The sequence below is a fragment of the Sphaeramia orbicularis genome, chromosome 18 (assembly GCF_902148855.1).
Source record: "Sphaeramia orbicularis chromosome 18, fSphaOr1.1, whole genome shotgun sequence".
In the NCBI taxonomy this organism is placed as follows: Eukaryota; Metazoa; Chordata; class Actinopteri; order Kurtiformes; family Apogonidae; genus Sphaeramia; species Sphaeramia orbicularis.
The window spans coordinates 31,837,836-31,909,924 of NC_043974.1; the positions used below are offsets into that span (position 1 = coordinate 31,837,836).

Sequence of the window (72,089 nt, forward strand, 5' to 3'; positions counted from 1 at the left end):
GATTTTGTTCATTTGGACCATGATGGTTTGTCATTTTTAAGACAATTCCCACATTTTGTTTGGTGAAGATTGTAACAGCCGTCATCTGAAATCCTTTACATTTGACACTTGCTTTTTTTTTGTTGCAGAAACATTCTGTACGCAGGACCTTGTCAACATGTTCAGTATAACGGTAAATTCAATCTGGTCCATCAGCCACTGAAAGCTTGTACTGAATACCACTAACCTGAAACAGGAGCACATATTTGAAAGAACAGGGTCCAACTGTGGCACAGAAGTAATTGCTACCATCTTAAGGCTACGTTTGTACACATCTTTATCAATCGTTGTGGTTGAGTGTCCGATTGATTAAACATGTTCTTCAATGCCACATCCTGGGCACCTCAATAGTTCAAGACATGAACTGAATGTATAGAATTTATAGAGCATTTTATCCTTATCTTGAACAAAAAATACTCAATTAACAAGCTCTTCTGAATAAAAAGCACAAATTAAATTAACTAATCAATAAAAATCTGATTATTTTCTTTACCCCAGTAGATAATGTTAATCTGCCTAAAGATACAAAAGACTGGATAAATGCTCGTTATTGTATAAATTAAGTTTGTCTGCGTGTGTAAATCAGTTCTTAAGTTCTATGATGACATTAAGAATCTGACAGCTGCTACACTCCCTTATACTGTTCATACATTTACTGTGTTTTAGTAAGACAGTGACGACTTTACAAATACTATCGCTATGATAAGCAACAGAGCCCCAGTACATCCATAACTTGTCATAGTAAGCAGGGATGTCAAACCTAAGGACGGGAGACCAAAATCAGCTGGTCAAAAGGTCAAAGGTCTAATCTGGCCCATGGGACGAACACTGAAAATATTAACAATCAAGGGGGTTAAAATAATTTTAGTTCAGGGGTCACATACAGACCAATATGAGCATAACCTACAAATAATGACAATTCCAAATTTTTCTCTATTTTAGTGTAATTTTTTTTTTTTTTTTGTAAAAGGAGTTAATATATTAGAAAAGTGCAGTTTTAACAATGTCATGCTTTAATGTGTATTTGTAGATTCACTGTGATTTGTATCATTTGTAAATGATAAAATGAGACTAAAATATTGTTAAAAACTGCACTTTTTCTTAGGAAATTAAAGGTTCATGGCTGTTACTCACATTTTTTTTAAAAAGATAGTTTGTTGTCAACTACAAACTTTTCCTGTTTAGGAGTGAAAAAGTTAAATTATCAAAATATTTACAGGTCCGACTCACATATAGGCTTTATTTGGCCCCTGAACCCAAATGAGTTTGACATTCCTGCTTTAAAGACACTCACAACTTAGAAAACGATTGTCTTGCATAGTAACACAATATGCAACATGTAAAATACTTCTTTGGGGTGTGTGATTTGGACAGAAAGTCATGTTTCCATAATCCTATATAATACTATGATATAGATTTCAGTATTTTCTTGACAGCCAAAGAAAACATATTGGACTCACTTCAATGTAAAACTAGTCCGACATAGAAAACCTGAAGCATTACTTGGTAGAAAAAAAAACCTAGTGGCTTTTATTTAGCCTTCTTCTCTCTGCTCAGTGTCACTGAATTCAAAATACCCCCACACACATAAATTGTATTGTTTTGTGATTACGTAAGTGTTTAGCCATAATAAAATAAAGCTGTTAACACTGGCTTTAATACACTGTTTCCATCAACTTGGTTACAGGAAAATTGTGAAATAATATAAAAGATTACCATTTTTAAAATCATTAGGAACTACTGGTGATTTTAACATACGTGTAAAGAAAGCTTTAAACCCTGCAGATACCAGGAATTAGTCTGGTTCAGCCAGTGTTAAGCTATTTGGTTTAAAATCATGTTTAACTGCTTTTATTTTTATTTTAAAGGTGACATGAAGGTCCTCAGAGGCATCAGGTGGTCCTTCAGTATTTGTGGAAGCCTCTGGGATCATGGACGTGATGGTACGGGGGAAAAGGTTTCCTGGGGCCGGGTGGATACCTCCCCTCCATGTACTGGTTTTGTCTGTAAGTAAAGGTTGTTTTTTTTTCATTATAATGCAACGTCACAAAGTCCTTCACAAACATCAAATGGTAAAAGACATTTACAGGGGTTCTATGTAGTATTGATATTCCAAATCTCACCAGCAGGGGTCAGTCTAGTACCAGAACACACTTAAGACCAAAACCACCAACAAATCAACCCTATGTGTCCACTGAATAAAGTATACAACACATTATTTACACACATCTGTTTATGGGATCATCAAGTTTTCTTCAAACTAAAACTCATGGTTGGATAATTTAACTCAAACTAGACCAGGGGTGTCAAACATGCAGCCCAGGGACCAAAACTGGCCCGCTAAAGGTTCCAGTCTGGCCCACGGGATGAATTTGCAAAGAACAAAAATTACACTTAAGATATTCACAATCAAAGATGTTGAACTCATTTTAGTTTAGGTTCCGCATACAGAACAATGTGATCTCAACTAAAATGAAAGCATAGTAACCTGTAAATGACTCCAAATTTTCTTAGTTTAACGTGAAAAATATGACATTACACCTCTAAATAATGACAACTCCAAATTTTTCTCTTTGTTTTAGTGAAAAAAGTGAAATTTTAACATTATTCTTTATTAAATATTTTGTGCCTTTGTTGATTCAACCCGTAATATGCATGTATAAATGGTAACTTGAGGTGGAATACTGTTAAAATTGCACTTATTTTTTTCAAGAAATTTCAGTTTTTTTTCAGGTTATTCACATCATTTTTGTTTGGATAGTTTGTAAATGGACATATTTTCATAATATAATTTTGATTACACTAAAACAAAGAGAAAAATCTGGAGTCGTCATTATTTACAGGTTATTATGCTATTGTTTTACTGGTTTGGGCCACTTGAGATCAATTTGGGCTGAATGTGGCCCCTGAACTAAAATGAGTTTGACACCCCTGAACTAGACGCTTATCTTCACCTGCTGTGTCAGCTGATAGCACTGGTCTGTAAGGAAAATGCTTCCAGAATAAAAGTAATGAAATTTTACCACATGAGAGTCACTGATAAAGAAAAATCAAGTAAAAAATGCTGGTTGGCTGAACTTTCCAAGATACAGCCTTGGGTTAAAATGTGAAATTCAAGAATTAACAAGAGAATGGGTTTGACTCAAAAGGAATATTTGTCTCAGAGCTACTAGATCTACTTCAAAACACTGTCTGCACATTAGAATACATTCACTTTACAGGTTCTATTTAGTGGAAGATTTATAAAACTATTATATAAATGTACATAAACCAATATATATGTGTAATAACACTTGATCATATACCTTGAAAACATCAGCAAACCAGCACTTTTGTCATTTATTTTCCAATTCATCTTATTAAAATACGTAACATTTAGCACATTTAACCTCTGAAGCAAATCAATTCTAAAAAACTGTAGACCAGTGTAGTTTGTCTAAAAACAGAGCTGTAATGTAAACTGACAGTAAAACCACTAATCACCCGTTTTCTGTACAGTGTTATCGTCAATAGCTGAACTAAAGATCAGTTTGGAATCGAATAAAGTCAGAACTGTCACAATTTAGTCTGAACCGTGGATCAACAAATGACAACTTAGCAAAGATAATAACATCCCATAATAACTTTATAAGCCTCAGAATCAAACCTGTGTAGGAGAAACGCTGACTATTCAGCATCAAACTCCATTCTTTACATTTCCAGCTGTATCCAGTGGAGAAAAGAAGAGCTTCTATTTTAATCAGGTCTTCACCATGACTACTAGAACTCTATTCTCAACACACTAATGATCATTTTAGGCATTTTTAAAAATATTTAGAAATACTACACAGAGCCCCTTTAAACATAAGATTTACAAAAAGGTTCACATCATGGTTACTGCAGCATTTCACAAGAGCAGATCCACTAAATAATAATAATGACAGGATTTATGGCTACATTTCATTGACTGTGGAAACTCACCTTATATTCTCATCAGCTTTGAGGGCAGATTTGGAAATGCCCATGCCTGGAGGAATCCTGTCTGGGTATCGCACAGCAAGTCTGACGCCCTTCAACTCAAAGCCCTGAAAAAGCACAAACGTACAAATAATGAGGAGCAAATCTCAACAGACAGGAAATGTTTTACTAAATGTCAAATCTATGCGTCTTTGTAGATCCACTGTGATCTGCAAGTTGTTAATGTACATGTACTGAGCCATAATACTGATAAAAGTGTCAGAAAAATAATCATGTCATTCACATTCAAGGATAGTTTGTAGATGTAAACATTTCCATAGTGTAATTTCACTTTTTTCATGCTAAAAAGTGCAGAAAAGTGTGGAATTGACATTATTTATAGGTTATTACTCTATGACTTTACTGGTCCAACCCACTTAAGATCAAATTGTGATCCAAAAAATTTAGCTGGACTGATGCCTTTCTATGGTCTGAACTGATTTTAAAGAAAATTACTGTAAAATCACCACATATTGCCTATAATCATTTCTATCCCAGAGCTGTGGCTGTTCTGCAGTTACTTTGAAGGGTCTGTGTTAATTTGCTTTGGTTTACTCTGCTGCTATGTAAATAGTAACAAAACCCATACTCAGGACATTGCGCATTTGACACTGGATTCACTTTTGTATGTATGTATGTTTTATAATTGATGTATTTTACTTGAGCACCTTACTGAACAGAAACCCAAATTTTGTTGTACTATACTATAGAATTCTGCAATGACAAAGCTAATTCTATTCTATAATGAGAATATTCAGTCAGTTTGTCTCAACACTGTGTGAAGCTGAGTTGTGACAGTGCAGGTAGTACTTACATGAAAGCGTTGAATTGCTTTATCACAACACTCTGGTTTGGTAAAGTTGACAAAGGCACACCGTCTGTTAACCAGGAGTTTGACACTATAAACGACACCAGCCCTGCAGAGATAGAGACGAAGGATGAGTGACTGGAATTCATCACAACAGCCTGACGTTTACAATAGATACACATGAATATTCTGTCTTCTTACTCATTAAACAGGTTGGAGATCATGGTCTCAGTTACAGAGCAATTCAAGTTTCCCACCCAAACTGGAAACAGTTCCCTGTTAAAAGAAAAAGAAGAATTAAATATGAAAGCAAAGGAAACAGATGATGTACAACAGAATCAGTACTGTTTCTGACTGGTTGAGAAGCCACCATTGAAAATATTCAATCCCTTTCTGCTCTATAAATATATATGCCATGAAATAAATGTTGTAGACCTGAGACGATTAATAAAATGTGATTACAGTTTTCCTGAATCAAAGCTTTGTTTCTTTAATTTCACTGCCTCTAAACATTGGTTCTGCTGTTGTTTCACAGGGACACTTATTGTGACACCAGGATCAACATGTTAGTTGGATACAAATGTGTTGAAGACTGCAGCGCACATACTGTTGTTTTATAGATTTTTATATACACTTGTATTGTTATTTCTATATAGATATTTACATACATCCTTTTACTTTTATACTTTTTGAGGCTGTTGTTTCGACTGGTTCTGGAATAACCAACAAGTTTTGTCATTGTCTGACATGTCATTTCCACATTTTCATTATTTTTTTGCCTACTCAATCATTTACGTGAATTGAAGAAAATAATCAATAGCTGCAACTCGAATCTGCTGTTTGTCCAGTCCTGCACTAACACCGTCAAGTATGAAAACTCAAACACCCGTATCATTCATTTAACTCAAACTGTTCATCTCAACACAAGGCTTTTTTGAAGTACAGACTTTCCTTTCTGATCATTAGACATTTCAAAGCCCCTTAAACATAATTTTAGGTCATTTTAATTGTGACTGGTAACACTACACCATGGTCCTTGTGCAATCATATCTGTGTGGATACCATTGGTGACAAATTCAGGTGATAATGAACCAGTTACAGGATTTATGTCTCTGAAGGACCTGCTTTTATTATAATGTGGTTGAATGTCGCCTCAAAGGGCGACTTTCAAAGCTGAGAAAAATAAAGAAGTCAGTCAATGTTTAAGTTTCCCCCAGTCAACCAGAATGACACCAAAGGACATGATTAGAAAACTCAGGAAATTTCATCCAGCTGTGTGACTGAAGTACTCACGGTGGTGGTCTTTCATTGTTGGTCTTTTGCTGAGTCTGGACATTCTGGACCGGGCCTAAAGGTACGTTCTGTAGAGGTGGTTTTGGAACACTGTGGGAAGGTGGAGGATGAGGAGTGGCAGAATTCATTTTGGCAGAAAGGACGGGGGAGACTCCTGTAACATTCACCACCTGAGCCGGTGGGTGAGCACTATTATGGAAAGGACCTAAAACAAGAGAACAGAAGAACAGGCTTTACACAAAAGTAGATGATAACATTTAACAACTTATATCAGGAATTCAACTGAAAGGGTGCCGTCAAAACTGATTTTAATACTGACCATAAGTCTTCTATTAGTTTATAAGACACCTACGATAGCTCTTCAGTTTTCATTCTCTTTCTAACCACTGGCCTAAATATGAATGTTTACTCTCAGTCAGTTTCTCAATTCTGCAGGTTTTCTAAGCTACTTTGTCTCTAACGATACCACAAGATACAGCATAACCCAACTCCCTAAAACTTCCTAGGACAACTCCAAGGTCTTGCATTCTGTCTGTTTGTATCTTATTTTCTTTCTTCTGCTTAGCGACAGCATCGTACATCATATTACCAATCACATTTAAGCTTAGTGCAGGCTACTATAAGTTAGACTGACTTCCTGGACAGGCCAGAACTGACTTCTGAGAGAGGGCGAAGCTTCGTCTGTCAGTTTCTCACTTGTGCACAATAAAGGAAGGCCTGATTGACAACCAATCCATTCTCCACAAAATTTCTTTGTTGTTTATGCCTCCACAACGGTGCTAATGTTAAATACACACTACACATGTGAGATGTTAGTAGAAGAGATAATGACACTCACCAGGTTGATGGTTTAACTTGGACAACACCTCTAGAGCTTTATCAAAGGTCCCATGAATAATTAAAGCATTTGAGCTCTGCTCCTGAGAGAAACCATAGTCCTGAAACAAAACACACATATAAATATAGACCATCTTTAGTTTTTAGATGCAGCCATACATCTGTAAAAAGGTTTATCAATGGATTAGTCCCAGTTCCTTTAACCTCTCCATTCACACTCATTTTGCATTAAATAGATTAAAATTTCTAGATTAAAACTTTTGTCTCTATATTTCTTTATAGTAGCATATAGTATATATTTCTAACAAGGTATATGATATACCTTGTTAGAAAGTTTATATTCTCTGCGATGGAGTCTCTATGTTTATTTTACTGTATTCCTGAGTCCCAAAACATAATTAGCAAAAGAGACACCTGGATAGTGGTCTCTTTCAGAAAATGAGGCTTGTTGATCATTAAATGAATTTAGTATGGGATTGTAGCTCTGTTAACCAATACACAGACTCTGGGAACAGATATCAGAACTAAACGCCAGATCAGTCCATCTCTAGTTTTCAGAAAGAAAAAGGTATGACCAGGTTGAAAAAGAAGTGTGTTCTTCATTGGCCCAGAAGGGGGCATCAGAGAGTGACAACAGTCTGAACTACAGAAGGGGACAAAGCTGACCTGAGACCACATCAAACTACCTTCACAAAGACTAATGCAGAAATGTTATATCTACAAGTCTGTTCACACGGTCTGGGTGATTATACAACGCAGATAAATGAGTTCTGAAGAATAAACATAAAGAACAATTTCAACTAGAAATGTGTGATTAACAGATGGTAATGTTAAAGGGAAAGTCAAACGACAATAATTGTCTTCGGTGGTACAAGGTCACTGAAAAAAGTCATGGTCACTAAAACATTGTTACTAACAGTAGGTTTCTAGTCAGTGAGAGAAATGTAGAAACAAAGGATAATGCAAAGACAGCTGATGCTTTTAACTCCACCTTGTAACCACATAATTATAATTACACACAACAATGTTTTTGAATTAGATTTCTACAGCCCTTTTCAAGGCACCAAAGCACTTTACATTATTGATCCATTTACTCTCACATTCACACACATTTGCACTAATTTATGTACAATTGCTTTACTTATATTGATATTTGTCTAGTACATATTGTAAAATTTGCTGTTCCAATCGTGCTCATTTTGTATATATTTAGAGGTATGTACATTTTGTAGTAATGATAATCTCTTTCCTGCTACTTTTCATCATACTTGCACAAGGCAACTATAACACACAATTTCCCCTGGGATTAATAAAGTATTCTGAACTTTCACATTTTTGTGATGTAGACGTCTGACTCTGGGCTGATTTATTTCAACACTGACACATTGAGTGTAGCTGTTCTGTAAGAATTCATTAATACAACAAACACATGTTACTTTTACACACCATTAGTTGTATGATTTGCACCCGCATCAGGTCCTGGGCAGCTTCTCCACAGGAACTGTTCAATTTGAGAACCTCTCTGAAGGTATCTGCAGCCTCTGTATACCTCTGTGGAGGAAAAAAAAAAAAAAAAAAAAAGGTAAGAGATGAGATGAGCATTCTATATCTGCAACCTTGGGCCAGACTCAAAGTTTAGTCTACTGGACTTATCAGCTCTGCTGAAACAGGCCAAGTAAATAATGTGACACTGTTCAACTCTGAAACTTGGAATTCCTTTAGTGGTGTGGAACAAAAGTTGAAGTGACTCTGAAATCACTTAACGCTGTTGTATTTTGAAGGTAATCAGGGTAGCTCAATATGCACTACTGTGTCTGATGCAGCAACTAACTAAACTTAACTGTCAGAGAGATTTGAGGTTTTTTGTAGTGTTTTTTCCTTAAATTCACCAGTTTTACAGATGGTCTGCCTCTATCTATAAAAAGGACAAACATAATAGATTTTAGATCAATACATTTTTAAAACCACATTTTATTATCATCGTCATGGCCTGACAAAAAATTTATTTACAGTCTAATGTGATTCAAACACACTAAAAGATACATAACAGCAGAATCAAAGTTGATGCTCCTTCACTGCAGTATTTGGACAAACGCACACTGTGTAATTTCTCTTCTGTACTCTACCACAGTGGAACCGAAATTAAACAATCCAGAATTGATTGAAGTGTGGACTTTCAGCTTTAATCCAAGGATTTTAACAAAAATACTGCATTAACCTTTTAGGAATTACAACCATTTTTAAAGGTAGTCTATTTTTAGAGGCTCAAAAGTAATCGGATGACTGACTTGAGCATCAGTTTTATGTTCAGATGCATCATGTTTCCTGGTTACTCTATGACATATGAAGCAGATAAAAAGGTCTGAGGTTAATTCAAAATGTTGATTTTTGCATTTGGTATCTGTTCACTGGAATCCTCAATATGACGTCAAAGAGATGTCAATGCAAGTGTGGCTGGAAACAATATCTGTGCTACTGATCAAATACTTATGGACCTGACTGTACATGAACATCACGATGGCTTGCAAATACCAGATCCTTTAAGCAACTTTTATGTTTCAGAGGGTTTTTTGACAACTGACTCAGGCGTCTAAATCCAGCACCATCTAAAAAGCAACTGCTGACATCCTGTATTGTAACATACAGCCCAATACTCATCACTACCGTTTACTTTAACTTTCACATTAGTTATGATGTTCTTTGTTTCAGAGATCATCTTTCTTTTCATGTTAGATCTTTCTGTCTTTATTTCTGTCACACTGCAGCACTACGATAAAGCATATCAGATTACACTGTTTACATGATCACTTGAATAATCTGACATTAGAAATCCGATAATGATCAAAGTATTAGTGTGCATGACAGCTGTAACCTTATACTCTGGGATCGCTTCAGGTCATTAACACCGACTGACACTGGTTCATTTGTCAATGTCATCTGTTGTTTTCAGATTGTAAAACTAAAATATGTGGGACATGATAAGAATGTCAATGTTTTAGGAGTGAAACCAGCACTTAGTAATTAAATATGAAATAACTGGTTTAACTGCTGCTCTTCCAGTACTAGGGCTGTGCATTGGCAAGAATCTGGCGATACGATACAAATCACAATACTAGGATCACGATATGATATATCACGATACTGTTTAAAAGGCGATTTTTTTTGTTAGTTTCTTCTTTTAAAATGATTATTTCCTGGAAGAATTGAATCACGCCAGAAATATGCACAAATACTTAACACAGTTTTATTTGATCACAACAGGATCTAATGCTACATCACAAAATTTTCCTTTGCTAAAACTTAAATTATGTTTTACAGACATTATAGGTTAAGATCCTGCTGAAATGTTCATATTCTATTAGCGACTAACGTCATAACATTATTTTTGTGCAATCCTGACAAAGGAACTAGCATTATTTAATAAAAAAAGTGTTAAATAGTAACAAATAATATATAAACAAAAAATTAAAATTAAAATTAACCTCCACAATATCTGCATTTGAATAAACCTAAAAATATCGATACAGTACTTTTTAATATCGATACAGTATTGTGAAATTAAATATCATGATATATTGCAGAACCGATATTTCCTTACACCTCTGTCCAGTACTGACATAAATTCAAATGCCTGTAAGACTTACACTTTATATCTACAACACCTCTAGCATCGCCACCGCTAGAAACCCATATCCAGGATGTAGGGTTATTCCATTTTACCTCTGTAAGTTATTTAATCCTTTCATACATGTATTACAATTAAACCCACAACATTTGCAATAGTTAGTCTAAATTAACAGTGATCATAGCACTGCAATACCTTAATTACCACATGGCGATTAATGCTTCTGTTAATACTTTCATACTGACGAGCTAAATCATAAATGTACTGTTTATGAACATGTTTGTCAGTTTACCATTAAACTACATTCAAACCATAGATGTGCAGTCATTCATCTGAATCCAGTTATACATGTTCCATTGCTTCTGTTTGTCAATAATTCTTGAATGAAAGGATTCAACATATGGGCATTTACCTTCAGACCTGCCAGAGCTCTGCCCTTCCGAAACAGGCCTTTATCCCAACCTGGACACATACTGAGACACAGCTCTGCATCCGTCAGTGCCTTCTCATATTCTTGCATCTTCTCAAAACAAAAAGCACGATTTCCAAATAGCCTGTGATGGAAAGAAACATTATAAACAATGCATTAAATCAGGTGCAGGGCTTGCAGCATCAGCAAATTTACTGCAAATGAAAAATTCACTTACTTAAACTCTGTCGGGTTGTATTTTATTGCATCCGTAAAATATTTCACAGCCTGACTAAAATCTCCGGCACTTGCAAATTTATTCCCAAGCACTAAAATACAAACAAAGAGACACACATTAAAATCCAGACTTTGATGTACCTGAACATTCTCTTAAGTACAATTTGAGTCAACATTATTGTCCACCGCAGTGGGAAATTTTCTTCAGTTCATTCGCAAACAACACACACACACACACACACACACAATACAGGAGTGGAGAAAAAGTTTTTGGACATTATGAATTTTACACAATCTCAAATATCATGAAATATTTGTGGAAAAAAGACACCCAGACAGACATTAACAAACGCAAAATAAATAAATAAATAAATTCTTGACAGTTTCATCATGAGCTGAAGCATCCAGCTTTGCCCTCGATGGAACAGAGCATGTGGGTTTGGAAAATGGAACAATACTTGGCAGAGTTCAATGATTCTTAATGCATGCATGCATTGTTTTCCCCAATGTGCATTTTCAAGCAATCAAAAAAACATTTAAAGCAAAAATCACAAAAAACAGCCCCTCATTCACAGACAATTTCTATCATATCTTATTGAACAAACTGACTCTTTGTACACATGATCTTTAGTCAACCTTTTTAGTTGCCAAAGGCATCCTGTATCTGTGCCCTGAAGGCATCAGTGAAAACTCCTGATGCAGTGGACGTTCTGCATCACCAGGCTTCCTGTTCACTGTCATGTCATACAGTGTCACAAACAACTTTTGCTGCTGACTCATTATTTTAATACAAGTGATACACATACTCACATGCAAGTTGAGTACTTATTTTTATATTATTTTCAGCATCAGGCATGTTAAGGGTCATGGAATCTTGTAACTAGAAAGGAGGAAACAAGAGCAGTCATTTATTTGCTCCTTTAAAGCATCTTTCAGCCTGAAGAAACTGACCAAACTACACCACCTTACCTTCTTTTCAACGTCCTGGTCTTCAGTTGTTTTTTTAGGGGTTGTTTTAACTGGTGTCTTCTTCTTCTCCGGCCGAGGTTTCTGCTCCATTTTACGTCTGGCTATCTCAGCAGCTTTAGTCACAAAAGTACTTGTCAAATCCAGTTCCTTAAGTAGAGACAGACAGACGTATTTCTGAGCCATTCAAGCTTACAAAGCAGAAATGAGTTTGATTATTGTCAAACCCATTTTCAGCAAAACATCTCCTGTTATACTGTTAAGTCAGCTTTGGAAATGGTGACAGATCTACAGATGTGAAATAAATTTCATGTTCTAATTTACATAAGAAAGAGGATACAAAACCCGAAGCAACACATAAAGTCCACCCAACCATAGAAACCTCTACAAAGTTGGTTTTTCTCAATACACTTTTCCTTTTCAAAACATTATCTAATGAACAGGAATGTGAAGCAGTGCTTGGTACCTCAGAGTCGGCAGAGTCCTTGTTGTCACTATCTTCATCGCTGGATTCGTCTGCACTACTGTCACTGCTGTCTGTGTCTTTAGCTGAAGCCAAATCTTTAATGGAACCGTCTTTAGATTTATCGTTTACTGATTTACTCCCTGGTTCTTTTGACTGTGATGACTTATCGACCTGTAAAAAGAAATACAACACAGGTTTTCATGGTGACCTGGGAAATCTGGTTGAATATCTAAAAGATGTGAAAAACAAACATCACCTCTTCATCCTTTACAGGGTTTTGTTTTTCCCTCTCCAGCTTCTCACGTCGTTTTCTTTCCTTCTGTTTCTGTTGGGCAAAAATATATTTAGTTCAGTAAATCTGTCATACATGGTCTTGCACGAGAAAAATTTAGTCAAATCATCTAAAATATAACAGTAAAAGAGCTGCTGGTAGAGAGTGCTAAACAGCATTTGGTCAGTCATTGGTTGAAGGTCCTCAGATCTGAAATTCTTTGCCATCAGAAATTGAAAAAAAATAAAAATAAAAAATCAACTAATCAAAATGTTTTCAATGACAAGGCAAAACTGTAGCTCAAACAATGACAAATCATCACTGAATATTACCCTAGAGTTGATCTAGTCTGTAACCTCTTCCTGCTCAGTTGATTTTTGTGGTTTTTTTGCTAACTTGCATGACTGATCGTTTCCTGATCTATACATGTATGCATTTTTCAATCTTTGCTTTTTTGTTAATTTTAATGTTGTCATACTGTTAATTTTCTTTTTAGAGTTATTTCTTAAAATCCTACCCGGACTGAAAATTAGCTTCTATGGCTAGAAGTCCTATTTATGTTGCATCCAATGCATACTTTTAAATGTAATGCTGCCTATATGCATTGTCCCTATCAGGTGAGATTTTAACAAAATAAATAAAAATACACCATTAAGCTCCATATACTGCAAATCACACTATTGCACATTGTACAGATGCAAAAAAAAAATAAATAAAAAAAATTAACATCAGGGAAACCAAGAAAGTCTGGAGGGGGGTGAAGGTTAAAAGTAAACTAACGTTCGATGGAAAGATTGACTTATTTCCTATGGATCAAGGGACATATCGTCATAAAGCGCTGGAGAAAATGGCTGGACTATAAACTAAACAAAGCATAATTACTACTGTCTGTCATTTAAATATTTTGTGTTCAACCAGTGACAGCTAGTTTCTGTGTTGTATTGTCTGATAATAAAACAAATAAAAATAAAGTATAGGGAAAAAAGTAAACTGACCTTGACGTTTGTGTTTAGTTTGCATTATTTAAAGTTTGTGCAACATGTATTTGTATTACTGCAGTCAACTGCAGGTCCGGTTTCTGAACTCTGACATGCACTGGATCTAATTTACACAGATACTTTAGTATAGAAATGTTTTTGATTCACTATAAATCTTAAGTGAACAAATGAAAATCCCCACAGTCTACATAGTTAAAACTGCAGCTGAATGTACAGGAGAATGTGTTCACTTCATCATGTACAAACACTGTAAATACTTTAATAATCTCAATTTTAAAATGATCCAAAAATGCTGAACTGGTTGTCAAGACAACCCAAAGAACACCCAGCCTTGAGCCTCTGGATATTAGAAAACTAAAAATCCCTGATTATAACTCCTACATTTTTTAAGAGGTTAGAAAATTATGATTCAGATCATGAATCATGATTCCACCTCAAGATATTGATCTGATCTTTTGGTCAGACCAATTCAATAGTATCACTATCTGAAAACGGATGCATGTCACAGAGCACTGAAAACCATCCACCCATTAGAACCCACCTGTTTCTTAAGCCGCTTCTTTTCTTTGCTTTTTTTGGATTCTTGTAATAATCTTGCTTTTCTTTCCACGTTCTAAAAATGTCACAAAACAAACATTCACAGATGTCTGCCATTAGGACTGTGTAGGACGCAAAATAAAGCTATTTAAATTAACAGACCAAATAAAAATGAGCTTACACTGTCTTTTGCCTGAACGTCTATAGAGGGAAAGTGTGATAGCTCATCATCAGGTGCCATCAGCCCTGTTAGGAAACATAAAGTCATGCAGCTGGACTGTTATGCTTAAACTGTTAAAAGTGAAAGGGAAAAATCAATGTTTAAATCAATTTTTTAAGGTTGAGATTCAGACTTTAAATTCATATGTTATGTAGAATTCAAAGGCCAGTGTTTGTAGGATGTTATTCTGCATATTCTTACCTAATAAGTTATATTCCATCATCCTTTGAATAGAACATCTACGAAACATATCCCTAAATATCTGCTAGACAGGAGACAGAATTCAATGTCAGGTCCATCAAATGTGAGATTAAGACCATGTCAAAACCAGTCCTTAAGTTTCACTTTCCTTTTTCCTGAAAAAACACCAGTACTGATGCACCAGTTGGAAACAGTATCCAACATCCAGAGACAGCTAGTTCTCAGCTTTAATCATTAATCTGATATTACAAGTAAAGACAGGCGAAAATACACTAAGCCCAATATGTCTATGTTGTGATCTCTGAAAGAATATTACTCTATAATTAACCTTTTAAGTGATTTATCAACATTTATTACGATATCCTCGGCATTTTTCAAAGCAAATCAGTATATTCCTATATTTAATATACTGATAATGTAGATGTTCATCCAAGTGTAAATTCCCAGGTTATTATATCAAAACAGAGACAACTGAGGAAAAATGGCTTTTTCAGGAAACTATACATCTTTAAAACGAAAGTAAAAACAACTGTCTCTATCCACCGAGACAACGACGGTGGCTCCACGTTCACTAAAGAGCCCCTGAACGTCCAAATGAGTCATATCTGATAATGATGAAAGCTGAGAAACTGCATTTTACCTCAGTTATTCTCAGCATTAACCGTTTGGGAGGTTCAGAGGTTATTAAACATTTAATAACAGTAGATAAGAGAAGGGTTAAGATGCTAACTGTCATCTACCATGTCCAAAACAACAATGCAAACAATGAGTGCGTCCCGGACATTATTCTAAAAGATCTATACCGAGCTGTAAAGTAACAAAACAAACCATAACATACTGCTATATTTGCACTGTCTGTCCACTCTTACCGCAGTGGACACCCATGCTAGCTTAATTATTAGCACCGCAGGCAGAGACGAGCCAACATATGGGTACTTAAAAGATACCCCTACTTACAAAAACACTGAAAACAACTTTATTTGACATGTATATACTCACCATCATGTTTATATCAATGAATTCTAGAAAAGAAAGTCAAGGAAAAAATATGTTAAATCGTGCTGTTCGGCGTAATTTGCATGTTTACTTCACAGACACGCTAGTTTGTTAGCTTAACCAGCTTCATATAAATGATACAGCGATGTTTTCCTACCTGCGTCTTCGGTGAACATGTCCATTTTAGTTATAAATGTTCCACTTCAGCTTTATATACTTCCTAAATTCAGCTAATTATATGTTAATTAAAGTATTTGTAACACTACGGTGAACAACCGCTAAGTTTCAGTTCCTTCATGTCTGCGCGTTCACTCAACTCATAACTGCACATGCACACGTACGTGGAAAGTAGTCACGCATGCGCAGTGTGGCTGGAGTTCTGCTGCCCCCTGTTGGCTACAGGCATGAACTGACCACGGCCTTGGAAGGGAAGTGAGCAAATATTATTGTTTTAAAACTTTTTCAGTCTGAAGTTTCTTCCATTCACTCTAAATCAGGGGTGTCAAAGTCATTTTAGTTCAGTTCCACATTCAGCCCAATTTGATCTCAAGTGGGCTGGACCAGTAAAATGATAACTGTGAAAAAAGTAAAATTATATTATGATCAGGTATATATCTACAAAGTTTCCTTAAAAATCTGAATAACATGAACAACTTGAATTGTCTTAAGAAAAACAAGTGCATTTTTAACAATATTATGCCTCGGTTTATCAGTTTATCATTTACACATGTGCATTACAATCGCATTAAAGATTTAGTACCAGGCAGAATATTGGTAAAACTGCATTTACTTTTCTTAAGACATTTCCGTTTGTTTATATTTGTTCAGATTATTCACATTTTTTGTAAAAGTATAGTTTGATAATGTTGTAAACATTTTCATGTTCCATGTTGATTTTACTTTTCTACACCAAAAAAATAAAGAGAAAATTTGGGGTTGTCATTATTTATAGGTTATTATGATAATATTTTACTGGGCTGACCCACTTGAAATCTAATTGGACTGTTGTGGAAGCTGAATTAAAATGATTTTGATACCACTGTTTGTTAAAATCTTCAGTGTAATTTTTGCATTTCACAAATTCATCCCGTGGGCCGGATTTGGCCCCCGGGCCGCATGCTTGACACCTGTGCTCTAAATACTCAGGGAAAACTATTAAACTAATAGACCTTTCTCAAATTATTTTAATGATACCGATAAAAAAAATATGAAAAAAATGCATGTTTACAGTCAAATTGCAATTTCCTTCTGGATTAATAAAGCATCTAAAGATTATATAGAAATTTATTGATTATTAATTAGTGTTCCACTATCAACATAACACCATATGTACAGATAAAAGAAAAATGATGTCATTTTGCACCTTTATCATACTGAACATAATAGTTTATTTTGCATCTTACATCTTAATTATCTTTTTCTTTTTTTTAATCCAGGTCTGTTTTCATACTTCTAATTTATTTTGTATGGTGCGTTTGCTCTTCTGTTTTTTTACTGTGTCACAAGTGCTACACTATAATTTCCCAGTTTGGGATCTGTAAAGTACATCTATCGATCTTAGAAGATACAAAAAAAAAAGCTCTAGATCTACTTCATCATATCCTGACATGTTTGACTTATAAACCTCCCATTCTAACCTGATTTGTAATATCTCAAAATACTATTTAGTTGATCCTATGCTCCACTTATTTGATTGTTAATTGTGTCTCTCCACGAACCTCGCAGGTGATTGATAGCTTGATCTCAAAAGAGCAAATTTCACCCAAATTGTGAAGTTTTTATTGCTCTAAAACTTTACTTCTATCACATTTCAAAAATTTCTGACGATTTTTATTCAATTCAATGGCTTTCCAAGGCCTAGAAAGGAGATTTTAATCTTACATGAGCTGTTTTTCCTGGTTGGTTGAAGAGACTTTTTTGATAACAAGTCTCTTCAACTAAAAAACTGTCACACATTGTCACAAACAAACAAAAAAAAATCCCTAACTTTCACTTTAGGATGTTTTCAATTATTGTATGTAAATGTTAAGTGAAGTTTTTTTTTAAATTGTCAGAAATTTAGTCTCATATAAAAAGGACAGAAAAGACTTCTTTCAATCTGTGATAATTAACAAACTAAACACAACAGTGACAAGAGACACTGGGAATAAAATAAAATAAAAAAATCATATTAGTTCTTTAATGCATCACTGTTAATTATTACAACATACACACGGTCACATCACTTTCTGACTTAATTCATAAAACCCTTTAGTTTTAAGTGAAAACAGACAAAGCCATTAACAGAAACAGGAAAATACTGAAAATAAAGGATGTGGAAATGTTATATGTGTTGCTTCTACTCATAGCTTATGGACTGATGATTACTGTTAATTATTATGTCTGACATACAATTAATTTTTGGTAGCAGGGCACCACATTCAATGAAAAACACCTAATCTATGTGTCAGCACGTTCTATGTACACAGAACTTAATTTTAAACAAGTTCCTATCATTTGGTCTTAAAGTAAATTTATCTTTAAAGGCAATGGTGTAATTATATAAAACACGTGCTGTCAGTCAGATATTTCAGTAACAAATGTTAAGAGAACTTTCTGATTCAAAATGATAATTTACTTGATTTCTTGGAACCTCCTTGTGTTTGGTAAAAATAGGAATCACACAAAAGGTTTCTTTCACATATAGTGAGTGAAAGTGCAGCTGCGGTGCAACCATTAGTTCCATTTGAACTCATGAAGCTCCACCTGTTTGGTCTTCACTTAGAGTTCAAAGGCCAACCCTGAGTCACAAACCCCTACGGCCTGTGCATCACTTTACCACGTGTTAAAGTAGCAGCAAAAAAAGCCTTTGTTACAGCCAATCGTGGCCAAAAGTCTTTGTGAACAGAAGCTGGAGAGGATTCCTCACATTTTAGTCTACTATCCTTCCAACTCGTACGGAAAAAGCGATGAGTCTGTGGTAGACGGAGCTGAGGAGGATGATGGCTCCGACCACCATTCCACAGATCAGGCTGAAGGCCCAGCGGGGTCCCAGGATCGTATAGACCTGGGAGACAAAGACCGGGCCCAAAGTCCGGGCCCCGCTGCCTGAAGCGGTCAGCCAGCCCATGTACACACCCTGAAGAAAGCAACACAAACATCCATGAACTGGGTTATCACTGTGAAAAGGAAAACACATGATTAAGACGCACATTAGAGTTCCATGTAGTATTAAGACCCCAAAGTCTGACCAGCAGGGGTCAGTCTGGTACCAGAACACATTCAGGTCCAAATCCACCAACAAATAAACACTATGTCTTCACAAGACTGTATCAGTCACTGAATAAAGTAGAACGCTCATTGTTTACACACATCTGTATTATGGTATAAAGTTTCCATCAAAAATGAAGACTTGCAGATGGTTACATAGACAGTCACTCAAGATAACAGTCTTATCTTCATGTGTTACATCAGCTGATAGTTTACATCACAGGTGTCAAACATGCGGCCCTGGGGCCAAATCCGGCCCACCATTTGTGAAATGCAAAAATTACACCGAAGATATTAATCCTTTTAGTTGAGGTTCCACATTCAGAAGCATTCAATCTCAAGTGGGCAGGATTCAGTAAAATACTATCACAATAGCATAGAAATAATGACAACTCCAAATTTTTCTCTTTGTAAATGTAAATATTTTCATGTATTTACACTAAAACAAAGTATAATTTTGCAAAAAATGTGAATAACCTGAAATGTCTTAACAGAAGTAAGTACAATTTTAACAATATTCTGTCTGTTATTAAATGTTTTGTGTATTTGTAGATCCACTGTGATCTGTAAGTTCTAATGTACATGTGTAAATGATAAACTGAGGCAGAATATTGTTAAAATTACACTTTTTTTTTTTAGTTTATGTTATTCACATCTTTTAAAAGGATTGTTTGTAGATGTAAACCTGTTCATAATGTAAATTTACTTTTTTCGCTCTAAAACATAGAGAGAAGTTTGGAGTTCACATTATTTATATATTATTATGTTATTAGTTTACTGGTTCGGCCCATTTCAGATCAAATTTAGCTGAATGTGGCCCCTGGAATAAAATGAGTTTGACATCCCTGGTTTACATTATAGCTCTGTTAGCTTAGCTGTGTTCAGTGTAGAGAACAACAGCTTTTCTAGCTATTATCATTGTCATTTTGACACTTTCACTGACTCTAAAAGTTGTTTCTTAATGGTTCTCATCCCATCTGTTCTGTATTTTAGATCATTTTTTAATATCTGAAAGTAGAGATAATACATGTAGAATTTTAAAAATCATTGCTATTTGATATGTAACTCAGCTTTTTTTTTTCTTTACACAGTGTATTAGATCACCTTTCCCAGCATCATGAATTGTTCTAATGACTCATTTTCAGTGAGATTTCAAAGTTGTACCATTTTGAACGGGAATGAAGAATTTTTAAACTGAATTCACCTTTTTATTCCCAATTTTGAGCCGGTTCACTGGGCTTCTCTCAGAAGTTAACAATTAATCAAACATAACATCCAAGCACTAAAACAAAATTTTGTTTGGGAACGGAAGTAAACAACAACAATTTGACATCTTACTCAAGAAATAATAGAGTGCTTTACTATTTTTTTCTGCTTTTTTTGTGAAACAGTAAAATTGAAAATTCATAGATAAGAATAATAATTACATTTTAGGATCAAAAATATTATTACCTCGCACACCGAAGGTGAGGCAAGGGGTATTGTTACCTCCGCCAGGAGGTATTGTGATCACTTTGCTTTGTGTGTTTGTTTGTTAGTTAGAAAGATAACTCAAAAAGTTATGGACAGATTTTCAAGAAATTTCAAGAAATTTTCAGGGAATGTTGATACTGGCACAAGAAACAAATGATAAAATTTTGGTGGTGATTTTGGGGGTGGGGGGGGCAAATCTGTCTTGGCGGAGGTCTGTGCTTTTCTTGTTTTTGGTTCAGTTTGTTTGTTTGTTTGGTAACACTCTAGCAGCAAAACTATTGGCTGAATTCATACCAAACTGGGTTTGTAGATTGCCAGTGACTCAGATTACATGTGGTTATATTTTAGGAAACAGACGTCAAAGTTCAAAAATTTTTATGAGTTTTAAAAATATTTTTTCTTCTCCCATTTTCTTATAATTGGTGAAATTTCAAATGTCTATAAAAAACATCAATTTTGTTTCAATTTACTTCAAACTTGGCACATATATAGAGGCTGACATCAGCACATGCATAGACATTATGACATCAGCTGGATCGATGCCGAAATAGGCTACAATATATGTGAGGGGTGGGGTTTGTTGTGCCTGACACCACTTGTTTCAGTTAACAAGCTTCTATATACTGGTGTATTAATGATTACAGAAACATAAAAAAGTAACTTTGGAGAATACCAATGGTGTAAATTTAGGACACTGTAGTTCAGTTAGTCCTCGGTTTTTACCTGGGGTTTGGATCCAAGGATTTTGGAATACAGTGTGTAGGACATGACGTTGCATGCTGGGTATCCCACCCCGATGAGGATGTCAGATGTGATGTATTGGGCCAGGTGGATGGCGGGGGTGTACTGGCACCAGGTCTGTTCGTACGGGCATCCTGTTGGCTCCACAGAGCTGTTAGCGGTCATGGCGCCATCTAACCTTTGATTGACCAGGGTGTTGTTTTTAAGGTCTGCGTTTTGGAAAGAAAAGCGTACGTGTCGTCTCAGAACTGTCATTTTAATTCAATACATTAGAATCTAATCGAATCTGTGTGGCTAGAACTTACCTGCCCATTGGATTTTGGGGTAATGGTTTCCCCATGGAAGAAGAATAAAGAAGCCACAGAATATGATAGCCAGGCCTGCTAGCAACACAGGACGATCCCCAACCCTACGAGGAACAAAAGCCACTCATCTAAACAAACACTATTCTGAAAGTCTACAGATAATTTTCATTCAAGACACTCATCTGTAGAGATACCTTTGAGAGGCCACTTTTACAACCAGGAACACCAGGATGGACTCAAATCCGATACCGCAGATGATGATTCCATTGTATAAAACTGCTTCTTTCCTCGTCCAGGCGAACATGTCCATGGACAGAGGAGTGGCGATCCTGAATAATTACAAACACACTGTATACAGTCAGATTCTACAGAGGATACACACTGACGTCACCCTAACACTGCAACAACACGGTGCTTCAGACAGGAATACATGAGCCAACACAGGGACAAAAATAAACTACTATTAAATTAGATGAAACTCAATAGTGACCCTTACAACGGCCTAAAGAACCAGCATTGCATGATTACTGGCATCAGAAATGAGGTTTTCGAAAATTCACAGGCTTCGGATAACGCACACACTGTCTACACTACTTCAGCTTTTGTTTATTTTAGGACCGATTGAATTATGTGAGGCTTCTACTAAGTCTGTAGATATTTATCTGTTAGCCGTTTGTTTACCAGATTAAATCCATTTACAGCAGCTTTTATGAACATGTAAATACACAGAGGTTTATATCTGTAGTATTAGCAAAGGAATGTAATTGTGAATCGTGGCCACAGAAGTGCAGTTTTTTGTGATGTTTGTATGTGCTTGGGATGTATAAAACTTAGAGATAGCTACCCAAAAAATAGGAAAATTAGGTGTACTCATATTTTTCAGGGTTAAAGTTTGTCAATTCTGGGTTTGCTGAGTAATGACACTGCCTTTGATGTTCAACGATATAGATTTAATATATTTTCCCTCATGTAATATCCTCCTTTAGACCTATATTTGGAAACTAATTTTTACAGGTTACATATAGAAAGTATAGAAATCTCTTCTGCAGTTATTACAGCTTAAAAATCAATTACAATACAATACTCCTACAAAAGAAAACATTATTTTTATGCAGAAATTGCTTATTTTATGATCACATCATATTTTCAGGCACTACTTTGTTTGCATGCATGTGTGTAGTGTGGGCGTGGAGTATGAATGGAATATAATTTATTCTTTAGTATTTATTGTTCTTATACTTTTTTATGGGTCCTGTTTTAACCTTGTGCTTTAAAAATCTTGTATCTATTTGCAATGAGAATAAAAGGAATCTAATCTAATCTAATCTAATCTAATCAATTTTCTATATTACTCTGTATTACTCTACCTATTCTGTACCCTAGATAATAACATACCCAGTCCTATTTTACAAGTAATTCTATCTGTAATTGGATTTGTAAAGAGTTTTTTGGTGTAAAGACACTTTCTGAAAATCACCTGTACATAAAACAGCATTTGTACAGTACGTCAGTGTTCTATTGAAACGAAAATGTCAAGGTTATTTCAGGTACATGATAGAATAAGCAGGTTATAGTCATGCAATTTGCATTTATGTGGATCTTTTGCATTTTTAGCAACATTTAAGCACAACCCATGTATAATCTATTACAATGGCACCATAACTGTCTTATTTTTCCTCTGTCATGGTTCATCTATTCATGACTCTGGAAATACGTACGTCTCGAAGACGGCAAAGATGAACATGACGATGAAGAAGAGGATGTTGGATGTCACAACTGCAGCCTGGTCGATGGGTTCCTCCATTTCTTCACTAACATCAACACTATCTGCAGGGGATGAGCGGAAATAAAGGCTTTAGACAGAAAATAAAAATAAATATTCTGCAATGTCAAGGAAGAATGCTGTTCTAATGATCCTACATTTTATTCTCCTACCAATTTCCTTCATATTCTTCTTGTTTATGTAGTTTATAACTTCTTATAATAACCTGATAAAAAATGAGGTTGGAAAAAAGTAGAACCATGCATACCTTCAGATATATAGTTGATGGGTTGAATGCATCTTCCATGATCATCAACACGATGCTCTCTATTAACAACATTACATAATTAAGGAATATTACTGGTTTTCCACAGAAAAACAGGGAGATGCACAGTTTAGAAATAATGGATGCGCAACTTTGGAAAAAACTGACACTGTAGTATTATTTTTTTGAACAATATATGTTGCATTATGAATAAAATACAGGAAATTTGGACTTAACTGGCTTGATTTGAAAAGAATCTAAAGATTAGACTAGATAGAATGTTACTGATCCCTTGGCCAGAGCCCTTGGGAAATTAAGGAAAATATTTTAAATTAATTGAAAAAGTAGATATTGGTGAGATTTTGCTGTTTAATACAGGGTGTCCCAAAAAATTTGACATCATTTCATCACCTAATAATTTTTTTTTTGTGTTTGCTCTTTTTGCTCAAAGAAGGAAGATGGATCGGACGTGCTAATGATGGAGACAACGTGCTATTGAAATAGCCCCCACACTGTGTGAGGAGAATCACTGAGGTTCTGGAGAATGTTACACACGATATGCTGCAGCGAGTGTGGCAGGAACTCCACTACCGACTTCATGTGTGCCGTGTCACAAGCGGCGCACACATTAAATATTTGTAATAACTTTGGAACATTATAAAATTAACATCCCCCAGAATTTTTCGTTTGAAATTTTATAACAAAACATCTTATGTCCAAAATAAATCCTTTTGAGTATCATTTCTCCTGACCTTGTAGTCACTCCGATATGGACATCTCAAATTATGTCAATTTTTTTGGGACACCCTGTATAAAGCTACTCCGAATGCAAATGATCCTTACTTGAGCTTTAATGCTATACACTGTTGATCAGCATTAACTTTTCTATATTAGTAAACCTATTTAAATCTGTTTCGAGTTGTTTAGAGGTAAAAGTGTTTGATTCAACCATTTCAACTGAAAACATAACCATAAAAACTTCCAACGAGCTTGGATCTGCAATAACTCCGGAAGTCGCTGGTAAATGCAGTAATCCTGGATTTGTACTGATGCAAAGCCACAAAACACAAAGAGCGACTGTATAGTGTAAAATATTTCAGTTTATTTTTAGAAACTGTGTTGTGACAGCGGGCTGCCAAAGTTTAGGTAGTTACACTAACGAGAAACACCCACTCACTCACTCACAACCAACTCCTTGAGTCACAGAAAATGACACTATATCAAGGAATAAAAAATGGTAATGTTTGTGTGCAGATTAATTTGCCGCCTTTGACACTGTATGTGTTGCAGATGCAATGACAGCTGAAAAACATCAACATGCAGCCAAAATAAGTGTGCAGACGGTGACCTCACCTCAGGACCAAGACAACCAGCAGGATGTTGATGACGCCAAACGCTGCAGCCAGTAAAGCCGGAGCAGTGTACATGTTGAGCTGCAGGTCTATGACGTTCACTGTGACTCCGTGTTCACCAATGAATGACAGACACGCCCCCAGAGCTGAAACATACAGACACGCAAATATTCAGAAACACTTTCGTCTGATGGTTTTTTCCTACATCAGGGGAACACAATGGAAATCACATTAAAGGACAGATATACAGCCTTTAGTTTTGTTGTTTTTGCAGGATGTAATGTTTGTGTCTTTATTTCTAAAAAGAAATATGCAGGAAATATGTGCACAGTTTTGTAACACACACAAAATAAGAACTAAACAGCTTCTGAAGGTAAAGTCAGTATTTAGTGCAACCTCTATCTTCAGCTCTCCCAGGTCGACTGTCTGGATGTTTTCTGTAACAATCTTATGTTATATGACACACCCAGTATGTCCCAGAAGCTTTCATGGCCTTTTATTCTTTTCTCTATCCATATGATCCCATAAAGCTTCTACAATATTCAGCTTTTTGTTCTGAAATGCATTTTTGTTTTATACTATTTACATATTTGCTGTACATTTTGCACTACAAAGACTGAGAAATGCACATGTGGTCATGCATTTCAGAAAAAAATCTGAATATTGTTAGAAATAAAGACACAGACTCAAAAACAACAAATCTAAAGGCTGCCTAAGACTTTTGCCCAGTACTGTATGTATAGATATATATGACTATGCTCTTGAATGTCCCACATATCTGAACCATATACATTTAGATCAATATAAAGCCATGAAACTCATCACAAAGTTGCACAATGATCAATGCAGACGAATACATTCTGATTTAATTTAACAAAACAAAATAGATTCTAATGTAAAAGCAAAATATTTTTAGTTTTGTCCTTGTTCATGTTTCTACAAATCTCACATATTCTGTTTCAAAGACTGAATAAGACAATTCAGTGGTTGTGTGAGATATTTGATTAAGAAAAAAATAATTTAATCATGTAATGCTACTACTCGCATACAGCATATTGTCCTAGCATGCAAACAGCTGCACATAAAACCCTAAAAGTTGCAAATTAACTTTGTACTCAAGCCAAACTCACGTGCATCCCATTAAACAGATGTCCAGCCAGGCTAAATATGACTGAACCTGGACACTGATTCAACCATGAAGGTAGGCCAAGTTCCAGACTGAACACACCAAGCTGTTTTTTAATTTAGCCCATCAAGTCTTATTGTATCTTCACACCTGAAAGTTGGAACCAAAGTTCACGTTTTTGTTACTCTGGGTCCACTTAAGAGTTTTGGGAGCGAATGAACACATCCTGTCAGTGTCATGTACAAGTATGGCATCTCCTATGTTCAGCATTGATTAATTTATAGATGAGCGTGTGTCTTAGTTCAGCATGTTATTAATTTATCTAATTTCCTGCTTCTTCCATTGGTGTTTTTTTCCTATTTTGATAATAATAGCCTTGTGTTCTTTCTGTAATTGGTCCAAAACATTGGTACAAATGTGGTTTAGTTTGATCCATATTGATCCTGCCTTCACATCCTATGGGAATTATAGTAAATACGAGTTATGAACTCTAAAATTGCACATGAACGCCCCTCATCGTATTTTCCACTGGGGAACTGGGAATAAATTTTGATACACAAGCTGCAAAGAAGAAAATAACCTTTGAACTTTTCAACATGACAGAGAGCAATGAAGGATTAACCACAAATGATACGCAATGCTTTTATTAATGTTCATTCTACTACTGTTAGCTTATGATTTAGCACATTTACAGCATACACAATTGGCAAAAAAAGAAAAAAAAAAAAAGTAGCAGATGAATTGGCACATCCAAAACTGTTTTACCCAAGTAACAGGTCATGATAAATTATGTCAGTCATTTTTTATTTCGCTATGACACCAAAAGCACTTGAACACAACGCAAACATAATTTCAAATTCACAAGTGGAAAGGATCATCTTCTTGATAACATGTGAAGGCAGCATGAGACCATGTTTCAGTCTCCATCAGACCAGTACAGACAAAACAACCAAGATGTGGAAGCATCTTTAGCTTTAAATGCTCAGCTGTAGCTACTTTCAGAGCGGAGGCAAAATGTTTCTCTATTAAACTATATAATTTTCACTGACACACTGTGGCCTTGTGTTTGACATATTCACGATTGCTTTGAGAACTACCTCAGTTTATGGAATGCAAGAAAAAAACATCTTTACCTGGTCCCAGGATGAAGCCCAGGGCCTGACAGGCACTCATGTTCGCCATAGCACCAGTCCTTTCCTTTAGCGATGTCGCTCCAGCAACATAGGACCTTACCACAGCAACATTCCCTGCAATAACAAGACGAGACAATTTCAGTTCATGTGTCACATGGATTTAATAATAATAAACATTAATAAACATATACTTCATGAACTGGTGTTTTAAGAGCAAACAAGAGCTGCACAGCACCTGCTCCGAAACCCACAAAGGCTCTGGACATGAGCATGTGGTACTTGTTTTGAGATTTAGGCAGGTAAGCATAAGCGTAGTAGATATTGGCGGACACATTGATGAAGATGGAGCACGCCAGCGGCTCCCTGCGTGGCCGGCGATTGGACCACAGGCCAAAAATGGGCGAGGCGATCATTTGACCGAGGCTGTAGGCCGCCACTACCCACCCCAGGAAGCTGGCATTGGCGTCATCATCAATCTGCAATGAAGAACGTGCAAAAAAATAGAATCAGGGACACACTACAAAAAAATTAAACAAACATATGAAGTACACAAACAAGTTGAGTAGAGTTCCATCGTTTACACATGCTGTTAGATTTAACACTAAATAATATAGAGTAACAGGAAGTCTAAAGATGTTGTCTCTGGAGCTACTTTCACTTCCTGTTTAACCCGCTAGCAAAAGACAAACCAGTGTTCTACTCCTTGAATTACTGAAATGAACATTAACCTTCTTTAACTGGTCCGTTCTTACCTTTTGTAAATAGGGCCATAGTGATGTTATGACAATAGTAAAACCTGTAAAGATCAAAAACACAGATCATTTATATACTGTTTGTGAACTTTAGGGTATGACCATAGACTGTGTTATGCTATCCAAGCAAATACAAGTTAAATTAACCAAATTTACTGCACCTTAAAAAACTTATCTCATAAACGTATTTTTATTTGATCTGCCAGTTTGGCTTTAGATTTTTAGTTTGGTTTGAGATACTTTTACTAATGCAGGAATTGTGCTATTTTTATTTATAGTTTGAGGAACTATGTACTTTTAGCTTACTTTATACTTACAGATATGATGAGAACTTGTTGGCCATTTGTTTATTAAAAATCTAAAGAAATCTCCCAAAAACAAATGTGAACTTCTGAAAACTTTTTTTACGGTGTAATATTCATTCTCATTGTGTATTTATGCATCTTTTTAATTTCACAAAATCATATTTTTGTTGTGTTTTTCAGTGTTATCATCCAGTCAAAGCTTCCCCATAGTTTGATAGTTGTACCATACGGACGTACAGCTTTTCAGTCGACATGAAACCCAGCTATTCCCCCATCAAGCTCAGTAAATTAGCAAATTTTGGCTTTATGTGGCTTAAGTTTGATGCATAGTTGATGGTGGTGACTTCCTCCGTGACATGATCTGGGAAAGCCTAGGTGAATTGCAATACACAGTAAGACGACAGCATCCTCCTCACCCACACTGCTGAGGAACATGGTGAAGTACATGACTCGAATAGACCTCCACCGACTCCTGTAACCTTCATTTTGAGAGTCATCACTGAGGAAAGAGGACAAGATTTGAGGTCATTGAAATAAGATTATGATCAAGATGTGAAGCTCCATAATGAATGTAGAAAAGTTGGACTAGAATTGATTACACAAAGGATCAAATACAAGACCAGATTAGTCATAAAAGCCCTCTCCCACAACCTGACAGGCAAATGTTTGTCCTTAATGGACCCTGTTGAATGCTCACAGAGACTACAATGGTTAATAATTGTCTGTTAGTAGACTCTGAACACACCTGCTTGAATCATCCCTCAGCAATGGGGTGGTATCATCCGCTTCATCGAGTCCAGACATGTCTGCCAGAAACAACTAAGCAAGAAAACTTATGCTGAGGCTTAAAAAAATTACAAGCCGGCGGTTCTAAGTCTCCATGTAGCCGAGGGTCAATGAACTTCCCTGCTAATGCTAATGCTAACTCTTCGGAATGTTAGCAAGTTAGCTGTACAGACACTAACAGCTACAAAACACCGCATTTACTAACACCGTCCGGCTGATATCACACATAAAGTTAAGTAGAGCAGATCGTTTCCATCTGAAAATGAAGTCCATCAACAGTAAATGGACACAAAACTGGACTGTGAAACAACAAACAGTTGCTTGACAGCTACTAGCTACTACAAGTCCCAGCGCGTTAAGAAAGAACTTCCGGTTAACCCTACCAAAATAAAAGTCTGATACAATTACGTTTAGCCGATTTTGTGAGTCATGTGATCTAAAATTATCCACATATTTATGACAGATGGCAAAATATACATCCCACAAGGAAATAATATCTTTAAAAAGTTGTTAATTTCACCTCAATTCAGTTGTATTTATTTGTCTAAATATTACTAATTAGCCTCAAAGTCTGTTACTTTAGTCATCTCGAAAAAGTTTTTGTATACAGCAGAGTAAGTACAAAATGCACCAAGTGTTGCAGCAGGATATGTATTTTTTAATTAATAATAATAATAATAATAATAATAATAATAATAATAATAATACATTAATAAATAAGATAAAATCACAATAGATGGCAAAAATATACATAAGGAAATAATATCCTAATAAAGTTGTTAATTTCAACTCAATTCAGTTGTATTTATTTGTCTAAATATTACTAATCAGCCTCAAAGTCTGTTACTTTAGTCATCTCGAAAACGTTTTTGTATACAGCAAACAGAATAAGTACAAAATGCACCAAGTGTTGCAGCAGGCAATGTATTTTTTAAAATAAATAAATAAAAATAATACATTAATAGATAAGATAAAATCACAATAGATGGCAAAAATATACATAAGGAAATAATATTCTAATGAAGTTGTTAATTTCAACTCAATTCAGTTGTATTTATTTGTCTAAATATTACTAATCAGCCTCAAAGTCTGTTAATTTAGTCATCTCGAAAACGTTTTTGTATACAGCAAACAGAATAAGTACAAAATGCGCAAAGTGTTATAGCAGGATATGTAAAAAAAATAATAATAATAAATAAATAAAAAAAGTAAATAATAATAATAATAATAATAATAATAATAATAATAATGATGATGATTGATGATGATAATAATAATAATAATAATAATAATAATAATAATAATAATAATAATAATAATAATATGATAAGTACCAAGAAAAGTGAAAAGATGAACTAGCACAAGATAAATAACAGAATAGACAAGACTCAGATTTCTTTCTTTTTTTTTTTTTTTTCTCCACAAATTTATCCCATGGACTCTACATAATTAATAATGAACCATTCAAAACTAGTATTTTCAGACTTGTGCGTCTTTTTCTCTATATTTCGAAGTTTCCCATCTGATTCTAACCCACTTCCTGGTGTTTGTTGTGTAACTTGACAAACAGACTCACGTGAGAATCCACAGCCGTAAACATTAACTCTGGAACACAGTCCACTATTGTGTGATGATCATTTATGGACAACAGAATAGAAGCAGATGTGTTTTATAGGACAGGACTGACACAAACCAAATGAAATCAAATAGAATAAACACAGAAGTACTGTCCTGGCTGTTCTTTAAGGCCAATATTAGGACTTCAGTAGAGTCCTAATCCTGTGTCCTACTCCCCCTCCCATACCTGAGGACCCAAAGTGAAAGTGAAAGTAGAACCCGCCGACCACGACACACCTAAACGTCGACCTCGATAGTAGAAAGAACAATTAAACTAAATCGCAGGAGCTGATTTCAAACCTGCATTTATGAATTCTACCTCTTCTTTCCTTTTCCAGCCCTGAGGACTGCTCTGTGTACAGCTGTGTTCAGGAGATTTCGTCTTTTTTCCAACAAAATGGGTAGGCCCAGATATGAATGACGGAACTGATCCCGTTTTACTGTTATAGTCAGTAAAGCTGTGGCTGTTTTATTGAGAAAAAAAAGCCTAAAATGGAAACGAATGCATGATTTGCAAAGAAAATGATTTATTATATTGTGCGCACTGTGCTGCGTTCACGGACCCGTACATTTGTAACTTAATATTCACCGAATGCACACTTTGCAGATTGATTACATCTATGTAGTATTGTTTGTACTGTTGTTTATGATATGCTGAAAGATGGGAACTGATGTGAACAGCAGCCGAACTGGTTAAATTTATGCTTGTGTGAAGTGAGTCGCCTGCAGCCATGTGTTGTTTACAGATCCACACCTGTTCCTTCTGTGGGTTATGGCAGCTCCTTTTACCTCTGTGTCCCGAGCTGCACCGGGTAAGTTTTTTTTTTTTTTTTTTTTTTTTTTTTACATTTTTCAAGTCAGGTCTCGTCATTTTTATACTTTCGTTTTTGTTGCATATATTTTAACCCTTAAAGACCTAGAACTATTTTTTTTTGCGGTGACTTCCAAATGAATTTTCTCTACATTTAACCTTTACTAAGTGATTTATCCAAATTTAGAATAATATTATACCCTGCATTTTTGTATTTTTCAGTGCAAATCAGGTGTTTTCCTATATTTAACTCTCTGGTATTTAGGTTTGCCTTTTAGGCACACTTTGCACTTCATTTTAAAAAAACTTCATATTATTTTTCACAATTTAAATAAGGTTAGAATTCAAAAGTTGTTCATTTTTGCCAGATCTTTAAAATTCTGGCCTCCAACTAAAGTTTGCACATTGTAAACAAAAGAAAATTACAAGACTAGCATCTGTCTCCCAATTGTGCCTAAAACGCACTATTTCTTCCATTTGATATGTATGATTAGGGCTGACTTTGATTTACAAAAATAAAATCAAATTAGAGCAGAAAAATAAATCAGTATAGAATATTTAATAGTTTGATTTATAGGTGTGCATTTTACACACACTTGGTGACAGATGCTAGTATTTTTGTACATTTGATCTAGCGCCAAAAATAATAATGCAAATTAACCAATGTTGGAGTTAATCATTGACATATGCCAGGATGCAAAAATCAAATATGTGATCCACTTTTTATGTAGTATATTGAAAAAAAAAAAAAAAAAAGGATTTTTTGCATCCAAAAAAATGGTTTGTTTACATTACAAACACAGCATTTAAAGGGTTAAAAAATGTGACAATTATTGAGTATTTGGTATTTTTATTTACGGCTCAAGTTGATGAAATAGAAAAAAGTGTAAAAGAATTAAAAACAAACTGTATGAATTTTTTTTTTTGTTGACATTATTCCACAAGTGTACCAAAAAGGCACACTTGGTGCTTAGTAAGGGCCTTGCTGGACGGAATACCAGAGGGTTAAGTTACAAATGTAGACCAGAGTAAATTCAAAGATTATTACATCAAAAAAGAGAAAGCAGACAAAAGTGAATTTTTAACCAAAATGCATCAATAAATGAACATAAAAACAAGTGTCTACACCCACTTTTATTTATTAAACTACTTGAAACTATAACAAAGTTTCCTCATTCACTCCAGAGCCTCTGAACATCTAAATGGGTCATATCTGATGACCATGCAGCCACTTCCAAATTCTTTTTTCCCTACATTTTTACCTTTCCTAATCGATTTATCACAATGGTAACAGTTATATATATATTTGTATTTTGCATTTTTGAGTGAAAAACAGGGATTTTCCTATATTTACCCCATAAAGACCCAGAGCTACTTTTGTGACTTTTCTAAATGAATTTTTCTCTGTTTTTAACCTTTAAGTGATTTTTCACCATTTATTGTAATATTATCCTCTGTATTTTGCATTTTTAAGTGAAAATCATGCATTTTCCCATATTTAATTCACTGATCATGTAAATGTTCATAAAAGTTCAGATTAAAGTTGAGGGTTATTTTATCAAAAACAGAAAAATGAAGAAAAGTGACATTTTTTTTAGAGCAAAATCTATCATTAACCGAACATAAACCAACTGTCTCCATCCACTGTCATTGATCCAACTCCATGGGTTTTACTGGTGAATCAGTGTTGTAGAAGATGATAGTGTTTCCATGGTAACTACGAAGCCTGTGAACATCCAAATGGGTCATATCTGATGACCATGAAAAGATGACAAACTGTATTTTACACCAATTATTTACATGTATTGATAGGATTATGTGGGTCATACATTATTAAATATTTTGGGTCAGTAGATGCTTTTGGTTCTGGGGGCTGTTTAGGCCTTTAAGGTTGTTATTCAATCAATGACAAACCATGCAATTGGCCTTCATTATTTACAGATGCTGGTATTTAAAGGAAAATATCATAACTTTTGTCATGTTGCAAGAAATCTTACGTATATTCATGTTGTGTATTTTTCAGTCTCGGACAGATTTGTGGTTCAGGTCAAATCGTCGGTCTCAGTGCGTAGTAACCACTCGACAACACTACCATGCTGGCTCAGTCCATCCCAGAGCGCAGAAAACCTGGAGGTCCGCTGGTTCCGTAAGAATTTCGACACCCCCGTCATGCTGTACCGGGCCAAAACCATGGTGGAAGACTCCCAGGATGCGTCGTACGTTGGCCGGGTCTCCTTTGGCTTAAAGGATGCAGGGTCTGGTGGGTTAAAGGACGGGGATGTGAGCCTGAAGCTGGTCAACGTTACGCTGGCGGATGCAGGAGATTACACCTGTTACGTCAGCAGCGATGAGGGTTACGACAGTGAGATCGTGCAGCTGATCGTGACTCGTGAGCATCAGGATAAATACACAAAATCACATGACGACTGCACAGAACCACCTCCTGGTTTGAACTTTCTATCTGTGTTCTTGTAGAATCTGGAGCTTCGCCTTTGCTCTCAGTCACACGTGACCAAGACGACCTGGTGAGTGTGAGCTGCGAGTCCAAGGGCTGGTATCCAGAGCCTCAGCTGAAGTGGTCCGATCAGAAGCAGGATCTGACGCCTAAAGGTCTGAAGTCCACAAAAGAAGCCTCCGGTCTGGTGTCGGTCCACAGCTGGATCCAGGTCTCCAGATCGTCCACTGTGTCCTGCTCAGTGGGTCTGGCTGGTGAAGAGGCCGTAGAGGGAAGGCTGCGCTTGGAGAACTTCAGTCCTAACCAAGGTACAGAGGGTTTACATCTGTGCACCAGACTCACTGTCAGGTCCGATCAAGCAAAAGGAACATCAACATGAAAAAGTACATTTGCACACATCATTTATCCAGTGCGCTCATTTTTACCTCCACCAAGGAGGTTATGTTTTTGCCGGCGTTGGTTTGTCTGTCTGTCCGTGTGCAAGATAACTCAAAAAGTTATGGATGAATTTGGATGAAAATTTCAGGAAATGTTGATAGTAGCACAAGAAACAAATGACTAAATTTTGGTGGTGAGGGTTGGGGGGGTGGGGGCTGATCTGCCTTGGCGGAGGTCTGCGCTCTCCGAGTGCTCTTGTAGTTTAGCTTAAGATCTCCGTTTTATGGAACTGTTATCCTTTTAAAAATACCACTTGTAGAAAAAAGTTAAAACTGATTTTACCGATTGTACTCTTTACACCATAGCCATGCCTCAGACATAAAAAATATAGCTCGAATTTGATGCTAAAAATTATATCTAAACATTTTTTAAATGTATTCAATCTGTCACATTTAAAAATACTATCTGTGAATTGTTACCGAGAAATTACTCTTTGTGTATAGGAGGTAGAAGCTTAGGAACACTTCTGTCCTGGGGGGAGGGGGGTATGCTTTTATGTTTTTATATAATAGGTAGAAAACACTTTTTAGCTTACCGGCCAACAGGCTGTAAGCTATTGTCGTCATGCGGTGTCGTCGTTGTCTGTCGTCGTTGTCTGTTGTCCATTACAAAACTTTCAATCGTCTTCTTCTCCAAAACTACTATTCTGATTGACTTCAAACCTGGTATACAGCTTCTTTATGATGATGTCAACAAAAATTAGTGAAATTATTTGGATCTGGATCTGATTCTGGGTTTGGTGCAACTTTGAAAAATTTCCCCATTATAAGAGATAGGAAGTGGATCGATGCAATAACTCAGTAAATATAAATGATATCTTGTGTAAATTTTTACAGTACATCCCTGCTGGGGAGATGACCAAAATATAATGGCCACATGCTGATCAGGATCTTCTTCTGGATCTGGGAACTTACGGAAAATTTAACATGGGCTCTTATGGGGAAAAAAATTCAATCGTCTTTTTCTCCCAAACTCCAGTTCTGATTAACTTCAAACTTGGTATACAGCTTCTGTATGATGATGTCAACACAAGGTATTGATATTATTTCAATCCGGATCTGATTCTGGATTTGGTGTGACTTTGAAAAATTTCCCCATTATAAGAGATAGGAAGTGGATTGATCCAATAAATCAGTATCAATGATATCAAGTTGGAATTTGAATTTTCTACAGATCTGATTGGAATATGACCAAAACATGGGTTATTTCTGTAATAGAATAAATACACAGAACTGGGTGAGAATAAATGGTATCTGGATACATGTCCCAAAGCTTTTAATTTGGCCGGTAAACTACAGGGCCATTGGTCCTATTTTTGTCTTTTAATTCTACTTTCTTTATAATCCAACTTATTCACAGCTACTTATACTCTGCATTTATTTATTTATTGTTGATGTGGTATGACTGTGTTTGTGGAGCAGTGACTGCATTTTGTATTCTGAATTTCCCCTTGGGGATTAATAAAGTAAATCTATCTATCTCTCTCTCTCAGTATGGACCACCACAAGTTGTAAATAACACTGTGTTAGTATTAAATACATTAAATAAATCATTGTGATTATATCAGGCTTCTTTTAAAACGTAAGTCAACATTTTGGGTGATGCATTCAATGGTAAAGAGTCGTCCATGTGTTACTATGGCAACCTGTTCACGTGTTACCACATTTTCATGACACTTTTCAATATTTTACTCCAAAATTTATTTTCAGCATAGTTGAACATAATATCTAAAAGGTTTTGTTTTACTTCATATCAATTTCTGTCGAGAACCAAATGTTTTTAATGTTTGCGTAAAGCTTAAAATATTCATGTCTGTTTCAAGTCCACTTGTTACCGAACAGTAATTTGAAAATTTTTACCTAAAAATTTGATCTCCCCACATTTTGTTATACATGATATTCAAGTGCTTGTAAATACCTACTCGAATATGTCTAATACATGCATATAAGTTACTCTGATTACATGACAGAGACTGTGGAACACCAAATGTGTCCATGTGTTACCGCTTGATCACCGCTTTCACTGTTGTGTTTGTTTTCTTCTTTTGTCAGGATCCTCAGCGGCTGGATGGGTGCTGTTCGCTCTACTTCTGATAGCGGTCATTCTCGGAGTCCTGTTCTTCAAATATAAAGGTTAATATTTGGTTTTTGTCAGATGAATTCTAACTAAATTAGACTGAATTAACCGTATAAAACCTAAACAACCACCAGACTATATTGCAAATTGAACCCCTCCTAAATCCTACACACTGCACCTGTGTAAATTAAGTTTGCGATAAGTTCAGCATTTCTTATCGTAACATTAATTTGTTAAAATATGGTTTCAGATCTCATTTTAAGAAACAAATCCAAATCGACGAGTCACAATGCTGAAGGTAAGAGACTCACTATAAATGACAAAACGTCAGATTTATTATGTACAATGAAAAAACATAATGTGTTTTTCTCATATTTTTCAGATAGTGAGAAGCTTCTTCCACACGGTAAGATTCTCAGTGTATTATGACCCAAAACTGTCAGTAGTGATTGTAGTAGAGATGATTATAAGATACTCAAAGGTTTATGTTGTCTGTTATATCTTCACCCACAGCATTTGCAGAGGCCAACGAGTGTTACGGTAATAACATGGTCACAATTAGTAAAACCTCTGTTATCTGTTAGTCAGATTGTGTTCTGACCAAATTTTTTTTTTCAACAGTTAATGTCAGACTTGAAGATACAAAGAATGAATTTCTCACTTTCAGAGGCAATAAACTAAGAGACTCTAAGGATCCTGGTGGACAGCATGTCACCTGTACCACAGCTGTGAGGGGAACATCTGGATTTTCTTCTGGAAAACACTACTGGGAGGTTTCTTTGTGTATTGGAGGAAATCAAACGGCAGAAAATCAAATAGGTCCTAAGCAGTCTTGGTGGGTAGGGGTTACAAATCAGTCTCCTATTCCTGCGGACTGTGACTTCCCTCCGACAGCGGGTAACGGGTTCTGGTTCCTGTCGTCTTCTCCAAATAAACCAGGAACCCTCCAGTTCAGCACCAACCCGGCAGTTTCTGTCCAGGTTCAGTCCAGTCCGAAGACATTGGGTGTGTTCTTAAACTATGACAACGGAGAGCTTTCCTTTTATGACGTAGAAAAGAAGACCCTCATAGGTACTTTAACGGCTCAGTTCACACATGAAGTATTTCCCCTGTTCAATCCTGGTAAAGGTGATAAAGCACCGATGGAGGTAATCCATAGAAAAACAGATGACGAACCCGAACCCACAGCGAATTCAGCACCACAACCCACTGAGTAACCACAGATAGGTGACAAATTAAAGGAAAAACTAACACGAATATGCATAGAATTATTGTTATTTGAGGAAAGTTGGTATTTACATTAGGTAAGAGTGTGTTCAATAGAAAACTAAAGCCTCTGATTAGTTAACCCTTAAAGATTTCAAACTATACTTATGGCAGCTTCCAAATGATTTCTGATAACGTTTAACCTTTCCTTTTTCAGCAAAAATTTTGTATTTTCCTATATTTTTAATTTACTGATTGTTTAGGTGTTCATAAAACCTAAGAGTAAACTTAAAGGTTATTAGATCAAAATAGAAATATGAAAAAATGTGACTTTTTCAACAGAATACATTATCAAATGAATGTAAAAACAAGCATCTACAACAGGGCTGTAAAATCATTCTAGTTCATCCCAATTTTACCTAAAGTGGGTCAAATAAATAATCTATTCTATTTGTTTTAAGTAAAATTACATTACGAAAATGTGAATAATCGGAACAACTGTACAACCTGAAATTTCTAAAGAATAATAGCAATCTCAACAATATTATGTCTTAGCTTAATATTAGCACAATTTATATATTACAGCATATTGCTAAAACTGCAATTATTTTTCTTTTTATCAATTTCACATTGTTCATATTTGTTCAGGTTATTCACATTGTGAAAGGATAGTTTGTAAATGTCAATATTTCATCAATATTTTTTCCTTTTCTCAAAAAAGTAGAAAAAAATTTGGTTTTGCCACCATTTCTAGGTCATTATGATGCATTTATGATTGGGCCCCTGACACATTTGACTACTTGTATCTTCAGTGTAATTTTTTTGCACTGCATTTTGCACTGAAGGACCAGATCAGTCCCTTTGGTGGGCTAGATTTGGCCCGCGGGCCATATGTTAGACACTCCTGATCTGCAGTCACTGTCATTTATCAAACTCCGTGGGTTTTACTGGTGAATAGTTGGAGAAGTTGACAGTGTTTCCACGTTTACTACAGAGCGTCTGAGCTTTATCGAACATGTACATAATTTGTGAATAAAATAGAGGAAGATAACAGATTTTTACTGAAAAATGCAAAATGTCTTGGATAAATATTATAATAAATGGTTATAAATGTAGACAAAAACTCCTTCTGAAGTCGACACAAAAATAGTTTTAGGTCTTTAAGGGTTAAATCATTCATCGAGCGCTATATGACACCTCAATCACTATGATCAGAGTTTTCCATTAATGTCACGTCTGTGTTTTGATGATTTTTATTCTATAAATCTAATGAATCAACAAATAAAAACCTAGTTTTAGGGTCTGAAGACACTTAATTAAGCTGGGTTTTATTTTACTCATAGTTCTAGAACAGCTGAAAAATAAGTTCTCTGACAAAAGCAGTTAGTATCAACTTCTTTCCTGGTTGAGAGACTATTTATGAAAACAGGAAAAAAAAAAACAGGAAAAAAGTATCTTCATTTTTAGGTTTTCTAGATCTAAATATTTCTAAGGTTCTTCTCCAGGGATGTTAAACTCACTTTAGTTCAGGGGCTACATGCACTTCAATATGATCTCAAATGGGTCGAACCAGTAATATAATAACATAATAACCTATAAATAATGACAACTGCAAACTTTTGTGTATGTTTTAGAGTGAAAAAAGTTAAATTATATAATGAAATTTTTGCATCTATAAACTGTCCTTTAAAAAATGTAAACAACCTCAAATTTATTAAGGAAAACAAGTGAAATTTTAAGAATATTATGTCTCAGTTTATCATTTACACATGTGCATTACAACTTACAGATCACAGTGGATCTACCAATACACAAAACATTTAATAACAGGCACAATATTGATAAAATTGCAATTTGTTCATGTTATTCACATTTTCTTAAAGGATAGATGGTAGATGTGAACATTTACCTTATTGTAATTTCACTTTTTTTACTAAAACAAATAGAAAATTTTGGAGTTGTCATTATTTATAGGTTATTATAAAATCAAACTGGGTTATACCATCAATCGGTAGTAGCTCTTTTTTATTTCAAGAACTCCAGTGTAAATCTAACAATTTGCTTCCTTAAAAAGTGACGCAAAAGGGAATTAATAATTGTTGTATTTAATTTAAGTCGAGGTGGGGTGAAATATTTAAGAATTTACATTTTAATTGAAGTAAAAGTTTGGTAAAAATGTTTGTACATTTGTAACAATACTGTAGATATTTATATTTAATCTGTTATTGCATATCAATGACTTAATCTTGACAGAACCAAAAACGGTTATTTTTAATTCATTTAAACTGCTACTGCCACTTCACATTTATTTTTTCACCATATATGAACTATATTATTTTTTTATTATGTGTGATAATTTAGCAGTGACAGTGACTGCTGGTGTTTTTTGTGTGATATCTATTGTGTTAATCCTAATCATGTTAAGTTCTTTTATACCACTGATGGTAAATTTTACTAATTGCATCATTTTCATTCAGAATCATTTTAAAGTTCTCTTCCGTACTGTATTATTGTGCATACTGCCAGACATTCATGTTCATTTATTAAGGTACTGATTGATCATTTAAATGGCATTTGAGTGTGTTCTAGCCAGTGTTGACTGTTAGGATGAAAAAAAAGACCTATGTTCATAAATCATTTGGTTGCAGCTTTTTGTTGAAGTATTTTGTTTGTGGTACTATTCTGATGTATACTGCTTTTGTCCACTTTTCATAGTAAATACCGTTGGGTTCCCGATAAAACCTGCTATGTGACTTTTGGCAAATTTTACAGGAGAAACAAAAAAACTGTTTATATAACAGGAAACTGTGAAATATGACAAAACATATCTGTTTCTTTAATGTTAGTAGTTATGATGGAATGTAAACAACTTTCACAGGAGACTGAAATTTGAAGCTATAATAGGGGAGATAGCAGGTTTTTATTCCCAACCAAAAATGTCACTTAGCAGGTTTTATCAGGAAGCCGACGATATGTAGAATGTTGTACTAATGTGCTCATTTCCATGTTCTTTATGTCACGGTCTAATGCATGTAAAATTCACTTTACAACCCAGTTTAAGAAAACACAGCAAAATGTCATACACTTTAATAAGTACAGGTAGTATTTACAATATTTACACCATAACACAATACTAACTTTGTAATCACTACTGTATACTTTTCATAGATTAGTAAGTATGTACATTGTGAATAAGACCATATGTTGATTCTGAAATAAACAGTTTTTAAAAATTCTGATATGCAATAAATTCAAGTAGACATGCCTTAATACATATTCATTTGACTATGATCATGGTATAGAGGTATGCACGAACCACTTCACAGGTGAATCATAGTCCAAAACCTTGAAGAATGTTTTTTTTTTTTTTTTTTTTTAAAAACACTCATCAGTTGGGTGCCGTGGAACTGGGGACCGGGTACGATGCTACTCAACATGGAACACAAACTATACAGATTCGTATGCACCTCAGCTGTTGAAGACTCGGGATTTTAAAGACCGTTATTCCTCTAAAGCTTTACACATTCACGTTTGGTCATCAGCCTTCAGTGGGAACTCTACACTCTAGGCCTATTTATGGTGTGGCAGTTAAGTGGTCTAAAGCTCCAGACACCTCACATATTGATTTTTTATTACCGTCCCTTATGTAAAGTAAAAATGACAAAAATAATCTGTAAAAAAAAAAAAAAAAAAAAAAACAGCATTCACTGTGTCTGAACTCACACTTCTAAGTACAACCACGTAAAAAAAAATACACTTCAAAAACAGACGCTGGGCAACCCAACCTCGAGTGTCAATGTTCTGTTTTCTAAGTTTTATTACACTAATCCCTTCTGAGATGCGCCTCATTTTCGATAAATTTGAAAGATGCCAAAGGAAAAGTATCTGGACCCCGATGTGACGTAGAGTTTTTACCTCTGCTGTGATTGCTGGTGGTTTATACATTACAGTAGGCATCTGTTCGGCCTCAACTCCGCCTTACGACACCGAAGCGGCGCTCTCTCTCCGTCCCTGCTTCTTCAGTAGCTGGATGCGATTGTGGACATAAAATTTGATGGCTCTCCAGTCTCGCTGGTTGCTCACCAGCAGCGGGCAGAGTTCTAAGCAGCGCTCGCAGTCGGCCTTTGCGGGAACGCGGAGCTCCATGAGGTTCCTGTTGAGGTGAGTCTCCACCGCTACACGTTCAGCTTCTGACCAGGGACGCTTCAATACGCCGCGCTTCCCTGGGAGGTTAAAGCGGAACAATCAGTCAAACAGGATCCAAACAAACCTCAGGAGATTGACTGAGAGTGTTTTTGTCAGACTGTTACCTGATTTTGGTGGAACTGTTCTCCTCTTATGGGCGTTGGCTATCGTAGGGCTGACCGAAGGGGGATTGGGCGCCTTCTTCTTCCGTGGAGGTCGACCTGGTCCTTTCTTTTTCACCATCACCTCAGTTTTCTCTTTGACCTCCTCCTTCTCTTCCTCCACCTCTGAATCTTCTGAAAAGGAATCCCCCGAGTTGCCAGACATCACTATAGGGTAGAGATTAAAAATAAATATAAAAAGCTAATGGAAAACTGAAAAAAATGCCCTTTCTTTCTGCTTTGTAAAAAAAAAATCTTAGGTTTTCTATTGAGATATTAAACAAATGATGATGCTACCTTAAAAAACTGAAAGAGTTGGTTTGTTTCTTCAGAAATAGGTTCAAAAATGCAAATATTAAATAAAAACCACCATGACCAACACAAACTAAAACAAAATAGGTCAAATCAGCATTGTTTTCACAAACAATGGAAAATAATAATAAATGTTTTTGTAAATCGTATGATGACACATTTATTAATCTAAGGCTTTCATTGTAACACTTGAAAGTCCCTAAATAAAACTGAGCAGTTCCTCTTTATTTAGTCTTAAAATGGATTTTAACTCTGCTAGGGCTGCACGATTAATCGATTTTAAATCGAAATCGGATTTTTTAATTAGGACGATTTTTTAAAAAAGGGAAATTGTGAAATCAATTTCATCTTTCTCGTGCCTCCGGGCCACGCGCCTGCGGGCTACCGTACATTTTTTTTTTTTATATATAATTAATTTAGTTCTCTTGCTAAATTTTTCATTCACAAATGTAAGTTCTGTAACACAAAACTAAATATTATTTATTTTTTGAAAGATGTTGAACTTTATTTAAAGCTGTTCGATAAATCTGGAAGCAAAAAGGCTATAAAAACCATCAGTATTTGCTCTGATTTGGACACTGTATTGTAGTAAAAAAAAAAAAAAAACTTCTGTAGGTTCATCATGTAATACCATCCCAGATTTGAGGTCGGAGCAGTGCCTTGCATTGTAGGCTGCTCATGAAAATGACATGCTGATTTCTGTTGTCTTTTGTAGTTTTACCCAAAAATCGAAATCGAAAATCAAGTTTTTAGAGGAAAAAATCTGGATTTTATTTTTTGCCAAAATCGTGCAGCCCTAAACTGTACTGAACAACATCTAAAACAGCTAAGTGTTAAAATCTTTGAAGGTGGTCAGAGTTTCAGCTTTGTCTAGTCAATGACTAACCTTGAGACCCTGTAGTGAAATGTGATAGTGTTTTGTAAGGCCTTACCATCCAGTTCCAGACAGATGTGCTGCAGGCTCATCCCTCTGAAAAGTACACCCTCCCTCTCTCCATAAAGAACGACCCGACCCACACGGCCCATCAGAGCCGGATCTCGCACAATGGTGGAGCAATTTTGTGTGACATGGTACTCGCGTTCCAAAAAGTCCTCCAGCCGTTTGGTGGCCCCGCCTTGCCCCTCCCCCTCTTCTAATAACAGCAGCTGAGTCAGGATGGCTACCTGCCGCCGCACTCGTGTCGCCGTCAGAGCGCTGGGGTTCTTTGCCCCGCTGGCTCGCGCTAGGTTTCTCAGGAGGTCTGTGCCCCTCAAAGGGGTCGCAGGAGAATGGTAGGGTCGAGAAAAGACGTAGGGGCTCTCCGGGTCCACGCCCACATTGGGGCTGGTTTGAAGGAGGAGGTCCAGACAAGACTCACAGTGAGGGGGGAGGATAAGTGGCTGGACGCGCCCCCTCTTACCCAGAACACCTGCCCGGGGGAGGGGACACAGCACCTGGCGCTCGAAGGGGGACAGGAGGGTTTCCATGCCAGAGGGGGAGCTGGTGCTGGAGCTGGCCTGGGGGGTGACACGGTTCCGGTAGTCCTGGATTGTGAGCTTAGCCACCTCACACTCCCGGTGGCGGTTGTAGAGGATGAGCAGGGAGAGGCTGGAGTGGCAGAGCAGACGCCAGGCCTCAGCGGAATGAGGAGAACGGGTTAAAGACAGGAACGACGAGTGCTGCTGGTGCCGCAAATACAGAACCAAACAGGAAAGAGACGAGAGGAGCGGGGACATGTGATGTCTGTGAGCGCTGAGGAGAGACAGGAAAAAGAGTCAACACCAGTGAGCCTGGAAACACCACCAATAAACATGTCATTTTTTTCTGGACCTTCAACTCACACAGGAAGTGAATGAATGAACATTATAATTTATATGCTGCTATTTGATTAATTATACACTTTGGCAGGGAAATCTAGAGTGTGGAATCATTTTGAGAAGATAAACAATTCCAAGAACGTGAAACTTTCACCTATTGTTCATCAAACTCAAACACTTCATTTCATCTGAGACAAATATGTAGCCAATTTACAAGTTCATTTTCACAACCCAGCGCTGGAGAAATACTCACCACTAGACTAATTCACAAAGGTTAATGCACAAACATCTTAAAGTAGTGGTAGTTACTCTCTGAATGTTTAGACAATTTCTTAGCTGGTTGTTGTGAGACGATCAGTATCATTAACATTTCTACTGTCAGAGCAATAGTTCTGTTATAAAGAATCAAAATTGTACCAATCAGAGTTAAATATTCAACAAGTCCTGTGTCATAATCTTAAATTATTAAAATGATAATTATTTACATATAATGACTAATCAATTATTAGTCAGTCAGGAAGTTCTTTGGTTGAGGGCAGCTCTGGTTCAATGGGTCTGAAATCTGACTCCTACCTTACAGCCTCTCCGTTCTTCTCCTCTGGTGCATCGTCTTCTCCTCCACTCAACTCTAGATCTTCATCTGGGTCTATGTCAGGCTCTGGAGTGGGAGGGGGCACCAGCTCCTCTTGATTTCTCAAGCTTTCCACCTCCACCTTTTGCTGCTCTTCAAGCTTTTCTCTCTTCATCCTCCGTCCTCTCCTGGGGTTCGAGGGGGGTGGAGGTGATGGACTCTTTACCCGGGACACCATAGGGGGTGGTGTGCGTTTTGCGGTAGGCATGGGTAAACTCGGCCCCTTCTTTGCGGCTGCAGGCTGAGCTGAAGGAGGTGGAGAAAGCGAGAGGGAGAACGAGACGTTGCCGGGGTTGGAGCGAGTGGCTGGTGATTCCCTCTCCCTGGAGAAAAGGGAGGGTGGAGGGGGGTTTGAGGCCGAGGGCTGAGGGACGGCGAAGGAATGACTGTGAGGAGCGGAGGAGGAGGATGAGGAGGGGTGGGGGTGTGAGGTGCTGCCATTTGAAGAGCTGTGGAGGTGAGCCAGCTCCATGGCTGTTCGGACCTCTGGCTGGTTGGCGTGGTGCTTCTCCAGATGACGAGCCAGAGAGCGATAGTGGCGGCCGCAGTACGGGCAGTGCTGCCGCCGGCTCACCGCGGCGCCGCTGGAGCTGCCGATGTTTATGTTAATGTTGTTGTTAATGTTGGTGGTCGGGGGGGTCAGGGAGCTGACTGACTGGGACTGGGACCGGACTGGGGGAGCAACAGGTGCAGGGCGCGAAAAGGACGAGCAGGGGCGTCCCGGACCCCTGGAGGAAGCTGGGGTGGTCTTCTTCTTCGCATTGACAGTTGCGGGCATCTTGCGCTTCTTGCGGCGCCGGAGCATTCGACCTCGTATCTCCTCTATTTCCTCCTCTTCATCATCGTCATCATCATCATCGTCTTCCTCCTCTTCGTCTTCCTCACGGTCCGAGTCACTGGGCTCAGAGTGGGTGAGGGGGGACGATGAGGGTGATAATGACCAGGAAGGGGTAAGGTAATCCGAAACAGACAGGGACAGTGGGTGGGGGCCGGCCTCTTCCTCCTGGTCAGACACAAAAATCACATTAAAACAAACATAGTATCAAGAAAAGACCCAGACCTGCACTATACTAGTAAAAACTCACACTGAACTATTTACATGTGATAAATATTAGCAGAGCAGTGTATCTGTGTAGAAAATATTCATTAAAAAACATGAAAAATGACATTTGTTTCTTGTCTGACATTTAAGTGATTAAAACACACCAAATTTAAAAGCAGGTAAGCGCTGCATCCAGTCCTCTGAAATGAGTGTGGAGGGAAACAGGGTACTGGAATATACTGGTTGGTGCCAAGAACCAGTATAAATATAACATTTTACAGGGAGATATCCATCAGTGAAATTTGAGTGTAAATAAGAACCATGTGAGTTGAGTCGAGCAGCAAAACAGTTGCAGCATGACGTGTTCAGGTTGATTTACTTCACTGTGGATACAATCAGGTATGTTACTCACCATGGCGTTCTCGCCCCAGTCAGTCAGGCTGTAGTCCACTGTGATCTCCTCCCCTTTGGCGATGTCACGGATCGCTATGACAACCAGCCGCACCTGAGTCCCACAGTGGACTTCTCGAATTCGACAGTTAGGTGGCGGGTGGAAGAGCACAGGTCCCCGGACACCACTTGCCCCCTCCTCCCCAAGCTCTGGGACACTGACAAACATAAGCTCACTTTAGGAGTGTCATTCTAGTGCAAAAACATGTTCAAGCGCCTTTATTAAGGTGAGTTGGAGGTCATAGGCAGTGTGATAATTAATGTGGACATACAGTCGTCCTCAGAATTATTCATACCCCTGCCATTTTTTGTGATGTTTAGTTTTTGTGATGAAATGAATGAGTTTTGTCAAATTTGTTTGTGACTTATATGTGATACACAAGTGAGGGAATGACAACAAATGATACCTGAAGAAACACTTTATTTCAGGAATATTTTATTAGTGGATTTCCAAAAAATGCCATGTTCAAAGTTATTCATACCCTCAGTATACTTGGTCCAATGTCTTTTCTTAATAGTCAACAGAGTAGCCTTTGTTCTTGATGATGGTTCCTGTTAGTGTCCACAGGCTCTCTTATATCTCCCATGGGATTTTGGTCCACTCAGAGACACTGGATTTAGTAAACCTAGGGTATGAATAATTTTTTGGAAATCCATTAATAAAATACTCCTAAAACAAAGTGTTTCTTCAAGTATCATTTGTTATTCCCTCACTTGTGTATCATATATAAGTCACAAACAAACTTGATGAAACTCATTCATTTCATTACAAAAACAAAAGATGGCAGGAGTATGAATAATTCTGAGGACAACTATGTACTGCAAACACTTCATCTATAGCGATCAGAAAACTATTCAATAGCTCCATTTAAATGCATTAAACGGCCATGAAATCAAATATGTAGAATTCTGTTGCATGAACAAACCCAGGGTGCCCCCTCCCTGGTTTACAAACAGGTGATTGTAGAATAGTGCGAGTAGCCAATCATTTAACAAGTGACATCACAATGTCAGTGAAAACTCATTTCTGCAGGTGAGACATGACTGGCAAACTTAATTAGTCACACAGTTCCAGCAAATGGTATTTTCACTGGATAATATGAATCTGTTTTGTCACCATATGACCTGACTTACTGTTTGGGAGTACAAAAATAACAGCAATGTAACTGAAACACCACTCAGAACAACACAGTGTCATGTAATCAGACACTTTGCAGAACAAATGGCATTATAATCAAATTATTATAATGATGTATAAACCAACACTGCACACACCACTGTGGGGGTGGGGGGGTGCAGACATTATATTATCTGTTACTGTATGTTTGACTTAATGTCAATGATGCTCTTCAATGTTGGTTCTTTTAAATGACCAAGAAAATAATCATTGTGGTTTATGTGACCGATTATGTGAATTATTCCTGGTCTTTTATTTTATATAATTAGGCACTTCATTGATTGATTGATTGATTTATTGTAACTATGTCTATACTTACACATACAAACTAACATTCAGTCTACATTCAGGTGCTTAAATTAAATGTGGAAGTTGAATTGAAGCACTTGACATTTGCTAAACATGGGTCATTTAAGGTTATCCAGAACACTCAGTATCAGCTCCGGTGCAGTATTTATCAGGATACATTTTTCTGCTGTGTGGTCCAACTCTGAGGGTGTTTCTTACCAAAGCTGAGTGGGATCCGGCAGGTAGTAGGGGCTGCCGGGTGGAGGGAGTCGGTCCTCTGCACCCTCTGGATACTGGCCCTCACCTGAGACACAGGGAACATGATCATTGTATCAGCCAAAGGCCTGATGTCTGACAGATGGAAGGTGTGTTCGCTTAATACACAGCCCTGCTAATTACAACACAATCACACACACAATGGACACAACAGCAGGTGGTAAAGTGTGTGTCTGTGCGTGTGTCTGCATGTGTGTATGTGCGTGTCAGTGTGTGTGTGTCATTGTGTATCTATGTGTGTGTCTGCATGTGTGTGTGTGTCAGTGTGTGCGTGTCTACGTTTGTTAGTGTGTCTGCATGTGTGTAAGTATGTGTATCAGTGTGTATCTGCATGTGTGTGTATGTCATTGTGTGTCTGCATGTGTGTGTCAGTGTGTGTCATTGTGTGTCTCTGCATGTATGTGTGTGTGTGTGTGTCTGCGCGTGTCTGTGTGTGTGTCAGTGTGTGTCTGCTTGTGTCAATGTGTGTGTGTCATTGTGTGTCTGCATAATGTATGTGTGTGTGTGTGTGTGTCTGCGTGGGTCTGTGTCAGTGTGTATCTGCATGTGTGTGTGTGTCAGTGTGTGTCTGCATGTGTCAGTGTGTGTCATTGTGTATCTCTGCATGTCTGTGTGTGTGTGACTGTGTGTGTATCTGCATGTGTGTGTGTGTCAGTGTGTGTCTGCATGTGTCAGTGTGTCATTTGTGTCTGCATGTATGTGTGTGTGTGACTGTGTGTGTGTCTGCGCGACTGTGTGTATGTCTGCGTGTGTCTGTGTGTCAGTGTGTGTCTGCTTGTGTCAATGTGTGTGTGTGTGTCATTGTGTGTCTGCATGTATGTGTGTGTGTGACTATGTGTGTGTCTGCATGTGTGTGTCAGTGTGTCATTGTGTGTCTCTGCATGTATGTGTGTGTGTGTGTGACTGTGTGTGTGTCTGCGCGTGTCTGTGTGTGTCAGTGTGCGTCTGCTTGTGTCATTGTGTGTCTGTGTGTTTGTCAGTGCGTATCTGCATGTATGTGCATCAGTGTGTATGTGTCAGTGTGTATCTGCATGTGTGTGTCAGTGTGTGTGTGTCTCCATATACCGGGGCTGTAGCTGTGCTCAGACATGCTCTCCTCCTCCTCATCTTCTGTTACATACGCTCGGTCACACACCTTCACAGGTGTCCCCTTCCTTTTTCTCCCACACACGCGTCTGCAAAAACAAAATCACTGCTTCATTTAGCATAACGACAACATTCAAACAGACACAGAGTCTCATCCTGGAGATGTTACTGAAGGGGAGGATGGAACGAACTGATCAAGTGGAACCTGTGGCAAAGCAACACTTGAGTCTGCTCAGAGACTGATTTTAAAAAGAAGGTGACTCACTGGCAGCAACAGTACAGCTATGAACTACTTAACTCCAGACGAAGGCGGCGGTAGTGATGGCGGCATATTTGCTGTTAAGGCTTTCACAGTATGGAACTATGAGCTGAGCAGCAACATTATTGTCCATTTTGTGAATTCATTCCACCATATCAGTCCAGTAGCAGTCATATTAGGCACATAGATGACATGAAAGGCACCAGATATTTATTGGTATTTCTTTCCGAGTTTTGTTAATAAAAACTGTTGTGTGGCAGATATGACATGGATTTAAGATACAAACCCAATTGTAGAATCAAATAAACGGCTTAAGTGTTAGTTCTCTGTTAAATCTCAAAGCAGAAAAAGAAGATGACGTGAGGAAATTAAAATGTCAATGGAAATATTTATGGAAAAATGATCTCAAATATTTCAAATAACTGTCATATGGCATAATTTGTTGTTTCTTCAGCTTTGCTTGCCCAATTCCCTTTACTTTATAATCAACATTGGTACTTTTCATGCAAAAATCATGATGTAACAAGTTAAATTCAAGACTTTTTGAGACTATTATGTATGTAAGTTAAGGTACAATAAGAAGAAAAAAGACAGGAACACTATAAGCGATGTGAAAGACCTATAGTCTATCTTTGGTGATGCTACTGATGCAAACACAGGACAATGCTGGGTGATTGTAGGAATTTCCTTTTATGGGAACTTTATGTTTATGTGATTTATACCTAAAGTTTGTCATATGAACACTTTCTTTGACAAAGGACAGCGGCTTCTAACTTGTCATTGTCAACAGACTTCAACAACACTACAATCATTTCTTAAGACTTTGGACTAGAACTGTCACAATTTTGAAATACATGTTAACACTCCTCATCATAATAATTCAGTATTATATTTTCTGTAAATGCCACCATTGTAGTGTAGGTCTAATAACTGTTTACATATACCTATTATAATGGGAATATTATAGTCCAGTGATATCCTAGCAGGAGAAGAATGGGGCACAATGAGATGACACCATTAAAGAGCACCAGGTAAACGGTGGAAAACTAAGTAATTATAACAGATCTGATTATGTCATTTTATGGACCCCCAGATGCACTGAAAATACGACATTTTCCTTAGTTCTAATAGAACATGAGAAGAATTTGCTGCTTTTGTATCTTCTGGTTCAACTGCCAACATGCAACACAACAATTCAGAGCCAAAATTCTTTGCAGACAGTTGTTCTCAGCCTCTTACAACCAGGTTATTAAAAAAAAATGCTCTATCAAATATTGAGAATGTTTTTGATAACCAGTTTCAATATCTAAGGAGTATATCTCATCAGCACCAGCATAAATCTGGTACTTTTTTTTTTTTTTACTAATGATATTATATTAGCATTTTGAGTTGTGGCAAAGAGGTTTATTTTTGTGTATCAAATGGATTAGAATGTGTGGAAAGTCCAAGGAGCTGAAAAAAATACTTATACTTTTATCATTTTACAACAAAGTGGAAAATTAGTATCAAAAATCCTTTATCAAACATCATTCAGGAATGAGTACTGAAGACAAGGTATTGGTCTGGTACCACTAACTTTGAGTAAACATAGTCCCTTCTTTAGCTGTATGAAAGAAAATGTCAGAAATGTCTAATTAAGTACCACCACAAAAAGAGCTGCAATTTAAAACAAACTGTCACCCTGTGCAATTATACAACCACAAAAGGCTGCAATTTCAATCCCCAGTGTGCGGATGAAGATATCGTAAAATTAGTGACACTGAACACAGACACAGGTACTAAGTATAACAGTTTAAGTTTAGATGATTGAATGGAAAAATGTGTCTGTGAATCTGTGGATTTCCCTTCATAGCCATACAAATATACTCAAATCAGAAGGACAATATTGTCTGTAACAATAGTAATATGGCTTTTTCACCAAATCGTGCTGTTGAACGATCAAGTCTTAAAATATGTCATTTAACATGTGGAATGAAACAAAAAATGAAGGAGGTGGTCTCTGTAAATACATTCAAATTCATTTGAAATGAATGGGAAAAGGATAAATAACAATAATAATACATTTTTCTCACTGAATCTGCTGCTTTAAGATACATCTAAGGAGCACTGTTTATTATACTTTTAAATTATTGTTGGTGTTTCATATGTATATTTTTAGTATGGCAGTGCACTGATTTTTATTATGATTTATGAATGTTTTTAGTGTGGATGCATGACTAAAATTTCTATTTTCTGTAACTTCTGCTACTGCTGTCTTGGCAAAGACACTGCAAATGAGACCTTTAATCTCTGTGCAATCGGAGTCATTTTTTTCTGGTAAATTAAAGGTTATTGTTATTTTTATTATTAATAAGTAAATAAACATCTAAGGAGTAAAACAAAATAGTGTCAGTGCATGCATTGTGCAAACTGTAGTTGCACATTTTTACAACTTCAAGTCATGGTGAATAGGTGTTTAACATTATGGAACTGTGAAGTGCAAAAATGAAAAAAAAAAAAAAAAAAAAGTATTGTTGCTAAACAAAGGTTGTCAAATATATGGCCCTCAAAGTCAGCCTGCCAAAGGTTCCATTCTGGTACACTGAAGATTAATGGTGTCAAACTCATTTTAGTCCCAAACTCCAAATTTTACATGAATTCATTAATTAATTCCAAATGTTAATAAATGTTTTGTGTATTTGTAGATCCACTGTGATGTGTAAGTTATAATGCACATGTATAAATGGTAAGTTGAGGCATAATGTTAAAATTTAACTTACTTTTCTTAACCCTTTCATGCATAGTGGTCACTACAGCGGACAGTTATTCTCCAGCTGTTCCTTTGGATATTCATTAATTTTGTTGTTTTAGTTCCATATCAGCCAACACAGTGGACACTTATGCATCATCCTATACACTGCAAATCATCCTGTTATTGTAAATTTGCTGTTCTTTATAAACCTAATCTGCAGTGATACGTTTAAGTGTAAAAAAAAAATGCCTGATATCGTTATTAGACTGTAATTAACAGCTTTTTTTTAACAAAAAGGTGTTGGTTTTTTTTTTTTTTGCATATTATGTCCATGAAGTAAGTAATAACTAGTATTAGAGTACGTTAAAATGTGACAAAACATCAGATTAGCAGCATTAAAAATGTTCTCAAACAGTATATCAGTAAATCCATGTTTCTTTGCTTCAAAAATTAAACACAGTGTCCAGCTGAGTGGACATTTTTGTAACTCCATGAAAAAAATAGTTCATTTTTTTTCCCAATTGCATTTTTTTAATGCCTAAAGAGGAATAAAAACACTCAGGAAAAAAACTATCTTGATTAAACTTCTCATAATTCACACATGAAAGGGTTAAGGCACATTAGGTTTTTCCAGGTTATTCAGAGGAAAATGTTCAAATGTAAACATTTTCATAATTTAATTTCACTTATACATGAAGACAATGCTCATTACTTACAGCTCATTAAGCTATTAATATTTTACTGGTCCAGCCCATTTGAGATCACATTGGGCTGAATGTGGCCCCTGACCTAAAATGAGTCTGACACCCCTGTGCAAAACAGTATTAATGAAATGTGTAAGAGCTGGTATTTGTACTGATACTTAAGTGTTTTCTCTTATTCAGTGATATAAAAGGAACTGCCAGTGAGCATCTGTGAACAAGTGGTGAAGCTGTGATTTGGATTATGATCCTATTTTAATAAAAATACAAGGAATAGCCACACCCCTTTATTCAACCACGTCAGACTATAGATGCATTCACTGGACAGTATTTAACAGGACAAAGCCTTCGTGGTTCAGTCCGTATGGTGACAGTGAAGTGTTTGCGGATGCGTTTTGTTGGTGATCAGCAACTTTGTTTACTCAAAGCCGAACAAGTCATGATCGGCACCAGCTGAGCAGCCGAGCAGTGTGAGGAGCTGGATACCACTGACACGGCTGGTTTACTGCGCAAAACAAAGAAAAGAAATGAAATGGGGAAAAAACACAGACATGCTAAGAAATCAGACACATTCCAGACGGCGGCTAATATACATGAATGATGAGTGCTGCTGCTGCTGGGGACATGCTAACGTCAAGCCTGCTAAACCTCGGCTAGCTGTTAGCATCCAGCAGCTAACCACCAGACTTCTGCGCCGTCAAAGCGTCAAAAATCCGGCAATGTCAATCAACTGCGAACGGAGGCTGCCACGGGAAGGTGCGCACCCACAGCCCAAATCACCCCCGAGTTAAAACGGAGCATAAATCACTTCTTTTGGTCCGTTTTCTGCAAAAAATAACGTTGAAATCATGCACGCGAACGGAGCCTTATAGCGTTAACTAAACAAACGCGCCGCGAGCGTGCGTCTGGGGCTAAAATCCGCGCTTTATCACAAACAGCCGTGGAAGAGGCGGAACCGGAGGCTCCCCGTGCGGTACTCACCCGCGTGGCGGCGGCGGTTTGCTCCCATCCCCGTCGCTGTCGAGGGTCGGTGGCTCCCGGTAGTCAAAAGGCGACCGTACATTCTCCGCCATTAGGACTCCCTTCCCTACCTCTGCCGTCCGGTAGATTCAGGCTCACCGCGCATGTGCACAACATCCTTTGGGGTTCTAGTGGTGAAATGGGGTGCACTGTGATCTGGAAGAAACCCCAGCACAGGGTCACTTTTACATCCACTGGAAGAAACCCCAGCACAGGGTCACTTTTACATCCAAAGAAAGAAACCCCAGCACAGGGTCACTTTTACATCCACTGAAAGAAACCCCAACAGAGGGTCACTTTTACATCCAAAGAAAGAAACCCCAGCACAGGGTCACTTTTACATCCAAAGAAAGAAACCCCAGCACAGGGTCACTTTTTCATCCACTGGAAGAAACCCCAGCACAGGGTCACTTTTACATCCACTGAAAGAAACCCCAGCACAGGGTCACTTTTACATCCAAAGAAAGAAACCCCAGCACAGGGTCACTTTTACATCCACTGGAAGAAACCCCAGCACAGGGTCACTTTTACATCCAAAGAAAGAAACCCCAGCACAGGGTCACTTTTACATCCTCTGGAAGAAACCCCAACACAGGGTCACTTTTACATCCACTGGAAGAAACCCCGACACATTTAAGGGTCACATTTAAGAAGTTGCATATTAAACATATCTGCACTAAAATATCCAGAAGCCTCTCTGTAATGGGCAAAGCAAGACACTTTTTAGACAACAAATCACCCCACACACTGTTTTGTTCCCTGGTTTTACTCTATCTAAATTTCTGCACAGAGGTGTGGGGCAATCCATACAGAAGCTCACTAGATCCACTTTTCATACTGCAAAAAAGAGCTATCAGAATAATCCACAATGTAGGTTATCATGAACACACCAATCCACTATTTGTAATGTCTAAAATAATAAAATTTAATGATATGGTTGAATTCCAAACAGCACAATCTTTGTACAAAGCCAGAAAAAATCTATAACCTAACCATTTACAGAAAATGTTTCAGGAAACAAAGGGAGGGTATAAATGAAGGGAAATGACAAATTTTAAGATACAAAGATGTCGAACCACGAAGAAAAGATTGTGTTTATCAAATAATGGTGTAAGACTATGGAACAGACTGAGTGTGGAGCTGAAACAATGTCCAAACATCAAACAGTTTAAAAACAAATACAAACAAATGATTAAAAAAAAAAAAAAAAATACAGAGAGGAAAGGGCCTGAGGGGGAATCCGGTTGTTTTTCATGGTGGGGCTGTGCCATATATGTACTGATAATATCTAGTTTAAATATGGATATATGAATACATATTTACTATATTACTATAGAGGACAATAGAGAATATTATATGTATTATATATGTATATGTGTTTTTGTTTGTTTTGTTTTTGTTTCGTAGTTTTTATTAATATCTGGAAGGATAAGTTGTAAATGGGCATTATCATATTAGCGTATATAGGAAAAAGGATGTATGATATTGTTATGCTACTATTATTATTATTATTGTTGTTGTTACTATTATTATTATTATTATTATTATTATTATTATTATTATATTGACATTCATTCAAAATAATAATTGCTATATAGTGATCATAAGGAATAGTAATTGAGGGTAGGAGTATATAAGTTTTTACTTCTTCCTACTCCTTTTCGAGCATGTATTATTTAATTTCCTTTGTTTTCTTAATCTTATTATTATTATTATGTATTTATTTTTGTGGTTTGTTTGCTTATGAATCATTTATGTACCAATACTTATATTTTGCTGGTTGATTTTTGTTTTTATTTTATTGTCAACATGTTCAAAATAAAGATTTCATTTCATTTACATCCACTGGAAGAAACCCCAACACAGAGTCACATTTACATCCACTGGACACAGGAGGAAAACACAGCACTGTACCTTCAGCTCTTTGTCATAGAAATGCACATAAATCAGTGCTTCTTTATTGAATCTATATAATTACAAATGCATATTACAAATAATGCAATAATTTAGTCACTTGGATGAATTTCAGACAGAATGATAAACACTGAATGGCTACTACATTGTTTTTCTATAGAAAAGTCACAGGTGATTTCATAATTATTTCCAGATCTATTATCCGTATACGTTAGTTGCATATATTCCTTTTTTGCCAAATTTCACAGTAATGGATGTTTTCTGATATTATTATGGGATCTCATGGAGGTTTGATTTCTTTCAGTTTTCATACATTTACTATGACATTCACTGTTAAATATTAAAGAAGCACTGATTTATGTGCATTTCTATGACAAAGAGCTGAAGGTACAGTGTTGTGTTTTCATCCTGTGTCCAGTACATATGGTGGGCTTTATTTCTCTGAGGAAAGCATTCAAAGTAATTAAAAACAAAAGTGTAATGGTTTTGGTGATGCCCAAAAAGGTTTGATCCTAAGCCTTAGAATGACAGGAAAACACCTTAGTTTTACCAAATTTGCAAATGTTGCCATTTTAGAATTCAAGTGTTAATATTTAATCTATTGAATTACACATGCATATTACAAATAATGCAATAATTTAGGCACTTTGATGAATTTCAGACAGAATGATCAACACTGAATGGCTGCTATAGAAAAATCACAGGTGATTTCATAATTATTTCCAGATCTATTATCCGTATACATTAGTCATATGTTGCATATATTCCATTTTTGCCAAATTTCACAGCAATAGATGTTTTCTGATATTATGATGGGTCAATTAGATCTCATGGAGGTCTGATTTCTTTCAGTTTTCATACATTTACTATGACATTCACTGTTAAATATTAACCCTTTCATGCATAGTGGTCACTACAGTGGACAGCTGTTCTTACATATTCATGGATTTTGTTGTTTTAGTTCCATATCAGCCAACACAGTGAACACTTACTCTGCAAAAATTTAACTCTGACCAAGTGTATTTTTCTCATTTCTAATCAATATATCTCATCACACTTAAAACTAGAAGCACTCGGTGTAATGGGACTAGTACAAAGGCTGAACCCAAATGCAAGACCAGAACACAGATGACCAATTGAGAGTGTTTATTAAACACAATCACAGTAGTAAAAACACAGCACAAACTAGTTAACGCGTCTATGAAGGCGAGTGATACTGGACTCTTCGTCCGGGCTGTGAGCGGGGAATATGGATGGTCAGCACGGCCGAGCCGGAGGATTCCCGTCAACACCCCGACTAGGGCAAAACAGAGGATAGTCAAAAAACAAGCCAGGTCATACACAGGAGGGCAATTCAGGAGGCAACGGGACATGAGGGAAAGGCTACTCACGGTCAAAGTCCAGGCGAGGGTCGAAACACAAGGTAACACGTTGGAGGCTGAGGTAGTCAGGGAACAGGCAGAATCAGAAGTCGATGTACGAACCAGGTCAGAACCAGACGAGCAGGCAGACGAGGAACAGGCAGAATCGGTGGTCGGAAGGCAAAACGGGTCAAAACGGGCAGACAGACTGACAGGTATCCAAAAACGCTGGTAAGTGAGCACACAAAGGTAGAACACAAACTGGCAAAGGAACAGGGGAAAACACAGGGTTTAAATACACAAGAGGGAGGGAAGACAATAGGACACAGGTGGAGATAATCAGGGAGGAGTCAGGCAATCAGGCACAGGTGAAACAATCAAGGAGGGGAAGTAAAGACACCAGACAAGACACATGAGGGAAACTTAAAATAAAACAGGAAATGACAGACAAAACAGAAAAGACAGACAGTCTGGGAGCAGACATGACACTCGGAGAGCACAGACCTCCGCCAAGGCTGACCAGTGGCCCCCCCCGTGGGCCCCCCCACCCCCGATCACCACCAAAATTTAATCATTTCTTCCTTATCCCATTTCCAACAAACTCTGAAAATTTCATCCAAATCTGTCCATAACTTTTTGAGTTATGTTGCACACTAACGGACAGACAAACAAACAAACAAACAGACAGACAGACAGACAAACAAACAAACCCTGGCAAAAACATAACCTCCTTGGCGGAGGTAATAAGACAGAATCACCTAAAGAGGAACTTTTCAGTGTGATGTAAGAACTGACTTTTAGACAATAGATCTGGAGAATCTTATTTCAAGTAATCTTACCAAGATCATTTTCACTTGTTCCATTGGCAGATTTTTTTGCTTGAATTAAACAAAAAATGTTACTCTGTAGGTGATTATCATTACCATATCTGTGTAGGAAAAATCTAACAACCCTAAATAAAAAATCTGCTAATAAAGACCAATAACATTTAGATCGGGATAATGTCATTTAGTTAATTCTAATGTTTAGTGCGTTGATTTTATATTAATTTAACTTGGGTGAATGGTTTGGAGTGAGCCTGATGATAGTGGGAAAACCAACTTTTTTATATTTAGTCTCCAAGCTCTTGTATGTGTATAATCTTGTATATTATGTGTATTTTATTGTTGTGTTGCTTTACAAAGCTGTGTATTATTATCATTATAGCTCATTATTTTGTGCCCTTTATGGAATCCATAAGCCCTGTTTGAGGCTTTTTATGCTTATATCTTTCTATTTATACAGGAGAGAAAGTATAGTTCAGAGTTGCCACAATTAACCCTCCGGTATCCAGGTGCGTCTTTTAGGCACACTTTGCACTTCGTTTTAAAAAACTTCATATTATTTTTCACAATTCAAATAAAGTTAGAATTCAAAAGTTGTTCATTTTTGCATGGTCTTTAAAATTCTGGCCACCAACTAAAATGTGCACATTGTAAACAAAATAAAATTACAAGACTAGCATCTGTTTGCCAAGTGTGCCTAAAACGCACTATTTCTTCCATTTGATATGTATGATTAGAGCTGAGCTTGATTTACAAAAATAAAATCAAATTAGAGCAGAAAAATAAATCAATATATAATATTTAATAGTTTGATTTATAGGTGTGCATTTTACGCACACTTGGGTGACAAATGCTAGTATTTTTGAACATTTGACCTAGTGCCAAAAATAATAATGCAAATTAACCAGTGTTGCTGTTAATCATTGACATATGCCAGGCTGCAAAAATCAAATAATATGTAATCTACTTTTTATGTAGTATATTGAAAAACATTAATTTTTTGGTTTTTTTGCATCCAAAAAAATGGTTTGTTTACATTACAAACATGGCATTTAAAGGGTTAAAAAAATGTGACAATTATTGAGTATTTGGTATTTTTATTTACGGCTCAAGTTGATGAAATAGAAAAAAGTGTAAAAGAATTAAAAACAAACTGTATGAAATTTTTTTTTTTACATTTTTGGTGCTTAGTAAGGGCCTTGCTGGATGGAATACAGGAGAGTTAAGATTCTTTTATATGTTGCCATGTGCTCTATCGATGCTAAAAAAAGAGGGCCAAAGACAAAGGTTATGACTGGGTTTTAATCGTCAATGCACATCCAGTTATTCATCACAAAAATGAAAGAGAAGCAAGAAAAATTACCGTATCAGCAACTATGGAAGTAACAGCCGACATTATGCTGTGTCAGATATGTGAAACAACTACAGTGACGTTGTTTGTAGTGGAGTGTTAAAGCTTTTTGCTACAGACAGTAACGTATCCGTCTGCAGTGACTCTCAAAGCATTCGTTTTGTTCAGCTTCCCAACAGGAGGCTCGGCAGGTGAGTTTGGAGAACCACTGGCCTAAACGTTCAGAACCCTGAACAGTGTAGCAGCACATTCAAGTATAACGTCAAGAGAACTTTGTGATCAGAGCAGCAAACATGACACTTGATCATCACAGATTGTTCCAAACCATAAACATTACAGGCATTTTTCAGTCTATACACGCAAACACAAACTGTGATTGGAATTATTTGGATTAGATATGTTAATAAGCTGGTACATCTAAAGCTAATACACCTATTAAAACAGTAAACGGATACAGGTTCAGGTTCGCTTCAGTCACAGTTTAACAGTCATGTGTTTTGGCTACATTCTAGCAGTTAGTTCTACGTCAGAGTGTTATAAACAGCAGATCATTAGTCATGAAAAAGTAAATCCATTTAAATAAAAATAAATTACACACTGTGTACAAAAACAAAAGGGTTTAAAGCAGTCTAACGCTGCCACTACACAAAGCAAACCAACCTTTATACAGTTAAAAACTCCCACTCGCTTTTCTCTCAAAGGAACTTGAAACTGTGGTAAACTAAAGGTCATTTTAGCACTTGGTTTGGAAATACCAGCGTCTGGGAAAAGCTGTCTCCTGGGCTTTGTTAAAGAAGCTTACTTGTGATTTCTGTTAAGCAGTACAATTTTTCTAACCACTAGCATTCACAGAGTATATTCCACACAGCTTAATGTTTCGATTTGGAATACCTAACAGGAAAAGCTGGCTGTTAGTGACGAGTGAGTTCATTCACTGTTGTTGAAGGAATCGACCCTGAAAAGTGTTTCAGATGTCTGCAGTCCCTTCTCTCTCTGTGTGTAAGGCGTGAAGGGTCTGCGCAGCGTGGTCGGCCCAGTGGATGAGCTCCTCCAGCACTCGATAGGTCCACATTTTCAGCGCAAAAATCCCTCCAGCGCCATCAGTTTCCTACAAGACAGAACCAGTCATTGTACGTTTAGGCTGAACCCTTACACACTGGTGATTCTCTACACCAGGGCTGTCAAACTCATGTTAGTTCAGGGGCCACATACAGCCCAATATGACCTGCAGTGGGCCGGATCATTAAAATAATAACATAATAATACATAAATAATATCAGTTCCAAAATTTGTATGTCTAATTTCTATGTTTTAGAGTGAAAAAAGTACGATGATATTATCAAAATTTCTACATCTACAAACTACCTTTTAAAAAAATATGGAAAACAATGAACTATGACCAAAATGAAATTTATTAAGAAAAAAAGTGCAATTTTAACAATTTATGCCATTATTTGGCCTCAGCTTCTCATTTTTACATGTTCATTACAACATACAGATCACAGTGGATCTACAAATGCACAAAACATTTAATAACAGACAGAATATTGGTAAAATTACTTTTAAATCTCTTAAGACATTTCAGGTTGTTCATATTTGTTCAGGTTTTTCCACATTTTTTGTAAAAGGCTAGTCTGTAAATCTTAACTTTTTTGTGTAATTTTACTTTTTTTTTTTTTACACTAAAACAAAGAGAAAAATATGTGGTTTTCGTTATTTATGCTTTATTATGATAGTATTTTACTGGTCTGACCCACTTTAGATGGAATTGAACTAAATTTATTTTGACATCCTTGATTGTTAATATCCTCAGTGTAATTTTTGTACTTCACTAAATTCATCCTGCGGGCTGGATTGGACCCTTTGGTGGGCCGGTTTTGGCCCCCGGGCCGCATGTTTGACACCCCTGCTCTACACCTTCACACTATGTGTTTTTACCAAATTCAGAACCACAGATCTGTTTAGAATGAGCAAATATGTTATTACACATTACCAAATAGGTCATTTAACCTCATGTTTCAGAGAGCAGGGGGAGTATATTTATTAGGTCTTACAGAACTCATTGATGGAGAAAAAACATCTGCTATGGTACAATACACACCTTATTTTATCTAAGACATTAAAACAACAAACAGCCATGAGAATTTGTATATAAACTGAAAATAGTAAGAACGTTCTGGATTTATAACATTTACAACCATCAAAAGAATTTGAACATATGGATCACATTTAACCTGACTTGCCTCAATGCACCAGTACAAAAAAAAAAAAAAAAATCATTATTTTCATGTAAAAAATGTTTTTTTTATAATATCAAAATGGGTCAAATTTGACAGTTATATAAGGTTTAAAAGTAAACAGTTTAATTTGCCTTATTCTATTCTATTCGATTCGATTCTGTTCTTTTTCAGAAATACTTTCCCCCAGTTGGTGCATCCTGGTGGTGTTATTAATCATTAATAATTGGTTCAGTAACGTATTTACTAATAGGTTGAGGCTTCATTTTGCTGCAGATAAAAACCGTATGCATCGACTACATCCAAGGTTTTCTGTACTATCTTGACCCTAGCCCTTTCGTTATCCTATAAAAACTGAAAACAACAAAAACATTCTGGCTCATCCAAACGCATCTGAACATATGGATCACAATTTCAATATTTTAATATAAAAAAATAAATTAAAAAATATATATAGTTGTTCTAATGTCAAAATGGGTTGAAATTGACAGTTATTTAGGGGTTAAAAGTGCACAGTTCCAGTTTCATTCACCTTATTTTCTGTTCTCTTTCAGAAATACTTTCCCCCAGTTGGTGCATTCTGGTGGTGTTATTAATCATTAATATTTAGCTCAGTAAAGTCTTTACTAATGGGTTGAAAATTAATTTTGCTGCAGCGACTAAATCCTAGGTTTTCTGTACTATCTTGGCCCTAGCCCTTTCGTTATCATATAAAAACTGAAAACAACAAAAACATTCTGGCTCATCCAAAAGCATCTGAACACATGGATCACAACTTCAATATTTTAATATATATAAAAAAAAAACTAAACTAAACTAAAACATATAGTTGTTCTCATGTCAAAATGGGTCGAATTTGACAGTAACGTAAGGGTTAAAAGTGCACAGTTCCAGTTTCATTCACCTTTTTTCCTGTTCTGTTTCAGAAATACATTGTCCCAGTTGGTGTATTCTAATGGTGTTATCAATAATATGTCATAAATAACCTATGAATACTGACTGTAATATGGAGGGAGATGCCAATAATGAAAACGAGGGCATTATTAAACCCTCTCAGACTGATCGGTTAAATTACACAAAACTACATGTCCACTTGTATATTAATAACATCATGACATCAGGATTACTCATCAGTCTCAGAAGAAGTTAAATAAATCCGAAGCCAATGAAGTGATTTTCTAAGACCTGTCATGTTTACATAGAGCTCCGATCATGTCACATAGGATTTGGACACACCCTTGCTTAAGCCTTAAATTTCCATTAAACTCGTATGTTATTATAAGATAATCAAGGGCCGGCAGCCTGGAAATTCCCTCCTTTGTTTGTGATTTTGTAAATGACAGTTACAATTATCACTGTATATTAAAGGTGCAGTTTGTAGGATTTAGAAGTCTGGGATTGTGTCTAAAAACTACGTTCTATGAAGTATTTATGTATTGTGTTACTTTTAACATAGTTCAAAATGTCTTTATGACTCCTGTGTGTATATAATTATTTATCCTTTTATTTATATGCATTTTAACTGTTTCTTTTTAACCCTTTGTAGACTACTGTTGTAAATTCACCTCGATATTCCTGTTTTTGTTATGAGGTTCAGTTCTACACTACTTGTGAATGTACATGTTTCCTGGTGACCTATGACCCCTGACGTTCATGGATCATTTTCACCACCTTGTTTCAGTTACAGTTTTATTAATTTCATGAGATTCTACTGATTTTTGGATCATTTTTGTATGGTTTGGATTCTTGACTGGAATAACTGATCAATAGCTGCATCAATAAAATAATCTCCACTGAAACCACTGAGACTGGAAAATTGGTTTAATTACAATTATGCCTAATGTCTCTAATTTGCACCAAAGTTATTGTATGTGCTACATTTAAATTAACAATCTCCACTTAATTTGGATACACACACAATTGATTAAAAAAATATACATATATAATTGTAAATAAATTCAGGCCGTTAGGCATTAAGTCAAAGTGTGAGATTTTTAAAAAAATTTTTCTTTCCTTTGAACTCAACGGCAACACAACAGAAATTCCAGTGTACTTGCTGTGCTAATGTCAATAAAACTGTCTTTATCGCTATTACTTTTACTGCTCCCAAAGTAGCTGTGGAATTTATTTCCCTGAAATATACGACTTTGAAACACACCTTTGGAATGTATATGGTATGGATTTCACAGACATTTCTGTAGCCTTAAGGTGAAGAGCTTGCCTCCATTATAAAGTAAATGATATGAATTTTCGTCATGTTTTTGGTTTTCCTAACTGCTCATTAAGGGAGTATGAGACCGTGTGTATTTGACTGGCTTAAATCTGCCTTGAATTTGTCAGATGCCGCTAAATGGCCAAAACACGCATCTAATATTTAATGAATTTAAGGGTAAAAACTCCACTTGTCAAACCAGTTGTCGTACCTCATTACACTGGTGGTCTGGGGTAACTTCCAGGGTCACGTCCTCAGTCTCCACCAGGTCTTTGGTGCTGACCAGCAGGTGCTCCAGACGCTGGCGGACGTTCTTCCTCATGCTCTCATAGTCGCCTTCCAGCTCACCCCATTCCTCCTCTTCTTTGAGGATGACACAGTGGAGCAGCCCCAGACACTGCCTCAGGGCCGAGTGCAGCCGCTGCACCTGCCCCTCAGGGCCGGGCTCCTGGGTGTCCGGGGAGAGGCACACTATACGACCCCCCTCTGGGGTGAGGCCCACCAACAAGGTCTCCTTCTCTTTCTGAAAGGATGAAAATGGCACTGTTTCCAACAAGTCAAACATTCAAGATCCAAAGATTTCTCATGGTCAAATCACAAGATAAAGAAAATATACAAAGAACTGAGACACTGTTTCTTTCACCTGGATATTAAATGCCATGAAAAAAAAAGTAAAAATAGAATGAGAGTGAATAAATTATATGAAAGACAAACTATACTAGAATATAAAAGATATAAATCAAACCTCTTTACAATAGTTACTGTAGTACAATACAGTAACAGTGATGAGGTGAGGAGGCAGATAATGGAACAAAACTGCACATCCTTTCAGAGGGGAACTGGTATTCATGTATATTTATTTTAATTATCATACTGATAATATCTGTCTAGTACACATTATAGACATTGCTTGTTCTAATAAACTACTTTAATTGTGATATTGTGTAATATTTTTGCACACTTATTTATCACACAACAATATTTTTCCACATATGTAATTTCTTTTAATTATATTGATAATATCTGTCTCATATATATTATAGACACTGCTCGTTCTAATCAACGGTTTTAAATGTGATAGTGTAATATTTTTGCACACTTATTAATCACACAACAATATTTTTTCCACTTATGCATATTTCTTTTAATTATCAAATTGATAACATTTGTGTAGTACATATTGCTGTTCTAATTGTGTTTTAATATGAATATTTGGTATATATGTAGTAGGGATGTAACGATTACTGGTATAATGATAAACCGCAGTAAAATTCCCAGTGGTTAGTATTACCGTTTAAATTCTAATTACCATGATAACCGTGTTTGATTACCATACTTTGAAAACTCAGAGAGAGTGAGAGACCTCCGTTCCATCTATCTATCTATCTATCTATCTATGAAAAAGAACCTAAAACAGCTCAAACTTATTATGAAAAATGGTCAAACAATGGCCATAAGGTGCCATCTTTAATCCGCATTTGTATGTTTGATGTTTACATGGTGATATTTGATTGATTCTACAACAGAAAGTACATTGTGCCATTATTTTACTTGTTTGTTTTTTAGTTTTTTGTTTTGTTTGTTTGTTTTTTTTTCAAAATATAACTTCATTAAATTATTTCAGTGTGTGTATTAGTATTTTCTGAACATTTTGAGCACAGTTTCAACAATACCACGATAATAATAACCGTGATAATTTTGGTCACAATAACCGTGATATGAAATTTTCATATCGTCACATCCCTAACATTTAGATAATTTCCTCCATGCTACTTTTTCTTATACTTCCAACTGAATCTGAAAACAGCAGCAGACATAAAAATAGTGCAATTTTTTCCACTCCACTCCACACATACATACAACATCTCTAGCCTTGCACTTGCACCTTTAATTTTATTTTAGCTCAGTTACTAATTTTAAGTGACAACCTCATTGATTGAATTGATCTCATAAGAGGTGGAGCAGATGGAAGATGAGACAGTGAGAAAAAAAAAAAAAAAAATCCAATACACTCTATCCATTAGGCACCCCAGAGGAAATGGAGGGGGGGGGGCTCTTAGTGAGATTACAGTGTGTAGGACATCATCCTGTGCAGGAACACACCACCACCACCACTACATGTACTAGTGCATGTTAGTGACGCATAGTCTGTTCTACACAAGTCAGATCGACATGTAGCTAACACCACCAGTGGAAAACATGCAGCCAAAGCAGCCCAGCAGCCTGGACCCTGATAACTCACATAGAGCTGGAGCAGATGGGTACATTCGTGGTGCAGTAGCCGGGCCAGGGCCACCGCTCTGCCGGTCCGGGACTGTCCGGGCACCGGCGGCTCCATGTCGGCGGCTGTCCGGCTCTGCTCCTCCTGCTCTGCCATTTCCACTCCAGATCTGTCCTAGAAAGGTGGATGAAGACCGAGCAACAACAACTATCCTCCCACCCCCCCTCTACTGCTGGCACCGGGAACAGCGTGTTGAACAGCCCCGGCCGTGTTCGAAGCTCCGACCGACCGACCAGACCGACCAGCGGATCCGTCAGTGAAGCGTGTTCGTGTGGGTGTTCATGTTGGCACGGACGCAAAGAGGGGATTTAATTGGTTCCGCAAGCCACAGGGGCGGATTTAGGGGACGCACAGGAGAGCCTTTTTCCTCCTTCTCCCAAAAAACGTCACAGTGTGGCCCACCCCCCCACCAGCCCCCCCCCACCCCCAGTCCCCAGCACAAATAACAGAAACATCCAGTAATACTGACGCACAAACAGAGCCTGGTGAGCAGACATGAACACAGGCCTATGAGAGCAAAACACACACTGAGGAAACACAAACATAAAGTGGTGTTTTTATGGAAGTAAATCTGTCTCATCAGATTTGGAATTATTAAAGTCATTGAATTTCTAGCACTGAAATTAAGTATCTGATTTTTTTTTTGTACTGAAATTAACCCTTTCATGCATGAATTATCACAACCTTAGTTGAGATTTTTATCCTCAGTGTTTTTATTCCTCTTTAGGTGTGAAAAAAACAATCCGATTGAATTTTTTTATGAACATATTTTTTATGGGGTTACAAAAATGTCCACTCAGCTGGACATCATGTGTTTAATTTTTAAAGCAAGAAATATGTATATAAACCCCATCATCAGAAAGTGATTTTCTATGTGAACATTATGAAATAAAACCATTTTTAATGCTGTTAATCTGATGTTTTCTCATATTTTAACATACTCTAATTCTCGTTATTCCTCACTTCATGGGGATAATGTTAAAAAAAAAAAAAAAAAAAAAAAAATCGTTTTAAAAAAATGTTTATTACAGTCTTATAACCACTGGCGGCACCAGGATTTTAAAAGTGGGGGGGCAACTGGAGGGCAAAGAAAATGTTGGTAAAATGTTATATACATACATATTTATTTATTTATTTATTTTTTAATGTATAGCCTATCTGTTACACTTTATATAGAGGGCAATTTTAGGTAAAATCAGGTAATACTTAATGTATTCAAGGTATTTGTTAAAAACTACAGCATGAACAACTCAGACTTTATGATTATTTAATAAGTACAATCTACTTTCACATATTTCTCTAAACACATCAGAAAAACATGCAGCAAACAAACAGCAGTGCCAATGTATGCAAGTTAATAAATGTTGAAAACAAAATAAAACTAATAGCCTAACCAACTAATCAAACAAAACGTATGTATACAATGGTTTCCACTACATGCACATGTATATACTCACTGACAACATCTGTAGGCTTAGGTCCACTTTCATACCGACCGCTATAATCTTCTAGCAGAAATTTAAATTGAGTGATAAAACAGACCTGAACAGTTAACAAAACTATTTGTAATTAAATAGGTGGGTTCAAAACATAAAACACTAGTCCTTATGCTACTCGTGCTAATTCTTTACTCTACAGTACATTTCTTATGTAGAAGAAAGATGAATGCAATACAAGCGGAGGTATTAACCCATTCCAGGGGACTGTCTGCCTGGTTGTATTACAAGTGGATCAAAATGTGTTACGTACGCTTTCATTGACGGATTTTTCATATTTCTTCGTTGCCCAAATTTTCCCAAAGATTTGCCCAAATCTGGGTGGGGGGGGGCAAAGGTTGTGACTGGGGGGGGCATTCGCACCCCCATGGTGCCGCCACTGCTTATAACAATTAGCAGTTGATTTACACTCTAAAATGTTAGTACAGATCAGATTTATCAAGAACAGCAAAGTGACAGTAATGGTATAAATGTCAGTGTATAGGATGGTGCATAAGCGTCCACTGTGTTGGCTTGATATGGAACTAAAACAAAACCCACGAATGTACAAGAGAACAGCTGTAGAAGAACTGCCCACTGGAGTGACCACTATGCATGAAAGGGTTAAGTATCTGATTTTTTTTTTTTTTTTGCACTGAAATTAAGTATCTGAATTTTTTATCACTAAATTAAACTATGTTCATAAATTTTGAATTTAAAAAAATTCAGATCACACATCCAAGGATAAGCAATCGATTCTATCTCAAGTCGAACCGACAGCCAGCTAATTGAGTTACGCTAGGTTGGTCAAGTGACGCCGATGCAGGAAGACGGTCAGCGCGGATGTGTGATCTGAATTTTTTTTAAATTATAAATTTATGATCATAGTTGAATTCAGAGACAAAAAATTCAGATGCTTAATTTCAGTGCAAAAAAATTCAGTGCTAGAAATTCAATGGCTTTTATAAATCAAAATCTGATGAGACAGATTTACCTCCATAGACCATCCACAGACTGGGCTGCACCTCTTCTGGTTCTGTTCAAACACCAAAAAACTGTGTAAGGACTTCAGCAGATTTATTATACACCACGTTTTCAGAGGCTTTGTCGTATCGTGGAAAAATATATTATTTTGTTATTACAGATACCCCAAAAAGGACAAAAAAAAATGTTTTTTTAAAATAATTTATTTCTCTTGCTTGCTAAATTTTTCATTCACAAATGTAAGTTCTGTAACACAAAATCAAATTTTATTTATTTTTTGAAAGATGTTAAACTTTATTTAAAGCTGTTAGATAAATCTGGAAACAAAAGGCTATAAAAGCCATCAGTACTTTTAATTCAAATGTGCAATACTTGTTTTTTACGTTCCAGTACTCTTATTACTTTTTTTCTGATCAGTACTCTATTTTACAAATGCGTATTTGTGTTTGTCTGTGCAATAATTGTTTTTAGATGCGTTTATGTTTCGTTTCTGTTTTTATTCATGTCTTTTTCTAACTCTGTGACTCAGGGAAACGCACAAGAAGTCCAATGTACCTATGCTGCAATGTATCTGTGCAAATGGCAAATAAAGTCTATTCTAGTATTTGCTCTGATTTGGACATTGTATTGTAGTGTATTACCCCTGGCCAACTTGTTGTATACATTGTTTATATACTCTACCTCATTCAATAAAAATTTACTGAAAAAAAAAACAAAAACAAAACAAAAACAAAAACATACGCTCACATTCTGCTTTCACTTTACTGCCTCAATTTATGTACAATTATGTCCTCCTGAGACCCAGCAATGCATTTTTGTCCTCTGTAGTGGACAAGAGTCTCACAGCTTTACTTCAAAAAAAAAAAAAAAAAAAAAAAAAACTTCACATTTTTATATATATATATATATATATATATATATATATATATATATATATATATAAATAAAAAAATAAATATGTATATATATATATATATATATATATATATATATATATATATATATAAAAATGTGAAGTTTTTTTTTTTGAAGTAAAGCTGTGAGACTCTTGTCCACTACAGAGGACAAAAATGCATTGCTGGGTCTCAGGAGGACATAATTGTACATAAATTGAGGCAGTAAAGTGAAAGCAGAATGTGAGCGTATGTTTTTGTTTTTGTTTTGTTTTTTTTTTCAGTAAATTTTTATTGAATGAGGTAGAGTATATAAACAATGTATACAACAAGTTGGCCAGGGGTAATACACTACAATACAATGTCCAAATCATTTTTCATATTCATTTTTCAATCATATTTTATATATATATATATATAAATAAAAAAATAAATATGTATATATATATATATATATATATATATATATATATATATATATATATATATATGAAAAAACTGTTGCATCATGTCTCCAATTAAGGCAATTATTTGATGTAAAATAGGAAAAATATTTACCTACTGGGCCTCAGGAGGATGTAAACAATAAAATATTTGTACAGTGAGGCTTCCCAAAAAGAAAAGTCATACAATTTACTTTGTAAATTGTGTTTTGGATTTTCAGTCGTTTTTTATTTAAGTTTGTGGATACTGCTGAATTTCCCTCTGGGATGAATAAAGTATCTATCTATCTATCTATCTATCTATCTATCTATCTATCTATCTATCTATCTATCTATCTATCTATCTATCTATCTATCTATCTATCTATCTATCTATCTATCTATCTATCTATCATGGAGGTAAACTCTTCCCCTTACGCCTACAGAATGTGACATCCATACCATACACATTCCAAAGGCATGTTTCAAAGCAAACATTTCAATGCAATAAATTCCATGACTTTACTTTAAAGGAGCAGTAAAATTGATGGAGGTAAAGACAGTTTTATTGCCAATAGCACGAGTACATTTACAGTACATGTACACTGGCATTTATATTGTGTTGCTCTCTAGTTCAAAGGAAAGAAAAAAATGTCTTACACTTTTACCTGTGAACCCCTTACAACCTAAATTTATTAATAATTCTATATAAAAAAACATATTTGTAATGTTGCTATGACACAGATCCTAAATTAACCCATAAAGACCCCGTGTTACTTTGCTGGCAGTTTCCAAATGGATTTTTCTCTCCATTAAACCTTTCTTAAGTGATCTATCACCATTTATTCTAATATTATCCTCTGCATTTTGCATTTTAATCACTGTAAATTACCTATTTTCCTACATTTAATTTGGATGTTCATGAAAACTCAGTAAATTCAAAGGTTATTTTATCAAAACTTTGCATCAAAAATGGAAGAAAAATGGACTTTTTCAGCAAATGTATTAATAACTGAACATAAAACAAGTGTCATCATCCACGATCACTGATCCAACTCCATGGGTTTTACTGGTATTTTAATGTTGTAGAAGATGGTCGCGTTTCCATGGTAACCACAGAGCCTCTGAACGTCCAAGTGGATCATATCTGATGACCACGAAAAGATGACAAACTATATTTTACACCAATTATTGACATGTATTGATAGGATTATCAGATCAACAGGTATTAAATATTTTAGATCAGTAGATGGTTTCGCCAGTTGCTGTTTAGGTCTTTATGGGTTAGGTGGAGATTGATAATTTGAATAAAACACCTACAACAGCTATGATGCAAATTAGTGACATCAGGCATAATTGGAATAATAGTAATTAAATACATTTTCTTGTCTCGGGTATGTATTAAGTATTCTAGACATAAACCTATTTTCACTCTGCACTAACATGTCATTTTGCGCCTTCATCATAGTAAAAAATTGCAGTTTACTTTGCGGTTAATGTAATCTATCTAAGAAGATAATTTTATTGGCGCTGTTATTAACCAGTTATTCCAGTCAACAATCCAAACAAAACAAAAATGACCCAAAAAATAGAATGTCATGAAATTAATAACACCATGACTGAAACGGCCTGTTGAACCTGATCTACAAATGCCAGGGGTCAAAGGTCACTGGGTAGCATACATGTGTACATTAACAAAGGGGTGTTGAACTGCACCTCATAACAAAAAACAGAGGAATATTGAGGTGAATTTGACAATAGTTTATATAGGGTTCATTTATATGGCAGGTCTTACATCCACAAATTTAAAAACTTACAAGAAATAAACAGACATTACAGCGCTGGAAAAAATGAAACCTAAAAGATCAGAATGACATTTCTTGGAATGTAGGTGAAATATTGTCAGTAGTGTGTAGAATGTATTTATGTCACCTGCACCTGCCTCCTTTTCTTTTTTCTTTTATTGTATTGCTCATGTTTTTGTAAACCACTTCATGAGCATTAAAGCCTGCAAAAGAGGGAAAAAATAATTTGAGACATTTTATATTGATTATGCTTTCTGCTTTCCATTTCAAGAGATATAAAAATAGCACAAAGGACTTTTCATTAGTGAATAATAAAAATAATCAACATGATGATGAAACTGACATTGGTTGTTCCCTTTAATAAATGCAATCGTTTCACCATGATTCCAAGATAATACAAAAAAACACTTAATTTAACATAATTTGTTTATTACTATGAATTTTTACACTGTTTTATTCCTGA

The 72,089-nt window shown here is 36.3% G+C and overlaps 5 protein-coding genes across 10 annotated transcripts in view; 1 reads left to right on the forward strand and 4 right to left on the reverse strand.

Annotated features, from left to right (window-relative positions):
• Positions 1–1,778: 1,778 nt before the first annotated feature.
• On the reverse strand, positions 1,779–16,235 carry LOC115438887 (tetratricopeptide repeat protein 31-like). Of its 3 annotated transcripts, none has more exons than XM_030162769.1 (18): positions 16,057–16,235; positions 15,903–15,925; positions 14,904–14,964; positions 14,664–14,728; positions 14,487–14,558; positions 12,933–13,001; positions 12,677–12,847; positions 12,214–12,360; positions 12,055–12,124; positions 11,246–11,336; positions 11,011–11,152; positions 8,420–8,524; positions 6,975–7,074; positions 6,137–6,341; positions 5,045–5,119; positions 4,850–4,952; positions 4,000–4,103; positions 1,779–2,043 (listed from the first exon to the last, which is right to left on the reverse strand). In XM_030162769.1, exons 1-18 carry the CDS (start codon positions 16,079–16,081, stop codon positions 1,944–1,946), a joined length of 1,728 nt encoding a protein of 575 aa, XP_030018629.1. In that variant the 5' UTR covers positions 16,082–16,235; the 3' UTR covers positions 1,779–1,943. The 3 variants fall into 3 exon arrangements, with proteins under 3 accessions (XP_030018629.1, XP_030018628.1, XP_030018630.1); XM_030162768.1 differs by having other exon boundaries at positions 14,904–14,967; XM_030162770.1 differs by lacking the exons at positions 14,487–14,558; positions 14,664–14,728; positions 14,904–14,964 and having other exon boundaries at positions 16,057–16,234.
• Positions 16,236–17,819: 1,584 nt separating this feature from the next.
• On the reverse strand, positions 17,820–29,504 carry mfsd8 (major facilitator superfamily domain containing 8). Its single transcript, XM_030162659.1, has 12 exons — positions 29,108–29,504; positions 28,779–28,861; positions 28,058–28,101; positions 27,541–27,781; positions 27,306–27,419; positions 25,048–25,192; positions 23,698–23,756; positions 23,386–23,494; positions 21,862–21,996; positions 21,668–21,771; positions 21,345–21,571; positions 17,820–19,017 (listed from the first exon to the last, which is right to left on the reverse strand). The coding sequence occupies exons 1-12, from the start codon at positions 29,164–29,166 to the stop codon at positions 18,811–18,813; spliced, it is 1,527 nt and encodes a 508-aa protein (XP_030018519.1). The 5' UTR covers positions 29,167–29,504; the 3' UTR covers positions 17,820–18,810.
• Positions 29,505–30,983: 1,479 nt separating this feature from the next.
• Positions 30,984–39,278, forward strand: LOC115438209 (butyrophilin subfamily 2 member A2-like). The gene is made up of 9 exons (XM_030161651.1): positions 30,984–31,166; positions 31,512–31,577; positions 33,600–33,965; positions 34,052–34,339; positions 36,521–36,601; positions 36,796–36,843; positions 36,928–36,951; positions 37,059–37,085; positions 37,167–39,278. The coding sequence occupies exons 1-9, from the start codon at positions 31,163–31,165 to the stop codon at positions 37,760–37,762; spliced, it is 1,500 nt and encodes a 499-aa protein (XP_030017511.1). The 5' UTR covers positions 30,984–31,162; the 3' UTR covers positions 37,763–39,278.
• Positions 39,279–40,823: 1,545 nt separating this feature from the next.
• Positions 40,824–53,990, reverse strand: LOC115438726 (uncharacterized). Of its 2 annotated transcripts, none has more exons than XM_030162513.1 (8): positions 53,829–53,990; positions 49,136–49,245; positions 48,014–48,098; positions 46,292–46,487; positions 44,780–45,840; positions 43,342–44,141; positions 42,062–42,232; positions 40,824–41,974 (listed from the first exon to the last, which is right to left on the reverse strand). In XM_030162513.1, exons 1-8 carry the CDS (start codon positions 53,918–53,920, stop codon positions 41,730–41,732), a joined length of 2,760 nt encoding a protein of 919 aa, XP_030018373.1. In that variant the 5' UTR covers positions 53,921–53,990; the 3' UTR covers positions 40,824–41,729. The 2 variants fall into 2 exon arrangements, with proteins under 2 accessions (XP_030018373.1, XP_030018372.1); XM_030162512.1 differs by having other exon boundaries at positions 42,062–42,265; positions 53,829–53,986.
• Positions 53,991–71,567: 17,577 nt separating this feature from the next.
• Positions 71,568–72,089, reverse strand: part of LOC115438850 (E3 ubiquitin-protein ligase ZFP91-like) — a 10,500-nt gene continuing 9,978 nt past the window's right edge. For all 3 annotated transcript variants that reach the window (XM_030162710.1, XM_030162709.1, XM_030162711.1), the window contains one exon: positions 71,568–72,089. This exon is cut by the window's right edge and continues 1,632 nt beyond it. The gene's annotated coding sequence lies outside the window, so the exon portion shown is untranslated.

Excerpts from the sequence above, each read along its gene's own strand:
- mfsd8 (XM_030162659.1), bottom strand. The coding sequence starts at position 29,166 with ATGTCTGGACTCGATGAAGCGGATGATACCACCCCATTGCTGAGGGAT. Across the intron at positions 27,420-27,540 it reads CTTTGTGGGTTTCGGAGCAG|GGAATGTTGCTGTGGTAAGG; the intron begins GTGCTGTGCAGC and ends TTGTTATTGCAG. Across the intron at positions 21,997-23,385 it reads ATCTTTGCCGTCTTCGAGAC|GATCGCCACTCCTCTGTCCA; the intron begins GTACGTATTTCC and ends GTAATTATTCAG.
- LOC115438887 (XM_030162768.1), bottom strand. The coding sequence starts at position 16,081 with ATGGACATGTTCACCGAAGACGCAG. Across the intron at positions 14,968-15,902 it reads TCATTGATATAAACATGATG|CAGATATTTAGGGATATGTT; the intron begins GTGAGTATATAC and ends TCTCCTGTCTAG. Across the intron at positions 11,337-12,054 it reads AATAAGTACTCAACTTGCAT|TGCTTGGGAATAAATTTGCA; the intron begins GTGAGTATGTGT and ends TTTGTATTTTAG.
- LOC115438209 (XM_030161651.1), top strand. Across the intron at positions 33,966-34,051 it reads CGTGCAGCTGATCGTGACTC|AATCTGGAGCTTCGCCTTTG; the intron begins GTGAGCATCAGG and ends GTGTTCTTGTAG. Across the intron at positions 36,844-36,927 it reads GACGAGTCACAATGCTGAAG|ATAGTGAGAAGCTTCTTCCA; the intron begins GTAAGAGACTCA and ends CATATTTTTCAG.
- LOC115438726 (XM_030162512.1), bottom strand. The coding sequence starts at position 53,920 with ATGGCGGAGAATGTACGGTCGCCTTTTGACTACCGGGAGCCACCGACC. Across the intron at positions 45,841-46,291 it reads ACTGGGGCGAGAACGCCATG|GAGGAAGAGGCCGGCCCCCA; the intron begins GTGAGTAACATA and ends GTGTCTGACCAG. Across the intron at positions 44,142-44,779 it reads AAGAACGGAGAGGCTGTAAG|CGCTCACAGACATCACATGT; the intron begins GTAGGAGTCAGA and ends GTCTCTCCTCAG.